General features: G+C 45.0%; 2 protein-coding genes across 4 annotated transcripts; one reads left to right on the top strand and one right to left on the bottom strand.

Annotated features, from left to right (window-relative positions):
* Positions 1–9,482: 9,482 nt before the first annotated feature.
* TAC4 (tachykinin precursor 4) lies at positions 9,483–17,064 on the top strand. Its single transcript, XM_054585516.1, has 6 exons — positions 9,483–9,602; positions 12,578–12,671; positions 14,322–14,355; positions 14,551–14,553; positions 15,244–15,307; positions 17,034–17,064. Exons 1-5 carry the CDS (start codon positions 9,483–9,485, stop codon positions 15,305–15,307), a joined length of 315 nt encoding a protein of 104 aa, XP_054441491.1. The 3' UTR covers positions 17,034–17,064.
* An 8,105-nt stretch (positions 17,065–25,169) lies between these two features.
* On the bottom strand, positions 25,170–57,629 carry KAT7 (lysine acetyltransferase 7). 3 transcript variants are annotated; one of them, XM_054585381.1, is made up of 15 exons: positions 57,432–57,629; positions 54,309–54,456; positions 51,761–51,937; positions 49,985–50,224; positions 46,252–46,334; positions 42,393–42,482; positions 40,869–40,967; positions 37,807–37,917; positions 35,982–36,173; positions 32,771–32,860; positions 32,393–32,533; positions 31,214–31,307; positions 28,229–28,375; positions 27,475–27,581; positions 25,170–26,845 (listed from the first exon to the last, which is right to left on the bottom strand). In XM_054585381.1, the coding sequence occupies exons 1-15, from the start codon at positions 57,444–57,446 to the stop codon at positions 26,744–26,746; spliced, it is 1,836 nt and encodes a 611-aa protein (XP_054441356.1). In that variant the 5' UTR covers positions 57,447–57,629; the 3' UTR covers positions 25,170–26,743. The 3 variants fall into 3 exon arrangements, with proteins under 3 accessions (XP_054441356.1, XP_054441357.1, XP_054441355.1); XM_054585382.1 differs by lacking the exon at positions 42,393–42,482; XM_054585380.1 differs by lacking the exon at positions 57,432–57,629 and having other exon boundaries at positions 54,309–54,571.
* Positions 57,630–71,439: the final 13,810 nt, after the last annotated feature.

The raw sequence follows: 71,439 nt of genomic DNA, 5'->3' as shown, positions 1-71,439 counted from the left end.
CTGGCCAACTTGTCCCCATAGCTCCCCTGAGGATGTGTGGAAAGGCAAACACACTTCTGCACACAGCGCCTGCGGCACACACCCCGCCAGCCCCGTGGTGGACACCCGTGATCCGCAGCCGTCAGGCAGATGTCTTGGGCCAGGTAGGAGGAGCGTCCGGCGGCCCCCGCCTCACCTTCTTCCCTGCTTCCTCTCCACGGCAGGAGGCAGAGGGTGAACTTGTTTACCGCTTCTGCTCCAGGCAGTGGTGGTGATGAGCTCAGGCTGGCCCATTGCCCTCCACGGGCAGGGCCAGGCCTGAGTCATGGGGGTCAGATGACTGCCGAGGCTAAATGGCTCCCATCCTGCAGCCCCTGGGAGCTGCCGGACATCCCACCCTTCCCCCCCACGGTGGGCCGCACTTCCAAAGCAGTCAGGCACTGCCAGGCAAATGGAGTGGGGAGGGGGTCCTCAGGTTCCGGCCACCATGGGCCCCTCCTCTGACCAGAGGACAACAGGGCACATGCCCACCCCCCTGTCTCTGTCCAGCCAGGCCCACTCCCCTGACCACCCATCTCGGCTCATTCCCGGCCCCCTGGGGCACCCTACTGCAGGTCAACGCCCTCCCAGAATGCCACGCACTTCTCCAGTCACATGCAAGTCCCTAAATACATCTTGGAAATAAATAAAGCATTGAAACGATGGTTGCTTTGGAGACTATGTCACATCTCCTGGGACCTCAATCTGCCCCACTGAGGAGGGGGACCAGCGTTCTCCAGGGCACTTCCCAATTGACCTCTGCCCTTGGCCTTCAGCGCATGTTCCTGGGCTGCGGCTGATGGAGCTAAGAGAACCCCCGGCTCTGGTCGCCAGTGGACTACAGACAGGCCTTGGGATTATCTTCTGACCTGAGGACCCCCACTCTGACCCCTAGGATAGCTGAGTAACCAGGGTGAAGGTCAGCTCCTTTGACACATAGCAATAATCCCATCTTCATGGCGTCTTTTTGTCTTTCAAAGTCTCTTCTAGTACTGTGGGACATTTGATTTGAAAATAAATTCTTAATACATTGAAATGCCCCCCACTTATTTGAGCCTTGCTAAAGTTGACAGCTCCCATGGACCCCCTCCCCCAAAGGTCCCAACTCAGAGGAAATCTACTCCTCTCCTGCCCAAGAATATCTTCCCAGCGGTGCACATGGCCTTCCGCTCTTGGCTGGGTTTGGATGTGCTTGGCCTTGTCTCCCTGACAGGGCCCCTGATGCCTTTGGCCATGACTGGAGCCCTTTGCTCTTGGCACCCACTCCCTTCCCAGCTCCCAATATTATACCCCGGGTGTGGCTCTGGCCTGCACGCACGGGCAGGTTTGCTCCAGGCAGTAGACTCACTGGTAGCTTTGGAAGGGCCAGTCCCCCACTGTGGGCATCATTGTCCCCATCTGCAGAAAGAAGGCGTTGTAAAAGATAACCCCAGAGGGCTCTCTGAACCTGAAACTCGGGCTTTATAGCCTGCAAACAGAAGCATCTGCTTTTGTTGCAAAACAGAATGAGACCTGGGGAAAGAGTAAGGTCGAGGGCTCCTGCCCCCTGCAGCCCCCACCCTGCTGCCTGCCCCAAGCTGGCACTGACTCTTTCCCGCTGCTCCTTTGGCACTGCCCACTTCCTCCCAGCCACCCCCCGGCTTCACTGCTCCCCCACACTTCACCCCACTGCCGCCCTGCCCCAGGCAGCCTCCTGCTTCAAGCCCTGACAGTGCCCAGCCCTCCCCTATCCGCTCCTCTGATCTCCAGCCCTGGCAGCCCCTCTCCCCAGCTTGGCACTGCATCTTTCAGTCCGATTTCTGTCTGCCAAGCCTGGGCATCGCCCACTCTCTTTGCCTGGGCACCGGGTTTTGGCTTTTGCCTCCTCAGACCTTCAAGCCTCAACACCGTCTTCGCCCACCCGCCCCCTGGGTGCCAGAGACTCACTGACTCCTGTCAAAGTCAGCGCGCTCATCTCCCTGCCTCAGGGCCAATCCGCGCCTCCGGCAGCGCTGATGGCGGGGCCGCCATCACCCCTTTCGGTCCTCAGGCGGGTCTCTCTCGGGGTGACAACCCCATTTACTTTCTGGAGAGACCCTTGGTGCTCCCTCGTGGGTTCCAGGGGCCGTGGGAGCCCAGACCACAGTGGGAAATCCCCAGGAGGACCATTGGCTAATAATGGGGTTCAGGGCCCTCTTGTCAGGACTCTTAGCAGGAAAACTGAAAGCGAACCCCCTGCTATGGGCCCGAAACACTGGTGGGTGCTATCCTACCACAGGGCAACGTGGCTTCTGCCCCCAGCCCCTCATGTGCTGCAGGACTTGCTACCTCATTTCATACTGTTGACCCATCTCTCTCTCTCTCTCTCTCTCTCTCTGATTTGAGGGAGAGAGAGGAACATCGATGTGAGAGAAAAGAGGGAGAAACATCCATCGGTTGCCTCCCGTACACACCCCGACCAGGGATCGAACCTGAAACCTAGGTATGTGCCCTGACCAGGATCGAACCCACAACCTTTTGGTGTATGGGTCCGTGCTCCAACCAGCTGAGCCACCCGGCCAGTACCCTTCTCCCTTTCTTAAAATCTCTGTCCCCCAAGGTTTTCCATATTTCTCTTCTAGTCTTTTTTCCCCCCAAAACGTATTAATTATATCAGGCACATACAAAGGTACAGATAATAGTACAGCAAACCTGAATGTTCCCTACCTAGCCAAGAAACAAATTATTACAGAGGAAATTGGAGTGACCTGTGTCTCCTCCCCACCCCACCCCCAGTAGATAAGCTCTCTCCTAAATTTATATGTTCACTACAGGTGTATGTATCCATCTAGAATATTGATTTTTTTTTTATGTTTTTAAACTCTAGGTAGATGGAATCACACTATAGGTATCCTGCTGCAACTTGCCTTTTTTGCTCACCATTTTATAAGTTTTATCCATGTTGATACATGTACTCTAGGTCATTCATTTTCACTGCTGTGTAGTATTTCCCTGTCCCAACTGAGCTACCCAATTCTCCTGTGAAAGAACATTTAGATTACTTCTCATCTTGTTTAAAATTGTGAAAGTAATGCATGCACATATTCTCACTAATGTCCAAGTGATAGAGGATATCAGATGATGGAGTTCTCCCTTTACATATTGCCCATCTCAGAAGTAACCACTGCCAACCACCTATGTGTATTCTGCCAGCTCTGTCTAGGTAACAAAGTATGCGTTTGTTCCTATATGTATGTATCTTTATAAGCATCTCCCGCCTTGCTGTCTGCACCTCTTCTCTCTCCTCGGGCACCCATCCTTCTAATTTCTCCTTTTCACTCTCTCTCGCTCCACCTCCTTGTCCATCACCTGCCTCTGAAATATTGAGGTTGCTCGGATGTGCAGCTTCAGCCCTTCTATTCTCATTGTCCCCGGGTTACCTTGGTCTCCCTCAGCTTCACCGTCCCCACACACTGACCTCCTTAAAGCTCCATGACCTCGTCCCCTGAGCTTCAAGCACCTCCCGGTCCACCCCTTGGACAGTCGGCCCTTTCAAACTGTCACATTGTCCAAATGGACCCCTTACCAGCCCTTCCCACCCTCTCAGAGCTTCTCTCCTTCCTCTTCATCACCCCAGTGCACCCCTGTCTCCATCTCCCTGCATCTCAGACCTGCTGGCACCCGCTGCACTGACGCAATCTCTGCCCTCTTCTCCCTGCCCCAGGCTCACCATGTTGCCTCTAGACTATCACCATCACCTCCTAAAAGGCTTCCCTACCTCCAGCTACTACTCACTTCCATTTCCTTCTCATAATCACCCTGTTGTGGGAAAGAGGGCTTGGAAATCCTTGAAGGAGAAAAACCCCACATAACTCCCTTGTTCTAAAACCCCCTGTGACTCCCCAGTGTCTTCTGGGTAAAACCCACCCACCCAGCCTGGCATTCCAGGCCCATCTGTTTCCTCCCCAGCTCCCAGGCAGCTGTGCAGGGTGTCCCTGAACTCAGCATTCCTCTGAGAGTCCTGTCAGCTCAGGTGTTCCGCACAGTGGTCAGGGACAGCGGGACAGGAGCTGATCCTGAGCTCATGCCCAGCCCAGCCAGCCAAGGCACCCAACCCGTGAGAGCTGTCTCTGCATGGCTGGCTCCAGAGTCCTCCCGACACAAGAAACAAGCTGTTCTGCAGACAGTGGGGTCTGGAAGCCCCACTAGATAGATAAAGGACAGTGCATTATAATTCTACTTCAATTAGCTGTTCCCTTTTTCTCCCACACTCACTAACCAAGATCCAGGAAGAAAAGGCAGAGTTTCATAAGGAGCTCCTCCCACACTAATGGATGGGGTCAGACTCTGGGTGTCTGGATTGCACATAGACTGGGAGAAGCAAAGCATTCAGGAGAGAAACTTCTTCACCTCCACATTTCAAGCAGGGACAGGACCAGAACCCACATTCCCTGGCAAGGGGGGCTTCACACGCCTTCCTCGGCCCTGGGGCCTCTGAGCCTACCTTTGAGGTCTGGCACACTGAGCCTTGTCCGTGAGACAGCTGCAGGGAGCTCCTAGTCTAATGGGAGAGACCAGTTCCTGTTCTCGGGAAACTCTCAATCTGACGGCAAAATGCCAGAGAATGCCGAAAATGACTTTAATCTGGGCTTTCCTATAAAATATGGATGAGTGTTATTGGTTAATTATATTACAAACAGCAATGAGAATTGCTATCATCTATTAAATGCCTACAATGTGCCAGATGCTGCCCTAAGTTCTTTTATGCATTATCTCATGTAAACATCTCAACAGCCTTTCGCAGTGAGTATATTATTATTCCTATGTTCTGGATGAGGTAAGTGAAGTCCAGAAAGTCTGAGGTCACACAGATGGTGAGTGGTGGGGTCAAAATTTGAACCTAGAGTTTTCTTACTCTTAGCCACTATACTGTGCTTCACCTGTGTTGACTAAAATCTTTCTTGCAGACAAACACCCCCAACTGCGCACATGTACTCTTTCCTTGCAGAGCGTAATTGCCAAAAGGACACATATGGGTGGGTGCCAGGGCCAGATGGAGAAGGGGATGGAGAAGGAGGACAGGGTGAATAGCTCCCAGGGCCCAGGGCCCGGCCAGGACGGTCTTCGCTGGTGGGGGCGGGGCCTGATGACAAAGGCCAGGTCAGGGACTCTTCTGAATCATTCTCAGGACACAGAGAATTTCTTTCTGAAATTGGGTGATATCGTCAGATCCTTTCCAAGAATACCCTGGGCATAACTGAGGGGCTAGAAATGCCAAAAGCAAGACCCAATCACCTGTCATGACTGTGCGCAGAGAAATCTGCCCACACAACCTCTTGGCACAGAGGGCGACGGGTCTGTATACCCCTTCCGCACTCTGGTCTAGAGACCCACTTTTCCAAACTCAGAGTGCCCCGTCTAGGGTAAATGTCTACGGTGTGCCCGCCTTCAAATGTGGGTAAATATAGGATTCTTTGTTTCTCTCCAAATGCCCCTGCCACAACGCTTTGCATCCCGGTATTAAAACTGTTACAATGCTTGTCTGTTTCTTTCACCTCTGTTCTGGGGCAGTTCCCTTGTTGGAAGGTGCGCCGTAAATCCAGAATCACTTAAATGCATGAGTATACCCTCATAGATCGGAGGAGCAGTTGCCTTTTTCAGAGGTCTTAAGTCATTGCAGCTGGAAACGTGCAAAGACTACTGCGCAAATCACTCTCTCCGGGCCACGTTTATCCACCGCCCTCCAGGGAGGACCGCGCCGCCCGCCCCAGGAGAGCTACCCTCACCCGGTCCTGAAAGCCCAGCCCCTCCTGCTGCTCTATCCAAGAGAAACGCCGGCGAGTCCACCACCCAGCTGTTGCCCTTCCCCGGCCCGCCGAATCCGAGTCCTAGGAGGGGAAATCAGGCTTCTGGAACAGTTTCCACATGGGGGCGCTGAAGGGGCGCGGGAAGGACTGAAGCAGGGCTCCTGTAGCGTCATCTGCGGGAGTGGAACCCAGATCATCCGCCGGACATCGACTCTCTCCGCTCAAAAGTCCCTACCAAGCCGCCGCGACTTCTCACTGGCGCCCCCTCCCTCCTGCATCCCATCCGCCCTGCCCACTCCATGCCCTTCTCGCTCCCGTTTGCCTTTCTCAGTCAAGGGGAAAAAGAGCACCCGGGTGGGAGGCAAATTAGGTTCGAATCCCGACTCGGCCACTTCGCAGTTGGCTGGCCTCATTCTAGGCGCGCAGCCTCCTCTTCGCGCCGGCCGGGGAAATCGGACCGATCATCCCACCTACTCTGAGTAGAGCAGGCGCTCAGGAAACGTCAGCTTCCTGCCCGCATCCCGCCCTCGGCTCCTCGTGTTTCTCTCTTCTCTGTTTCCCCTCAGCTTTTAAAAAAGGTCTCTCCTTCCTGCGTCCTTTCTTCTCTCGGCTGCGCAATAGTAACCAAACCTCAGCCTTTAGCAACCCTAAGCGCCCACCCGGAGTCCTAGGGCGCTCCGCCACGGCCGCGACCCATCCCGCGGTCGGACCGCTCCCCGCGCCCGCACCCGCACCCGGCCCAACGCCTCCGGGCGCGCACCTCGCCTCGAAGGACCTCGCCCGCCCCAGGCCCAGCCCACCCGGGTCGCGCCACCCGGACCCGCGCCCGCCAGCGGCCAGCCGAGGGCCCCAAGCCACCCCTTCAGGGCCGCAAGGACGGGGCGAGGCGGGGCGCGCCGGCCAGGGCCATGCCCGGGTGGCCGAGGGCACCGGGAGGGGCGGCGGGCACCAACGCCAAGGCTCCGAGCGCCAGTCCGACCGCAGCCCGAGGGCAATGCTGCAAATAGCCGCGGTTTCCATCCTGGGCTTTGCGTCCCTCCCGGCCTTCCGGATCTTCGGGATTTTCTCTCCCTTCTTCCCGCCTCCCTCTCCTCTGCCCCTGAGGCCCCTGCCGCCTCCCCGCTGTGCACCCACCACATCCTGTCCCTGCGCGGGACGGTTCCTGCGCTGGCGGGGGCCAGGAGACCGGCTCTGAGGTCCAGGGTTCATAATCACAAAAATGAAGTTAGGATTGAGTGCATGCCATGTGTGCGGAGCTCCTTAAGGGTGAGGATTCACGAAATCTTTACCACCACCCAGTGTGGGGAGGCTCCAAGTTGCAAATGGAGAAACAGGCTCAGAGAGACTCCTTAGGTCCTAAGTCACCCAGTTTGGACGTGCAGAATGTGAAGCTGTCACCCCTTCACAGAGGCTCACCCTGTCACTCTGCCTTCAGCCCTGCATTCCTTGCCCTTGTGGGCAGAAGCCCCAGTGGAAGGTGGGACTTGGGCTCCGGATGTTGGTCTGCCACCAGTCTTCAGTGTAACCCAGAGCAAGCCCAACCTGCCTCAGTTTCCACATCTGTAAAATGAAGGGGATGAAAAGCAAAACTCTGTTCCCTGTAAGAAAAGACAGTGGAAGCCCCAAAGGGGAATATGAGGTATTAAGAGCCCTGCCTTTGGGAAGTTCCAGGGGAGGCTGGGTGACTACCACTTGAAGGCTGAGACAGGTCCACAGACCAGGGATGGCTGTGTTAGAATAGGGCCAGGCCGGGGAATCTACGCTTTAGCAAATGCAGGGATCCTGAAGCCATCGGGTTTGGGATCCACTGGAGAGATTCCTGGAAGGGGTGACCGTGGGGTGTGTGTGGCTGTCCTCCCTAGAACCTCCACACTTGTCTTTATTCATCGCTGCCTTCGCCGGCCAGGGCTCAGAGTGGCTGCGTGTTTCTTATGGACCTATTGTGTGCCGAGTGTACGTGTATGACAGCCCCCTCTCAGAGAGCGTATGGCATAACCAATCACCATAGCAGACTAGCAGGGCTGTCCTCAGCCGAGCTGGCCCCTCTGGGAGAAATCGAGCAATCCACCTCCTCTCAGGGGTGCACAGGCGGCCCCAGGCCGGGAAGCCCAGTGAGTCGAGCAAGGACTGGGTTCCGCCTCCACTCTCTCCTTAGCAGCCATCTCTGCACAGAGCACAACCTGAAGAGCCTCTCTCACTGCAGACTCTGTGCGGCTGTGAGAGATATATATGAGAGAGACTTGAGGCCAAATAATTCTCACACTACTGAGGTGGCGACCATTAAGGTGGACCTTTAAACTGGACCTTTTACGATGGGTGGGAGTTCACCAGGTGGAAAGGGAGGTCCAGGCGGAGACCAAAGCCAAGGCCACAAAGCCTGAGAAATCCCAGCCTGTCCTGGGGCAGGGAATGACTATGGAGCAAACTGGGAAGGGGACATGCCCTTCCCTCGTTCCCATCTCTGTGCCAGCACTAACTGAACACAACTTATCTGCCAACCAGAGATTTCCTCTTCTGGACTGTGAGATGCTGTAGGACAGAGACGATGGCTTATTCATCTTCTGTGGCCAAACGCCTCACCCGGGGTCAATAATTATAACAGTAATAAGAGTTAACAGGTATTAAATATTTACCATCACACACTGTGCTAAGTGCTTCACATGCATTATCTCATTTCATCCTCAAACAACTTTGGAAATAAGTGCTATTATTAATCCTGTTTTACAGATGAGAATTTGAAGGCTTGGAGGGGCTAAGTAATGTGCCAAAGGTCACACAGCTCTTTGGTGGTGGAGCTAGGGCTGGAATTCAGGTGTCTCTGACCGCGGGTTCCATGTTCTACACTGACGGGTGGATGGATAGGAGACAGGGTGGAACTAAGTGAGGAAGGGCGTTGAATATATTAGGGAGCTTGAACTTTCTGCCAAGGGCAACGGGGAGATGTTGGAAGTTTGTAAACTGGGAGAAAGAGGTCAGATCAGGACTTTAGAAAGATCACTTTGACAGCAGTGGCCAATGACACTTGAACAGGAAGCTATTTATCCGGCAAATTGCAGTTCCCACTTGCGAGGGGCCTCATTTCACTAAGCACTATGTCATTTCTCTGAGGGTAAGACCTGTGTTACTATGTACACATGGGGACTGCTCACGGAGGGGAGCATTGAGGAAGAGGGGCTCAGTGACGGGAAAGGGAGACAAGTGGCTGACTCCTGGCTCTGTTCTGGGGAGAGGCCTTTCTTACAGGGGAGCAGAGCACCAGGAAGGGAAGAGCCATACAGTTCCCTCCCACTTCCAAGATGACAAGCCCCCCACCCCCACATTCCAGCCAGGAAGCTGGAAGCACCAGGTCCCACACACTGGCCCATTGTACACCTGCTGCCAGAGGGAATGCAGCCAAAGGCGAGGCTGCTGTTGCATCAGAGAGTTAAGCCCTGAGATCAAGTGCTGGGGGGCGGTGGTGGAAGAGGTCTGGTCCTTCTGAGAGTCCTGATATCATTGGCCTTTCCAGCCAGGGAGGGAGGGGAGTCCAGGAAACGTCCCTCTGAGGTCAGATAAGCTGAAGGAAGGAGTGGGGTATGGGGTAGAACAAGGAGTCCTCACCTACAGGGAAGGAACCAGAGAGGGGACTGGCCTGCTGGAGGCGGCGTCTTCAGGCTGAGAGGGGCTCCCAGAGGGTCCCAGCACAGAGCAGTGCCCACCATGCTGCTCTGCCTCGCCCTGCTTTTCCTCACGGGGCTGTCGGCGTACACCGTGGCAGGTGACAAGAAACTGGCACTCGGTGGCGCTGAAGCAAGGTCTTGGGTAACCATGACCCTGGAGGTAAATTTGGGGAAAGGCAGGGGATGATCCATGATTGACAGGCCATCAGCTGTCCCCTCCCTGGCTGCCAGGAGAGCAGGCTGTACATGGCAAGGCAGGTTGGATGACACCCCTCTGCAGGTAGGTTCAAGGCCACGGCCCCTGGCCTGACCCAGCTCCAGAGGGGTGCGTGCCTATGGGAGGGACACATGCATGCAGAGAGGGAGGGAGAGATTTAACTCATTTAACGTATCTGTCCTAAATGCTTCATAAACATGAACCCATTTCATTCTCCCATCAACTTCATGGGGAAAGTACCACTTCACAGATAAGGAAACGTAGGCAGGGGAAGGTCAAGTAGTTTGTCTAAGATTATGCACCCTCAAAAGCACAACTGCACACCTTGCCCAAGGTCTTATTCTATGTATCTGGGTATCAGAGGACATTTTCAGGAATTTCGAAGGGGCATCTTGGAGCAGGATCACTGCTTTGTCTCACATGCAGAAAGTCTTATTTCCTGACAAGTACTGGTGATATTGTCAACCTCCTCTACTAGACTGACATGAGTGCTGTGGCTGGGGAGAAATCTAGAGGTTAGAGACCTAGAACCTGCATCTGGTAGGGGCAACCAACATCTTGACCTTGGGGAGCTTCTAATCAGATGGGGGAGAGAGACCAACAGACCAGGGACAGCAGAGCCAGTGCTCAGGGAAAGCTTCCAGGAGGGTGGACAATGGGATAAGGCCAAGTCTGACTCCTTTTAGTCCCCAGAGGGTGAGGACGCAGGGGCCACAGGAACATCCATCGAACGAACAGCCACTCATGGTGAGTTTCCTCCCTGGTTTGGCCAAGCATGGAAGTGTTTGCAGTTGAGAAGATAATAGCACAGGAGGCCTGGGCTCAAGCCTCAGCTTCTCCACTGACCCCACGTGACCTTGGGTTCACTCCTGCTCTCTGAACATCAGTTTCCTCACCTGTAAAATGAGGGAAAATACCGCGTCCCTCAGGGTATGTTTCAAGCTTCACAGAGTCTGTGCCTAACATCGGGGGACCTGACCCAGGCACAGGGCAGCCGAGCTGTGACTGGGAGCACTCTGTGCAGCCACACGGGTACCACTGGGCTTTCTACCTGCCGTCCCCTCACCTTGCAGCCAGGCCTACTGCTTATTCTCCCCCCTTTCATTTAACACCCCTCTGCTTCCCCAGACACAGGGTTTAGAACACAGGAACCATGCATGCGAGAGAGGTGACAGAAGGAATGGAGGCGCTGTCAGGGACCGTCTGATCCCCTCCCAAGCTCGCAGGGCTCCCTGTCTGCGTCATCCGTGGGGAGGCCGGAAAAGGGGAGGGCTTGAAGGAGCTCAGGAGTCCTTTCTGAGTGAAAGGGAAGGGTGTCTCCTAAGGGGCCCCCCCAGAAACCCGGTGGGTGGAAGAGAGGTGAGTCTTATTTGGTTTATAAATATTCCTTCTCCCCAGCTTGCATCTGACAGCTGCCTTTTACCAAGGAAAAGTGGCTTTCATAAGCTTTATGGAAATGGGTCCAAATCTCCAAAGAGACTTTTCCACGCCCTGGCCAGGCTCGGTAGCTCCAGCCTGGGGCTGCGGCCTGGGCCACCGACATCCCGGGGAGGGGACAGATTGGAAGTGACTGAATTAGTCTTAGAAAAAAATCTACTCTTACTCCTAAAAGTTGGGACAAAATGAGCTATGAGAGGTATGGGGGTGTCCTCTGTGCCCCAGCCATGTCCCTGCTGGCTCCTGGGGCACCAGCGCTGCCCCTGGGGAAACTGGGGGTGGAAGAGGGAGCCCCTGAGTGCACCCCAGCTCTCAGCTCCTGGCTGGGTGCTTCATCACCCTTTCCATCGCCCGTCTTCAGCCTTCCTGGAAGAGGAGACCCCACGCCCTCCCTCTCCCCAGACTGTCAGAGAAAGGGCCTGCTTGTTCAGCGCTCTGTATCCCAATGGGCTGAGTTTCTGTGTCTTCCAGGCGCTGTGCCAGGTACTGGGTGTGCAGAGATGTGAAGAAGGTCGAAAGAATGTCGCCCACTGTTACTCTCCCTCTAGTGAGCCTCTCCCCCTTTTAGCAGGGGCCAGAGAGAGAGGGGGAGAGAGAGAGAGAGAGAGAGAGAGAGCGCGCGCGTTGGTCAACGTTGATGGAGGAATGAGAACTTCAATCCGTAGCCCTCGGTCCAGAACTTTCACCGCATTCACTTGAGAATGAAAATGTTTTTGCCCAGAGTAGCGGCCTCCACCCAGACCACAGGCCATGTTGTCCAGGCTCTAGGGCGGGGTGGATCTGGGACAATGCGGGAATGCCAGGGGAAGGGAGGAGACCAGAGCAGGCTGCGAGGGGAAGCAGTCTCACCTTGCCTACTGGGTGCCTGCCCTGAGCCATCCGCTGCCCTCCTTGTCTATATTGGAGACACTTCCCAAGATGGAGCAGAATTCAGGCTCTGGAGCCAGGCTTCCTGAGTTTAAATTGTGGCTCTGCCACCTCCTATGTGATCTTGGAAAAAATCACTTAACTTCAGTTTTCCCCATCAATTAAATGAAAATAAACCATTGTCCCTACTTCACATAGCGGCTGGGAAGAGTAAATGAAATTATGACTGTTGTGTTGCAGCCTCCGAGGCAGACGCCTGGGCTTCCAGTTCTAGCGCCATCTCTCATTTCCTAGTTGATGACCTTGGACAGGCTGTTTAATCTCTCTGTGCCTCCGCGCTTTCACTTATAAAATGGTGACGATAATAGTACTTACTTCACAGGGTTTTGGTGAGGATTAAATGGCATTAATATGTTAAAGTGCATAGAAAAGAGCCAGGAACATAGTAGGTGAAATGCTGGCTATTAATTATTATTACTGCATGGTATTTGTGAAGTATGCAAAAGAGCCCGGTGCCAGCACAGAGCAATTGTTATTGAAACTTATTGCTCAGGCCACCCTCCTATTTCCATGCCCGCCTCCCTCCAACTCTAACAAATGCTCTGCTTTTACAGGAAGAGGTAATCCCTGGCATTCAGGTCCAGCTCCAGGAGGTGAAGAGGGGCAAAGTGAGCCAGTTCTTTGGGCTGATGGGGAAGCGGGTGGGAGGTGAGTAACAAAGGTGGGTGGGTGGGTGGGGTGCGTATGGAGGAGTGATTCTGAGTGGGTTGTTACACCAAGCAGGGGTTCTAGCGTAAAGCCCAGGACTCAGAGTCCCTTACTCCAGGCCAGTAGGGGTCGCTCAAGAGATGGGCAGGGGTAGAGTGTCCATAAAAATTATCTTCCCAACCAGGACACTTTGGAGAGTCTTAATTATGCCAGGTAGACCTGGGCTGTCTCTGGCACAGAGGGAATAGAGTCACTCTAAGGGTAGGGGCAAATGCTTTGCACCCACTGGTATGCTTACTTTTGAGGCTATGGATGAATTTCGAGAGAGGCAGTGGAGCTACAGATCAGTGTCTAGAGGTGAGCAAAGCCACAGGCCAACTTTCTAATTCCGTTTGTTTTGAATAGAATTATTAAAATGAACCTGTGTTCCCTGAGGAGACCCTCAATGTGGGAGTCATGTCCCTGCGGGGAGAAAAGGATAAAATAGTCTGGACAGAAATCAGCTTTCTCTTTCTTGTGGCCAATATTATATATATATATGTTTGAAGTGGTGTTGGTGAGGGTGTGAAGGGCCCGGCACTTTTATACTCTATCTATTTGCAGGACATGTTGACAATGGCCATCAAATTTGGAGATGAGCATACCTTTTTACCAAGTCTCACTTCAGGGAATCTGTCAAGTGGATATGCATGAGCCCTGAGATAGTTGTACTAGAGTGTTCATTGACAACTTGTCTGTAATAGCAAGAATTTAGAAGTAACATAAAAGTTATCAGTAGGGGAATAGTCAAATATATTAGGCACATCCATAGCCTTTGTGGCCATCAAAAAAGGATGAGGCAGATATGTGGAGAGACAGAGAAAGGTCTCCAAGATTCTGGTTAAGTGGAAAGAACAAGTTACATAACAATATGTTTGACAGGAGGCTACTTGTTTGTTGTTGTTTTTTTAAATGACATACAAACATACACATACACATGCATAGAGAAAGTTCTAGAAGGATAATTATCAAACTGTCTATAGTGATTATATCCAGGATAGGAAGTGGAGGTGAGGGAGAGAGAGTAAAGAGGGACTTTCATTTTTACTGTACAAGCCTCTACATTACTTGATTCTTTTTATAGTGGACAAGTATTCAAAGACTGCTTTTATAATTTAAAATATACATGTAAAAATAGAGAAAACCAACTTGTGACCAAGCACTTGTGGCCTTCATTTCCTCCTCAACAAAATGACTTTTGGACTGGGCCATTTCAGAGTTCTCTTCCAAATCCAACAACCCCTGAGGAGCAGGGGATAGGTCTTTAAGATAAATATTTGTTGAGCACCTACTATGCTCACGTGTGATTAAATCTCACAACCATAGCCTCTTCACCATGAGCAAGGAAACTAGGGTTAAGATAGGTTAAATGCTTTTGCAAGAATGCCCAGCCGGTGCCAGATGCTAGCCAGTGACTTCCCTGCCTCCACACTGCCTCCTAGCGGGAGCAGCCATGTGGCTCAGCCACACAAGGACAATGGGCAGTGGCTGGAGATCCGCTGAAGACCCACTACAGTCATCAAGCCCCAGAGAGCCATGAGCCCCTCCCCACGGCACCCAGGCCCCCGGGAAAGTGGCACAGCCCTCATTCCTTCTTTCTCTTTCCCCCAGGGATGCCTCCTATCCAGCCAGGGAGGAAAAATGGGTAAGTGTTCCCCAGACCTTTCCCTCAGCATGCTTCCTGGGGAGGGTGGAGTTGTCCTGGCCTTGAACAAGCCAGGGGGTGGGGGGAGAAGCTCTGGCCAGGGACACGCATGCCAGGCTGGCATTGCCAAGGGTGGGGCCCCGTGCTCGGTTCCCGGGTTGTCTCCTCAAGGGTGGCCTGTGCATGCTTAGGCAGTAGGTGCAGGGATAGGAAAGAAACGGGATGAATGCAGCCCAGTTCTGCCAGAGGTTCAAAATGACCTTAGGTAATTTTTTACCTAAAGCCCGGAACTGGAAAAACCGATCAATCGATTTCCCACCTTGTATCCTCAAGGATCTTACAAGTGCAAATCTGAGCAGCCTAAAAATCCTTTGTTGAAAAGGGAAAAAGAAAGCCAACCACGCTTTACCCACCCTCTACCTCCCCACCCCTCACCCCCAGCTCTCAGGATCCAGACCAACGCCCCAAGGACTCCCCGCATCCTCCATGGCTGCCCTCACTGGCTTGACTCCCAGCCCCCTCGCTCCTTCCCTGACCGCCTGCTGGATCACAAGGCTGGGGTCTTGAGAGTGGATCCCCTCCCGCAGTCACGGAGTAGGGCTGCCATCTCCTCTGTACCCACCACACCCGGCAGTTTCTATAAGAGGTGCCCAATGGGTGTTTGTGGAAGGAAGGGAAGGAGAGAGGGGAATGGAGGAGAAGGAAGAAGGAATCCATGAATGAATCAGGGAGTGAGTGGACCAATCTGTGCTTTTTTCCTCAACTCACAGTGGTTGAAAAGTGACTCTATTTATGAGGCCCCAGCTCCAGCCCCATCCCTGTCCTTCCTGATTCCCCAGACAGCCTTCCTCTGCTGCACTTTCTCTTTATCTCTACTCTCTCCACCAGGGCAGCAGCAAGGACAGATGGTCCAGGATCGCCTAGGCAGGAAAGGACCATCTACAGAAGGTAGGTGAGAACCTCTAGTGGATTACAAGGGCATCTTGAGAAAGTGAACAGATACTTTGCTGTCAGGCTCAATGGTGGGGGCCAGGCAGCTGGACAGACAGGAGAGGCTCCCTGCAAGCCACTGGGCTGAGGCCCTGCAGAAGAGAGCAGTCAAGGTACAGGGAGATGGTCCCTTTGATGATGGAGACTCAAAATGACCGTAGCCCTGATGCTGCGCCCTCTCCACCCCCAACACACCCAGGCACACTGTGCCCCCCCAGCGCTCAGGGCCAGCGAAGCCACAGAGAGTGATGTGGCTTCCCAGGCCCTGGAGCATCCCCCTTCTCCCTCGCTATCACCATTAGGAAGTTGTGCCTTGTCTTTTGGGATTTTTTAAAGATTTTATGTATTTATTTCTAGAGGAGAAGGGAGAGAGAAAGAGAGGGAAACCAATGTGTGGTTGTCTCTCAAATGCCCCCCACTGGGGAACTGGCCTGCAACCCAGGCATGTTCAGTGACTGGGAATCGAACAGGCGATCCTTTGGTTCAAAGACTGGCGCTCAATCCATTGAACCACATCAGCGAGGGCAGAAAGTTGTGGCTTAAGTCTTAAGATATTTTCTGTCTTCAGCAATTGTACATAAGTGCAAATCACTCTTAGAGGGGAAACACCCTAAGCAGTTATCAACTAACACCACACCCCAAACGGGTTCAAGGGTATGCTCAGTAAATGAACAGGCATGCAAGTAGGCGAGTGAATCAGTCTGGGGCAATGATCAAAAGCTCAAGCCAGCCCTGGCCAGTGTGGCTCAGTTGGTTGGAGTGTGGTCCCATCAAGTGAGGTGTTGAATGTTTGGTCCCTGGTCAGGGCACATGCTTAAGTTGCAGGTTGGTTTCCTGGTTTGGGTATGTACAAGAGGCAACTGATCAATGTTTTTTTCTCATATCGATGTTCTCTCCCTCTCTCTCTCTACCTCCCTATCTCTCCAAGATCAATAAGCATATCCTCAAGTGAGGATTAAAAAAAAAACAAAAAAACCAGCTTAAGTCAGCCCACACAAGACAAAGGGCAGAGGGCGCCCTAGCCAGTCCGAGGCCCTGAGCTCCAGCATGCCTTTGCTGATGCCTGACCCCTTCCTGGGAGCTGCAGACTCCTGGACCCCTCTCTCACTTTCCTAACAGAACACCTACTCCTTCCAACAATAGGCCCTTGGGAATAATGATAGGGAAGTCCTGTATTTCCCTGAGATTTTTTCCTAAGTGGTTGAACCATTCCATTTGAACGACCATGAAAGTCACCCCAATACCAACGAGGAGATGAATGTCCCTCCTGCAGAATGTGGGTGGGAACATTTGGTCACTTTTCAGGGATGAAAATAAGTTGCCCAGAGTCACACAGTGAGCTGCTAACAGAGCCAAGGCTAAAAGCTGTCTCCCGTTTCCTTGTCTAAGGCACTTTCCACGTCCCTGGGAGGGCCTCCGGTATTTTAAATACTGGATTACCCCTCCCCTTCCTTTAGACAGGATAACTGAGGGCTGGCTCTGCCCAAGCTCTGGAGGCCTGTACCACTGCACAATGGAAGACGTGGCAGACGGGCCTGTAATTTGATCGCCCTAGAAATCTACAGCCAGAGAAACAGGAGTTAGGGAACGGAGTGCCTTGGGCGGAGTGACTTGGGAAGGCCTCCCGGTGGAGGAGCCAGGCAAGACTCTCCTAACCACCGGCCACATACAAAACTCTTCCCAGGCAGAGAGGATGAGGACCACGGGTCGGAGTGAGAGCCCCCATCGCGTGCTACCAGAGGATGAAACCCCTTCTCCATACCTGGACGTGACAGCTGCCCAGCTGGCCAGGCCAACGCTTCTGTGTGTGTGTCCCGTGTTCAACACTGGCTGTCCTACCAGGCTCACAATGAACCCAGCAGGGCTCCTTCCAGGACTCTCGGACTTGAGCAGCAGTCGTTCAGAATGTGCACTGCTGTCACAATCTCGAGCTCAAGTGGCCTCGTCTCCCTCAGCACTCAGAGCTCTTACGTCACTGCATAGCAGGACTGAGTCTCACCCCCTTCTCTATCTCCTGTGCCCAGAACATAGTAGGGGCTCAATAAACAAATGAATAGTCACGGCTCCTTCTCCAGTACAGGGCGGAGAGCCAGAACGGCCCAGGCTATGCACCCTGCCCAGCAGCTTGTCACACCAGCAGGCCAGAAGGCCTTTCCAGAGCTGCAGAGGGTAATATTAAACTGCCCTGGCCCCTACCCGTGGGTGGGAAAACAGGTTTGCAACACAAGTAAGGACCAAAGCCCCAGCTTGAACGCAGACACCTTCGCCCGACTCACTGTCATGATCTCAAGGACCCAAGTCCATGTGTCTTCTGACTTGGAGAAGAACTGGGTCCCAGGTCCTTCCTCTTGTATAAGACAATTGCTTTGCTGTTGGGACACAGGCCATCCGTTATCCCCGAGCACCTGGAAGAGCTCCAGAGGACTGAAACCCTTCCCACCCTCTGGGATCCCCAGCCGGACGGGGAGACCATTGTCCCTGCCCCTGTGGTTTATAGTCAAGGGAGACACAGAAGACCCCAGGGTGCTTAGAAGGGTGCGCGTCACCAGAATAAAATCCTAGAGGGAAGACTGAGGTAATAAACCTCAAGGTGTTGAAAGGAATGAGTTGGGAGCTTTTCGGGTTCATGGGTTCAGCAGTAAAGGAGGTTCATTCGTTCACTGGGCTACATAACACTTTCTCTGTGTCCCTCTCCAAAAAGAAGGTAATGAGTTATCAGTGTTTGGGGGCGTCTGATTCTTGGGGGGCGGGAATGTGGCACTAAGCTGTTTAAAAGGGAGGGAACACGGGGAAGAAGGAGGCATTGGCGGAGAGGGTGAGCCTTCCAACCTGGTCCCAAGCGTGTTAGACAAGCAGAGCTGCTAAGGAGGCCAAACGGTGTCTGCACAGCCCGCAAAATTCCTCCATTTGACCTGTCGTGAAACGTCCTGTCTTAAAGCTGTTCATCACAAGCCCTGGATAAACCTCAAGCCTCTTTTCTGCCTTCTCATACCATACACATGTCCGGTGAGAAATGCGGTAAGTGGGAACTGTGCAGCTGGCCCCTGACGCTATGGCAGCATCGCACAGTTAATGTGCTTCTCATTCCATCCGCTCCTGACCTCCTGGCCCAGCAAGCACCCCGCTGTCTCCTCCAGCTCACCCCACCCTGTGCTGCGGTTGGTCCCAGGAGGTGGTTCACTAATAGCCCAGCTTGAAGGATCGGCAAAGAAGGTTAAAGATTTCATTCCTGTGTTTGAAGTTTGGGATGTTTAGGAAAAACTACATTCACCAGCTATTTAGTGAGTTTCCTCTATGTGCCAGCCCTTCACTAGCAATGCAGGTGGGACTGGGAGTATGAAATGTGAGACGAGGATTTGTCCTTGAAGAAGTCACAACTGTACGGGGCAGCGGAGATGGACTCACTCCATGCAAAGGCCACGCCCTGCTGTCCAATCAGCTTTCTCAAACCCACCATGTTCACTCAAGCTTCTGGCTTCTGCACATGCCATTCTTTTCCCATCCTGGTGATTTCTGCCTCAGAGGTCAATGTCTCTGGAAAGCTTTCCAAGCCCTGGCACTAAACGTCGGCTCCCTCCTCTGAGTTCCCAAAGCACTTTGCAATCTTTCATTACAGCACTTTAGATGATGCTGTTATAATGCTTTATCTCTTCAAGTACATGGAACAGATCTTCCTTCTCTTTACCCCAGTGCCAACATAATGCATGGCATCTAAGAGTGTTTTGACAAAGGGATTTCACTTCCTGTCCTCGGGGTGCCATGAAGGAGCCACACTTAACACAAGTAACTGAAATAAATAATAGCAGCTACTGCTTATGGAATACATGTCGCGTAGTTCTCAAACATATCCCAACACTTGACTCTTGACCCCCTGCCTCAAAGCTCCTCCTGTCCTTGGCATCTCGACAAATGGCACGTCTATGACCCCAGCTGCCCAAGCTAGAAACCTGGGAGTTACCTCTACTCTTCACTCCCCACTTTTAACACATCCCCGAGTCGTTGGTTCTTCCGAAACCTGTCTTGAATTCATCCTGCTGCCTTTGCTACCGCCATCCATACAAGCCATCGTCGTCCCCCGCAGCAGCCTCCTGACAGACCTCCTTGCTTCCAGCTCACTGCCAGGCCCACCCTAACCTATTCTCCATCAAGAACATGATCTTTTAGAATGGGAAACGAGCCCTGGTTGGTGCGGCTGAGTGGATTGAGTGCCGGCCTGCGAAACGAAATGTCAATGGGTCGATTCCCAGTCAGGGCCTGGGTTGCAGGTCAGGTCTCCAGCAGGGGACGTGTGAGAAGCAACCGATCGATGTCTCTCTCACATAGCCACATTTCTCTCCCTTTCGCCCTCCCTTCCCATCTCTCGAGATAAATAAAACCCCTGCTGGCTGCTGTGTGCATGGTTTCCTAGGATAAACCTGACCATCTTGCCAAGGCCTCCAAGGCCCTGCGCTCTGGGTCTTCCCCCTCAACTGCTTTACTCGCCCACCCCCAGGCTCTCTCTCAGGTGCACACGCACACCGCATGTCCGCCGGCCTCAGGCTCTCCTGTCTGAACTCTGCCACAGCCCTTTGAGGTCCCAGGATCGAGGCCCTTTCTTGACTGCCGAGCTCTCCTTTCAGTTATGGGACACCCTGTCCTTTCCCATTCATTGCACTTGGTCACAACTAGAAATCCTATGTATTTGTCTCCTCCAGGAGATTCCAAGTTCAAGTTCCACATCTTTGGGGTACCACTAAACATTCGGTTCTCAAATACTCCATGAAAAAAGTACCTACACATCAGGCATTCTGCAAGACAATTTACCTTCACAGTTACTGCCCTCATTCTACAGAGAAAATGGCGGAGCCAGGAGTTGAGCCAAGGTGCCTTCCCTCCAGACACACTCAGCCCCTATGCTGCTTACCTGGTCTGTGCCATAATTGTACATCCAAGTCCCAGGTGGAACAGTAAGACTTCATAAGGAATTCCTTTTTAGCTGGGTCTATTTGAACAGGCAGGAAAGAAAGTTCCCAACGCCTGCTGCCCAGCCACCCCACATCCCTAGCCTACTGGTCTCTCAGGAGGCTCCTTCCAGATCAAATCACTCCAGGAAATGTTGCATTCTGTCTCTCCTTCATGAAAATCCCAAGAGGGCGGTTTTGAAAAACGCTGAAGTCAAGAAACATACCGATATTCAACGTAAACTCTGTGTTTTCAAGTACCACTTTTGCCCTTATTTGTGTTTAATGGTACCCACTTCAGGGAATGTTGAAGTGGACGTTTTCCCAGTGGAAACAGGAAAGGGGCTAGAGACTAATCCAGATGCACAGTGAAGCTACGAGGAGGGGGCTGATGAAAGCAAGCTATGGAGATTCTGTCAGCTCACGGAAAGACTTGAAAGCCAGAATGTGAACTTAATCCAATGAGCAATAGGCAGTCATGTCAACTCTTTTTTTTTTTTTTTAAATCTTCACCCAAGGACATTTCTCCATTGCTTTTAGACAGGAAGGGAGAGGGAGAGGAAGAGAGAGAAACATCGATCAGCTGCCTTCTCATACGCACCCTGACAGGGAGATCAAACCCGCAATCTGGTTATCAAACGTGTGACCTTTTGGTCTGCGGATGATACTCCCACCAACTGAGCCACACTGGCCAGGGCCAGGTCAATGCTTCAGTAAGAAAATGATGAGCCACATCTTGATAGTAGGCTAATCGCTTTTCCTTATCTGCTTCCATAGGGAGGCAGCCAAGAATTCTAAGGCCAGGCAGGGAGCTCAGAAGCAATTTGATTGACAAGCTGAGATATGTTGAATGAGTGAACAGGCTGAAGTGGCTCTGAGGGTGCCATTATATGGACTGTGAATACTGCCCCCTGGAGTTATGCACAACGGTGTCGCTTTCCTGGGCACATCTGGCCTCTAATCACAGGCAAGCGTTAATCGAACCTACAGGGCCCAACTGAGTACCAGCCCTTTGGCTTCAACAGTGCTCTTCTTTTACTTACTCCTTGACTCCTAAAGCAATTAATGGCTTCAAACAGCATTTCTCAGTTCTCTAGGCTGGCAGGCTCCCCTGCATGTTTCTTTAGCTTCACGCGGTATCAGCAGGGGCCACTTGGGAGGCCGCGTTCAGCCAGGAGTACGGCATTTGCGGTTTTGGCACTATTGGCTGCAGCACCTCGGTTCTCCTGCGCGTGGCGTCTCCTATATAGTCCCTCACAAAAAATACTCAGTTCAGCTCAAACGTCTGGTTTGGAAACACGTCAGCTGGTTCCCAAGAGCAAAAGTGGAAGCTTCCAAAATATTACTTTTGCCACATTTAATTAGCCAAAAGTCCAGCCCACACCCGAGACGCTCTACCACACCTTTTTTTGTGAGATAAGAGTGTAGGTTTCTAATAACTTTGGAATAAAGTAAATATAAAGTGCGTTATTCCCAGAAACAAATACCCAGTTAAGACTGACTGACTTCTTGGAATGAGCATGACTTCTCAAGAACAAAGGTGTTTATATCTCACAGAGAACATCCAAGAGGAGTAATGGAGCCACAGTTGTGCAATAGCACGTTATTTTCTCCACTCTAGGGCACAAATAAACAAACCCCCAAGCCCAGAGGAAGCAGCAGCATGACCTGCCTCTGCAGGCATTGCCCAAGACGGAAGACGAACTGGAATTTCAGCCCCCAGGGCCTTATTCCCCACTGGGCAGTCCTTTGTTTCCTCCTAACACGTATTGGCATTTCATTGAAGATACCACAAAGGAAGTGGGCAATTACACTGCCCCCAACAGTAGAAAAGTCTGGAAGAGGCTGTCATACAAGTTTGTAGTAAAAAGTGCTTATGTAAAACCAGTGGAGATTCAATTCTCTAATTCCATTATTCCAATGCATAGGTAAAGATAATTTCTAAAATTCTAGAATTCCTAGCACATACTTAAGTTTTCGCTTTCTTCTCATTAACAGGAAAAACCCCTGCCCAGCATTTTGTACATACGTGCACCATGAGGCCATGAGGAAACTCCTGTGCAGAGCCGGGGAGCCGGGCCTCTCCCTAGCTGCTGTTTCCGCCCACTAGATGGGAGGTTATCTGAGCCTGCACACACCGAGAACTAGCTTAGGGCCTCGCAGTGCGGGAAGGTAGGCAGGAAGCAGGTTCTCAAACCAGGGTATCTCATTTCTTAACTCCAGTCCAGGAATGGACTTCAAGGGCTCAATTTTCCAACTATACTCAAATGTGTACATTATGCACATTTAAAAAAAGATCCGATACTTAAGATTCTCAAAACTAGGATCACTGATGAGCTTTGTTTGCTTGATCTCAGCACTCCTCATAATCCGAGTTTCTTTAATGTCAATTGGCTTATCAATTTGTCTTCAAAGGCAGGCAGGGACATTTATGACTACACTGAAAGTCATTAATATACATCCAAAAAGCCACTTTTCATTTGTTTCATATTCCAGAAGGAAATGTGTACTGTAAGCAGCAAGCTGTGGTCTATTTCTTTGTACTGGCTTTTCATATGCAGTCCCGACCTTGATCTGAACTGGCTTCACATGAACTCCACTTGAGGCCATTCCTAACCCCAGCCAGGCAACCTGCCCAGAACTGCAGGGACAATCCAAAGCCGAACACAAGTCAAAAGCATCACCTTGCTATATAAAGGGCACACCATATTGTTAAAAATTACTTAATGACTCATTATTCCCTGGTGAGAAATGGGAAAACAGGCGGTGAGGCCATCAGATGACTCACGGCAACACTGTCAAGTGTGGAATCTGGGACCAGAGAGGCGGAGCTCACTGTTCCTACATCTCAGCAGCACGACCTCTGAATCTCAGATTTCCTTGTGTGGAAAAGGACATAATATCCACTTAGCCCTGGCCAGGTAGCTCCATTGGTTAGAGCGTCATCCCAATGTGCCAAGGTTGCAGATTCGATCCCCAGTCAGGGCCCATACAAGAAGCAATGAATGCATAAATACGTAGAATGAACTGTTTCTCCCTTCCCTTCTCTAAAAGAATCAATTAAAAAAAATTAGCCAGCTTACAGCGGTGGTGCGGTGAGGACTAAAGGAAACCATGTAAGTAAAGGGATGGTGCTCACTAAACAGTTTATTCCTAAGTCAGGAGAGCCAGAATGAGGCACAATTTTACTTCTGAATTTAGGTCTCTGGCCCCCGAGTGCTGCTTATAGAATCAACTAAAATCAGTTCTTTTGTCTGAAAGTTTTCACCAGTTTCATTATTTTTCTTGCAGTGGAAGCTACTGGAAGCATGAGAGCCTGTGGCTAAAGCAAGGGAATCTAACTAGGAGAGGATGATTAATCATTAAAGAATCAAGAAAGCTGAGAAAACAAATGGCAGAGTGAGGGTGTGGGTTCTCAACTTGGACCAAAATGAGGTTTCTGGCTTCATTGCTGTGTCACTGTGGGTTCCAGGTTTCCTTCTGCAAAACCAGTGTGAATTTCTACTGCACAGGGCTAGTGGAAGGGTCAAGTGCGGCAGTGTGAAGGGACCCAGCACAGCGCCAGGCGCACGGATAGCGACCAGCACATGACAGGGCTCGCTTTTTCCTCCAGACACAAAGTGCTTCCATTTAGAGGGTTTCAGGAGTTAGATCCAAGAATAACTCCAGATGTGCTCTTCTCATGAAGGAGCCTAAGCAGCTGAGCTTCTTTTGTGCAGGTAAAAAAGTAGTCAGAGCGGAGAGAGGCGTACTGGAAGTTGACAAGAAAGTTAATACTCTGTTCCTGTGCCTGTCATTTAAACCAGAGAAAGCTTCCTTTTACTGTAGATGCTTGAGTAACAGCGTTTCATTCTAGTTCATTTCAAGGTGATTAGATGCCATGGGAGCTTAACTCATTTATACCAGCCTATGGAAACTGGTTTTGTTAATCATTTCACTAAAACTCACAGAACCTATTGATATTAAGTGAGAACCTAACTGTATTTTTTGGTGAAGAAAGGAGGGGGGCAGGTGGCAATCAGTAGACTGGGGACCCGGATGTGCACAAATCTTCAAGTACCTTGACCTCTCAGCATTCCATTCTCATGGTCGATTTTTACCTACTTCGATGTTTTCAAAATGTGAGAGCCTAATTCCCCTTTGATGCAAATATCAAGAACAGGGAGTGTTGGGCACACATCATTCTAAGAGGAATGTTGTGGGTCCTTTTATATAACCTTAAGCTTCTCTTCATGCATCCTCCAGCCCCCGTAAGTGACACACAGGGCTCTACCCCTGCAAAGGAGGACCCTTAGTTTGCCCACAGGCATAGGTTCTTCTCACCACTACTGGCCACGGTGAGCAAAGCGACCCCAGCAAATACAATTTCCACCCTCCTCCTTTCCATCATAGAGATGTGCCTGACCTCCCTCTCCCCGCACTGGGTAAATGCTGCAGGAAAATATAGCTACTTTCAGAAATCATGCAACCTGAGTCAATGATTAGAGGCGGTGCAGCTCACTATTGGCTAATGAGCTTGGAGATAACAAGGGATACACCTGTTTCCACCTTCCCACAAGTATCAACTGTACCCCACCTATCCTAACTTCCTGCTGGTTCCTTTGCCCTTGAAATCAGAGAATGAACTCAATGAAAGAATGAATAATACTAACTAGTCCTTGTGGAACCAAAATGAGGAAGGATTTACTCCACCACCTACACAAATTCAGAGTAAACACACCCCCTATTGATAGCTTGCATCAGGGGAAAAAAATTCCCACAGCCACTAACCACATCCCTCAACAGTGTACTGCTAGGGAAAACAGATCCCAAGTGCATTTCCTATTAGTAGCAGGTCAGCTGCACCATTTTCATAATAAATGAGACCTTCTGAGTGAAACAGACTTGAGCAGAGAACATGCTTTATTGAGGAGTAGATATAGAACAGCACATTCTACCACATGTGGGGAAGGGTTAGCTTCTGTAAAAGGCTTTTATCCCTTAAGAAAACCCCCAGTGAAATTGCTTTTGGATAAATTTTAAGTGACACTGAAACTGGCAGGGAGCTGCCACTGAACATGCTTAAAATTAGCTCCCCCCAACCCACAGTGAATATAAGTAGTGTACAGAGATGACAAGAGAAAAGGCACAAATGACCAGAGTCGGGATTGTGGTGAGGGCTCCACATGAAGACAGCAGTGTTGTAGGCGACCAAGTTGGGAAGGGTGACATGTCATACATCAAAAGCTGCCCCAAGATAGCAGGTTATAATGGGCCGGAGCGAAATTAGAGGGAGCATCTCTTCCTTCACTTAAATCCCAAAAATAGGAGACCAGAGACTAGGGGGATGGTGGCAAATCCCAAAGAGGAAATGGAGGAGGAGTTCTTGGAAGGGCATGAGCACTTTAGTCCTAGGGGGAGGGCGAGGCACTGTTGAAAAGAGAAGCAGACCTTGGCGGGGTGGCCATTCTGCCTGCCTTGTTGAGTCATGGGCTGAGATACTTTACAGTGTCTGCTTCTCCAAGGATGTTCAGAAAAAATCAGTGCAACTTATGTGGAAGTACAGGTGTGCGATATCAGACTGGTACTCGTGAAAAGGTCTTTGCAATTACTGAACCAGTTAACATGCAGCATGAAAGGGAGAACTAACTGGAAATTATTTTGGCACCTGCAAACATAAAAAGGGGCAGGAAGTAAGGAAGGAAGAAAACGTTTACTACTGGGCACTTTCTGGTGAGGCAAAAAGTATTCATTCCCTTCCACCCAGACAGGGCCCACTGCCCAAGGGTGAACTCAACACAAAATACAGAATCACCACCTCTTACTTCTCTCCAGCTCATTCAGATAGATGATGTGCTGTTACCAAGACTGATCCCAGGGTGGGGCTTCCAAAGTATTTGACTCTGACCAGCCTGATACTGACCAAAACAGGTCTTTCCATAAAAATGGAGGAAAATATTGAAAGTGAGATGAAATCCGAAGGGAAGAGACCCCTCCCAGCACACACTCAGAGGTGTCACCTCTTCCCTGCCCATCCAAAAAACACATGTAAGGAATAACTGGAAAGGTCCCGGCAGTGGCAACTATATTTGGAGGTCTGGCGACCAGGCGGCAAGAAGCACGATTACAAAGTTTAGAAGACACAACACAACCTCATGGGGTAAGAGAACATGAGGAGAGAACCGGTGACTGGACAGGTACAGTACCAAACAGAATACCTTGGGTCAGTGCTGCGAGGGACCTGCACTCAAGTCTAATATAGATCCCATCTGGGCAACCTCACTGAGGCCGAAACAACAGTTCCTCAGAACCAGCGTCTGCAGTGTACATGAAGGTCGGAGCCAGGACAGTCCTGAGGGGGGTGGCCTTCCCAAAGGATACTGTACTTGCCAATCACGAGAGCAACAGAAATGACAGACAGATCCCTAGGGTGCGGATTCCTACTGCTGGGGTTCGCTGGCTCAGAGTGACAGGCCACTTTAAGTGCCCTTGGGAGGGGTCCATTTTAAACAGCTGGGGTCCATGGTTTTATTGGAGTTGGATCTCTTGGCCTCTTTGGCTATCCACTCATCAATCAGGTCCTAGAGGAGAAAAATGGGAAAAATTATTGTACACATTCAACTACAATGGCTTTATATATGAATTCCAAAATGACTGCTGGCAAAGAAAGAATCACCCAAGATTTAATACTATACTAAGGTGTAAAAAAAAATTATCTTTGACTTACAAATCCATTTCTTTCTCCTATGTCCTTAGTAAGACCTGAAAATCATTATTCATCTTCCCTAATGGTAAGTGTGAGTCAACTATAAAACCATTTTAAAAGTGTTTAAGTGGAGACAGCATTTCTTAAAGGAATTTAAAGCCACTTTCACAAGCCTAGAGTTTATTCCTTTCTACAGATGGGCAATTTTCTGCAATCTGAGAAAATCGCCGAACGACAGAGTGCTGTACAACGTACGGCTGCTTAACTCAAGCTGCTTAACGTGTGTCACCCGAACGCGACAGGAGCTTGCCGGCACGGGTAAGGAGGGGGTAAGCTCGGCGGAGGCGCCACCGCACACTGAATAAATGAGACCACATAAAAAGGTGCATGTAGCCAAACTCCTTCAAGAAGGAGAGGTGACCTTTAGGGTGCGAACACCCCACTCTGTTCTGCTAGGCCTCAAGGGACATTCGGCAATGAGCAAGCAGCTGACAAAAACTTTACCTGTCTCTTCAAAACTAGGTGTTTTCCTTTCCAATACTTGAGCATCTGAAGGGCTTGCAGAGTGCTGACAATGTCCACAGGATTCACAGCTGTCTCCTGGCTAATTTCTGAAAAAGAAGAGCTAGTAAGGACCTGGCCAAAGTGCGGATTCTCCTATCAGGATCCTTCCGCCCCTGCCCTTACAGGACATCCAAACGAACTCCAAATGGTTGGAGCCTTTGACACACAACCCAACCTCCTCAGAAAAAGTTTACGAAGCATTCAGTCAACCAGTCCAAATAACTACAGGACGGTTATTACAGCAAGAAGCCAGTCTTGGCCCTTACAGAAATCAAGGTCAAAGCCAGATCATTAAATTCTTGTACCCTTGCATAAATATACAGGGATGTTTTAGAAGCTCACGTATGTGCCAAAAGACTTCAAGTTTTCATTCATATCTAAACTTTTGTTAATAATTAAAATGTTATCAATAAAACCTTTTAAAAAACAGAATTAAAATATTAGTACAACCTGGCATTTGAGAATCCAAATCATACAACCAGTCCCAAGAGGCAAGTACCCTGGAATCCCTAGGCACCGTTAAGGGTCTCCACAGTGGCCCGCATTCAGCTGGCCTTGTGTTACATTCAGAAAAAACAAAGAATGGGGCACTATCTTTGCGGGTTACAAAGCATGAGCAGGGCCAAGACGAAAAGTCAAAATGTCCAGTGGCATTAACATCTTGGGTACAACCATTCTAGAGTCAAAAACCAACCTTTGATAGAAATCTCTTTGCCTTGGAAATTATGCAGGTAGCGAAGCAGCACTTCTTTCCAGTAACTGCGATAGCTTATGAGCCCCAGGTCTGAGAGTGGACGTTCTGGGGAGCCAACTTTTTCTTCCACTTTGGAAAGCAAGTAACCTGCGAGGGAACAAACACACAGACTTTTTTTTTCAGCAACACTGTATCTCATCCTAATAGAAAAGAACAATGTGCCAATATGGAAGAAGGTGTAAAAAGTACAGTACTTTGCATTGTCAATTAGGCTCCAGACAAATTTTACTCATTCAGTGAAAAACTATGTAGCTGTCATAGAATATGCTGCCTTAGTAAAGGAAAAGGAGAAGAATGTGTATTTGCATTTACTATAATAGACATAAGAAACTCTGGAAGGCCTCAACAGACACTGCAAGAGCAATGGTTATCTGCAGGTGTGTGCTGGGAATAGGGTAGGGAGGCCATTTCATTACATAGCTTTTACTTTTCAAATTGTGAACTTTACAAGTAAGTCATCGGAGCTTTGGGGCTGGTGAACAAGTGGAGGCACAAGGAGAACGGTGAGCCTGCAGAGGGCAGGGCACCTCTGCACCCTTTCCTCACACCTTGCCCAGTGCACTTCTTCCATCTGATGTCCTTTGTACATTGTACATTGTGTATATCGCCGTCATATCCTTCAAGAAACTGGTAAAGGACCTGATGAATTTTTCTGAAGATCTAGTAGTCCTGATATTGCCTTCCCCTAACATAATCCATAATCCAATTACCTTAAAACAATTGTCAATGACAAACCTCTAAAGATAAAGAGCTAAGAGAGATGCTTCATCACCAGTCATTCATGCTTTCTCTTTCAATGCTATAAAGAGAGTCTTTGCAACAAAGTACTGACACACGTCACAACATGGATGGATCTTGAAAACCTTATGCTACATGAAAGAAGCCACACAGACAAGGACACATACTATATGCTTCCATTTATATGAAATGTCCAAAATGGGAAAATTAATGGAGACAAAAAGTAGATTAGTCAATAATATTTTAATACTACGTATCATATCACATGGGTACCAGACTTTCTGAGATGATCACTTCCTAAGTTACAGAAAGGTCTCATAACTATGTTGTACACCTAAAACTAGTATCAACTGTAATTGGAAAAAAATTTTAAATTGTTTTTTAAAAAGTAGATCATAGATGCCTAGAAGTGGAGAGATACGGAAATGGGGAATTAATTATTGCTAGTAAGTATAAGTTTTTTGGAGGGGAAGATGAAAATGTAAACCTGGATTGCGAGAATGATCGCACAATTCTTTAAATGTAGTAATTCTCTAAATTGTACTTTGAATATGAATGAATGTATGGTATGTAAATTATACCTCAATAAAGTTGCTTTAAAAAGGAAAAAAAATTAAGAACAGATTATCTCAGTACCACCTATGAAGTGGTTGGGAGGACTCAAATCTCAAGAAGCCTCTAGTTCTAACATCTAAACATTTACCATTCAACACCATGGGGCTGCAGTCAGCAAAATTCAGTCTGGGAAACTACTGGGAAACTAGCCTGCTTTCTTCAATAAATAAATAGCAAAGAAAAAAGAGCGATGGAGTGGCAATTTTCAGATTAAAAACATTTACAAGCCACATCTGTCAATACCAATATATCAATTCTATATGAATCTGAGTAAAAGTAATACTTTTTTCCTAAAGAACAAAATCACAGTAGCAGGATAATGTGAGTACTGTAATTTATCATATTAAGAACACTTTTGGTGTTTTTTAGGTGTAAGAGACATTATCTTCTAGAGATATTAAAATAATGGAGGATGGGAATATACGTCGAACAAGATTGGCTATAAAATGATAACCACTAAGGAAGTTTTATTATACCATTATTCTACTTGTCTGTTTCAAAATTTCCACAAAATTAAGTTTATAAAATAGGTGTTACCTATTAAAGATAGACTATCTCCCCTCAGAATTCTAAGAATTCTAATTTTGACTGACACATATTGAGCCACAGTGAAACACAATACGATTCTTATTACTGCAGCTCTGTTCTACAACGTCACTGCAAATACTGACGTAGTGAACAAGGAACCATCGCTCCTAGGGAAACAGAGTTAGGTTCCTGCAAGCCTCGGGTCACATTTTCATCAGCTAATCACTAGGTAACCTTATTTATGTATTTCTGTTTAACAACACCTTGTTTAATATTTATTGTCCACATAGTAATATTGATTTCACAGCCAACAGCACAATAACCTATCCTGAATGAAGCCTACTACAAATTTTCTCTCTGTAAAGCACATCAAAACCTTTCTAGACTGTATTTCGGCACTATACTTAGGGACCATTTAAAATCAGCAACAAAAAGCACAAAAATATGAAAAACATGGCACTCCTAGACCGTGGGAAGAACACTTGTTTATACTAAGCTGAAACAAGGCACTCTGTTTGACCTCTGCTGGAAATGTGTGGTGACTTATTTTTTTGCTGCTGTGCGCACATCCGCGGATGATAGCAGAAGTGCCAAGAGCACTGATTTTGGGGTTACAAATAAAATTCTAGTGAGTAGGCAAATTCCTGAATACGGGAGCCACAATTAATGAGGCCCAAAGCCTTTTAGCAGGTATCCTGCTTGCCTCCAGAAAAGTCCTTACAAAACTGAAATCTTTAACATCCACAAAGAGATCTGAGGCCTCATACATACATGTGCTGTTCATAAGTCTCAGACTGGGCTAATCCTAACATGCTCACTTTACTCTCCTCTACGTCGCCTACTGCCAGGTCCCAGGCTGAAGGCCTTGCATTCACTGAGTATTCAATGTGCACCAGGCCAACTGCTGATGTTCAGGTTTTGCCCACTTACTCACTTTATGCCAGTACACACCAGCTAAAAGTCAGAAATTGCAGAGACCGTAGGACAAAAAGACAACGATGTCCACATGGTCCCTGCCATGTGGAGCTGAGCAGTCCCACTTACTGAAATCAATGAGCATCTTGCCATAGCCCTGTCTCATGTACTGAGGCATGGTAAGGATACAGGACACGTTATAGTTGAGGAATGAATTCTTCTCCTAAAACCAAGAACAGACAGATGAACAGGTCATGTGGGTTTAGAACCAAAGGTGTCAGCAGTCCTACAGATACAAAATAAGGCTGCTTGCAAAGTATCTGGCTAACCAGTCCTGGGAGTGGCTGTCCAGCTCCAGCTGTTACACACCCTTTATGATGGCCAAAGCCCTTGATCCCAGGGTTTCCGTAGCTCTGAGACCTCCAGTCTCATTTTAAGGGGGCTCACTCTGGATTCTTTATAGTCACAGAGCAGGGAAAAAAGGGTTAGATTGCACAGTCCGGGGCAGCCCTCTTTAAAAGCGATTTTTCAAAACGGGGCTGCCTCATGGAGGAGGGAGGGATCTGAAACAGTAATCCCCATTCTGGAAGGAGGTAAAAAACAATCAAATCACATATTGTATGACTGCATTTATGCAAAATGTCCAGAACAGGCAAAGTTACAGAGACCCCTGGAAGGGCTGGGTGGGCTCGAGTGGGAATGGGGGAGGGTTGCTTGTAGGCGCAGGCTTTCTAATTGAGGTAACGGAAACTAGCAATAGTTGCACAACTCTGGAACTATGCTAAAAACCACTGTACACTTTAAATGAGTGAACTGTATAGTATGGGAATTATATTTCAATAAAATTGTTATATTAAAAAGTCATAAACACAACCTGGCCTTGAGTTTTTAAAGGCACTATGGGATTATCAGTGTGAAAGAACCCAGCTTTAAAAAAAGGAGGGGGGGGGCTAAAGGAATAAATACCTGGTTTGAGCTAATAACAGACAAGAGGGCTGAGCCAGAAGAGCTGGCTTGACTACAAGATGTGGGCTTGTGGGTTAGAAGGCAGGGCACTGGCCAGTAATTAATAGGCAGCTCCAACCCACAATCCAGAAATGAATAAACCAGAAGCTTTTAATAAAGAATGGCACATTTTCATTAAACAATCTTTGATATGGATTTTCCATTTTTTTTTTTTTTTTAAGGGAAGGGCTGTCTTCATTGTCCAGAACCCTGCAGTTTCCTGTCGGTGATTTGAGTCCCCATGAGGCAGTATCAATCACCCTGCTCTGACCATTAGCTTCTTAATGTCCAGATCCTGCTGACCTTGGAAAAATATCCAATCAGGTGACAGCCAGTGTTGTCTGCTTCTGTCATAACATAGAACAGGAAGGGCTCCACATCATAATATAATGTCTTGTGGTCCAGAAAAAGCTTGGCCAACAGGCACAGGTTTTGGCAGTAGATCTACAAGCAGGAAAAAAAAAAAAGAGTTCATGTGTAGGCCAGTGATTCCTGAACTTATGAGATAAAGGCCTAAAGTTAAAGATCATGTCATTATTGTTAATGAAGCAGAAACTGTATTTTGGCCAACAGAAGAATTCTACCTTCTTTACAAGGTGAGATGGACACAAAACAAACTCCTTCTGAAATCTGTCAGTGCACAACACTACCAGCCCTGTTTCCTAGGTCGCCGCTTTTTACCTTGTTTTTCTTGCCATCCACTTCAAACACGGATATTGAACCTTTGCGGTATATCTCATCGCCGGGTGGGTGTTTCCACACACACTTAGCCTGCAAGAGAGTGGAATTCACATCAGGGAAACAAACCTTCCCAACGAGACTGCTGCGCAAAAGGGGAAAAGGATCGCAGGTCAAATTTAGTCAGCCGAGATGACAGACAGTTGGACACGCACTTGAGAACATGCAGCAGAACAGGTTTCTTTTTTAGTAAAACAACTTAAGGCTTCTAAATCATTGTGATATATTTATGATATTTTCTAGCAGTTTGGAACAAGTTTTCTGGATTATATTCTGGCACTGTTTCAATCCAGGAGATTAAAACCATCCACTACGTAAAAGCCAGATAAACAAAAAATACCCTTGCTTATTAGAAAATGCCTGCGACAACAGGAAATTCTTAAGCAGCTTATTTCAAGCAGCTTAGAGTTGCTAAGTAAAGATAGGAGTACTTTACTCTCACCTTTACCAGTAACTTCTCTGGTTGCCCCCAAGTGTCCCCTTTGTTATATAAGAAAATAGGAGCAAGTCCTTCTGTGGGAGGAAACAAAAAAGGAAGGGTTGGGGGAAGGCAAGGCAGCCAGACTGAGCAGGAAGCTGGGACTTGCCTGGGGCCCAGCAGCACCCTAGGGGCACTTGGCCACAAGGGGGCACAAGGTACCCCTTTCCTTACTCTCAGTTGCTAATAGATTTAAAGCAGCCAGTCAGCCATGGCTGTAAATTACTGATCTTCAACCTTTTTCATCTGGTGGCACACATAAACTAATTACTAAAGTTCTGTGGCACACCAGAAGTATATTTTTTGCCAATATGACAAAGAAATGGGTATAATCTTGACTGATTTACACAAAAATAAAAATAGTAATTATCCCTTTTTGCACCAAAGTGACTTTTTAAAAAATCAGGTGCCTATACTTATACTTCTATATAAGGATTTCTGGTACCAAGAATTAACCAAGCAGACATGACCAATAAGATGCAACTCTATTATATGACCTATATATTTATGGTTCAAGACAAGGGCATTCACTCCAGATGGCTATTGTGTTGGCTGTTGCTTTTTAAAAAATCTGATGATCTAAGGGTAAAGAAGTCAATGCCCCTGACTAAAACAGTCAGGTATCACTTGTTTTAAAAAATTCTTGCAACACACTGGTTGAAAAATCGCTGCTATAAAAAAGTGAATTCCTTAAAGGTTTCATGTAAATACATTTCAAAAGCACATGTATATATCCAGAGCACTTTCTATTAAATTTTATTGTGCCTTTTGATCAACTCAAGAATGATGACCTAATTGTCACATGTAAATCCAAATATTAACTAGTTCTCCAAGAAAGCTCCACCTATAGTTTGTCCCTATCACCAGCCCTTTGTCATGCGGCTTTCCCCAACAACAGCTAAGCTAAAACAACTATTTGTATAGAAACTGTTAGCTACGTGGCCAAAAAAGGCCCGTTTCAGCGATTATGCCTGAAGCAACATGAATCAGAAGTATGGATTAAAATACATTTTTATTTCCTAAAATTTGGCTTTTTAACTCATATAATACAGTTGATCCTCACAAATTCAGAATATGTGCCCTGGCTGCTGTGGCTCAGTGGACTGAGTGCCGGCCTGCGGACCGTAAGGGGGCCCGTTCGAGTCACAGTCAGGGCACTGGGTCCTGGGCCAAGTCCCCGGCTGGGGGCGTGCAAGAGATAACTGACCGATGTATCTCTTGCACATTGATGTTTCTCTCCCTCTCTTCCCCCCTCTCTAAAAATAAATAAATAAAATCTTTAAAAATAATTCAGAATATTTATTTGACCCTCAGATTTATCCAGACCCTTTGTTTTCTCTACCTACTACTATTTCTTGCACCTTTTGGCCGTTTCACTGGTTAGTGCCACTAAATAACCAGAAACACAATTAAAGAAAAAGGGCAGAACTGGTAAGCAGTTCTCATCAATAAAAATACCAGTCTTACTTTCACAAAGCAAAACCGCACTTTAGTTTACTTCTGTGGTCTACAATCACAGAGGCCAGTCCTTCTGGTACCATCATCCCTTGTGCCCAAGTGTCCCCACCAGTCTTTGCCAATAACCCGCCTCCAGCACTCTATCCTCACCGCAAACCCAGTGTACCACAGTCTGAAAGGCTTTATCCGTAGGCATGGATTTGGGCCACAACGCTATAGGCTGTGTGTTCCCGAGTTGGAAACACAAAAAAAGCAATATCATCAAACTGGATAGAAGAGTATAAAAGACAGACCATGGGAAGCCTACGTTATAGAAGCTCAGCATATGGAAATCCTGGGAAATAAAGATGGAAGCAGAAAAGGCACCCTAAAAGGCCTTAGAACCAAATTATGTTATCTCCATAGAAACAAGAAAAAAGAAAGGTTTCCCTGCCTGAAAGACTCACCCCTGTCTCATACCATTTCTCGAACCCTACTCCACTGCAGAAAGTCCCTGTAAGACTTTTCACACCCTGGCTGGTGTGGCTCAGTGGACTGAGCACCAGCCTGCAAACCAAAGGGCTGCCAGTTTAATCCCCAGTCGGGACACACGCCTAGGTTGTGGGCCAGGTCCCCAGTAGGTGGCATGTGAGAGGCAACCAACTGATGTGTATCTCTTGTACACTGATGTTTCTCTCCCTCTCTTCTCCCTCCCTTTCTCTAAAAATAAATAAATAAAAATATTTTTTAAAAAAGAGAGACTTTTCATTCCAAAACTAGGGAAAGAAAGGTGGCTTAAAGCTACAAAATATCTAGTAAGCCTATTTGTTGACAATAAAACCAAAAAGCACTAAACTTGAGAAGGCACCAAAGAGCCCATTCTGTTAATGAAGTCTATTTATTTTCATCTAATCTGGGATACAAAAAAATCCAAGGGCAGAAGTAGTTCATACTCAAAGGATGAAACAGAAAAGAGCAGGCAACAAGAAAAAAGACAGGGAGATGTGTATGACAGGATGTGGTTCACGGCAATCAGCTGCTTTAGGTGCCACTTGGCACCCGCCACGCCACAGGCTGCACACCGCCACCCTGAAATGTGGCTTTCAATTTTCCGTACCTTCATCCTGTTAGGGTTGACCACTGAGAGATGCTGGATAACTGTTATCCAGAGTGATGCCAAAATTTAGAGATCCTATAGCTTTTACTGCAATCATGGTCATGGGTCCCCAGACAACTTACCATGTGTCGGCGGAGTATTGTTTGACTCTTCATGTATTTTAAACAGAATTCACACATATAGAGACGTCCCAGTCGTGCATATTCCTCAGGATAGGGAGAATGGTACCAAGTATCAAGCTCATAGCGACCAAAAGCAATTGTTTTAATCATGTTGCTCCCCTCTGTGATTTGGCCTTGCAGCCTTAGCTTCTCCTAATGCAGAGGAGAGAGAAATCACCCGTCAAAGGAGGATGAGAATGACAGCTCACACTTGAACAATGTGGTGAGTTAGAGGTACCGGCCCCAACCCCCACTGCAGTCCAAAATCAGTCTGTAACTTTTAACGCTGCCAAAACTTAAATACTAATAGCCTGTTGTTGACTGGAAGCCTTGTGGATAACATAAACAGTTGATTAACACATATTTTGCATGTTATATACTGTAGTCTTACAATAACATAAGCTAGAGAAAAGAAAAAATACATTTGCAGGATTTACTGAAAAATGTCCACGTTTAAGTGAACCCATGCAGTTCAAACCCATGTCATTCAAGTATGAACTATAATCATCTTTGGTTTTGTAAGCTTGTGTGCATGTCACCATGCTAGGTTATGAAAAAATAAAGACACAAATGGCTTCTAAACTCACGAGAAACCGAAGGAGGATACATAGACATGGGCAACCAGGAAGCTCACTGCAAGTCTCAGTAAAGAACAGCTTTTCCCTTCTACCTACTACACTTGGAGTCTCATCTCTCGAACATCACAAATCTCTGGTAAAATTTTGTTTTTGTAAGCCTGAGCCAAACTGAATTACAAAAGGCAATCTACCACAAATAAAAATCCCCCACCTTTACAAAACATTCTAAAACTAAACAGAAAGGATTATCTAGAATGTGCTTTACATCTGCAGGAACTTTTATAAAGCTATGTAGGCCTGCATGACACAAACTCACCCTCTCAACCTAGGTCCTTTAAAAATAATTTTTAGGCATAACCAGGCGAAGCACTGAGAAAGGCTAGCCTAGGAAATGGTCTGGTTCCAGAGTACGCGTAGAGGGAACCAGCAGTAGCAGCCCATCCCAGCCAAGAGAGCAAGCAAGCCCTGATGCCTACGAAACTTTCAACAAGCCTATTGAAGGATTTTTAAATCAAGTAAGTATTCAATACAATCTATAAAGAGAGAGAGAGGTCCACTTTACAGAGGTTCCCTGAATACATTTAATCGATCCCAATTTTCAGTAAGCGTACTTGTTGGAACAAAGGCTGCCTAGAATATCAAAACTAAACGTTAACAAACTGTCAGTAAAAATCAGAACAGAAAACCAACTTAATCTGTAAAACTTGGACGTGTCAAACATTCACACTAAAGTATCTGACAAGCGCCCTTCCCAGCACCCCATCACCCCTCTTCACGACTCTTTCAGAGCGGCACGGAGGGCTGAGGCAACCCTGCAAAGGGGAGTTCCTGTTTGGGTTAAGAGAACAGCAGGGGGTATCCCCCAGTCTACAGGTTCTCCGAATTGCAAATTACTCAACTGAGACAAAGGGGCACCCATTGTTTTATCCAGCTACCCATCCCCAACGGGTCCTTCCAGTAATTGAGGTGGAGGGAAAAAATTCTAAGGGCTGAGGGAAAGGAGGAGGGGTAGTTAATTTTAAATATGAACAGGAGGGGATACACTCTCACAAAAGGATGGCTGGGGGAAGGGGAAAGACGTTCGAGCAGCAAGGTCCATTCAAGCAGCAAGGTCCATCCGATTCCCGTCAAACTGATTGCTAACCATTTTCCTTGGCAGTTCTAAGTGCTCGTCACAGTGGTCCTCCGCTGGAGGTTTTAATACCCACCAAATCCTCCGAAGCCCGGGCTTGTGCTCTTCGGAAAAGATCCAAGTCATACTCGCTAGTCAGGTTTTCCAAAAGAGGTTCCCGAGTGTTCCCATAGGTCTGCCTGTGTTCCTAGGAAGACAACCAGAGCATGATATTCTCTACTTCTAAGAACATCATCTATTTCATTTCAACTGATGCCAACCAGAGGACCAACCTATTTTTTTATTGCCTTCTATTTGCCAGGCAATACACTAGGCACTATGGATTTGGAACATACTATTGATCAGGCACACTAATGCCAGAAGACACCTATTACCCACTCTGGTGAATCTGGAAGGGAAATGCTCTTACAACCTCTCCAAAAGGGAGCTTTCATTCTTCTCTGTCTCTAAATAAGCCCCTTAAGGAACGCTATGTGCCTGCCCATTTCTCCCTGTGAAAATGTGCACAACAGTACAAATAAATAAAATATAACAAACCCAAAGGCATTACAGATTCCTAGAACCCTGAGATCTGGAAGAAACCTTGGTGGATACTTCCCCGTTTAAAAACTACAAAACAAAATAACAAATCTTTAAGCCTATAGTCTAAGATTTTAGTAGACTGAAAGGAAAATCTGCAGGTAGGAAGGGGCAGTTGGACGAAATGGTCTTTTGCAAATTCTTTCCTTTGAACTATTACACTGTCCGCCAAAGGCACCGTAATGCTCTCACTTTGGAACTCCAGCCCAAGTACAAATGAAAAACAGGCTCACCTCTCTGCAAAGTATTTTACTAAATATTAAGCAAGAACGAAAGAGAGAACAGTCAAAGAAAATTAAAAGCATAAAAATAACCCAGTTTTAAAAACTACCAAATCTTACCATGGCACCTACTACAAGTATCCTTTCACAGGAAAGAAGTTCCACAAAGGAAATTTTCCTTTTAAACCTTTGATTCTAGCCCTTCCCACTCCATCACAGACTCCACCTCCCATCCACAGAATAGAAGATAATGGTAGTTAGGTGGAGTGAATGGCCCATCCCAGGAAGAACATCATAGACTTCACACAACCATTAGCACATGAAGAAACCATTCACTCCTAGTAAAATTTCTTAGGGTTAATTTCGGCCCACCTGATGGATATCTTTTTGAATGTGGACTCTGTCATCCAAGATTTAGGTTCTAAATATTAGTTATTTCTTCTAGTTTCAGGAACTTTTTTCCTATCACCACAGATTAGTTTTACCTACTCTAGAAGTTCTTATAAATGGTAACCTTTCTTTTTAAAGCTTCAAAAAAAAAAAAAAAAAAACCATCCACAGCCTTTTCACCAGGAGGCTGGGTCCAAATAACCACTCAAACTACTGGAAAGCAGATGTTTGTAAGATAAATTTCAGGAGCTTTTTCTTCAGACACTCTTCCTACTGCTATGATTCTGGGCAAATTACCTCTCTAACCCTGTTTCCCATCTATAAAATAGGTGAAACACCATCTACCTATGCTACAAAGATTATGGGAGCAACATAACCACAGTGCCTAGCAAAAATGGTAAAAATGGTAAAAAAAAAAAAAATCAATAAATGGTATTACATGCGTATCATTACACCTCTACCCAATTTGTAGATAGAAACATTTAACAAGACAGAGAAGAACGCAACGTGGCACCCTCCGGCCCACTATAGAGCCCTCCCTCCACAAACCCAGCACAGCCTGGCGTGGGTGTTCAGCGCCAAATTCAGCCCGCAACCCACACTCGTCGCACACCAGCCCGTTTCCACTTATTCATAAAGCCGCCTTCAAGACGGTGATGCCTCCCAAGAAAGTGAATACACAGTGTGGCGTAGTTTTGTCTTAGTGAAGCCATGCTGACTGCCTAGTCACAAACCATACTTCTAATAATTTACTCTAATGACTTCCAACTGAAAATGAAACAATTAGAAACAAAAACACACCTCAGAAAGAGACCTCTAGATCACATTCCAAAATGTTAACAGTGGTTTATGCAATATCGTGGCGGGTAATTTTTATTGGAATTTTTCTTCCCTATTTTTTATTTTCAACAGTAAGCATTCGTTAACAGGTTTATAATAAAGTGACTCTTCACTTAAAATTGAATTTATGCAAAAATTTTTGACGAATTTTTAACAAAATGAGAAAATTAGTTCAAGATATTAAGTGAAAACAGAATTCAAAGATGTACTTATAGTAATAACCAAATGATGTAAATAAGGTATTATGTAAAAAACTAGGGGGACATCTGCCCTACCCAGTGTGGCTCCGCGGACTGAGTGCCGGCCTGCAAACCAAACGGTCACTGGTTCAATTCCTAGTCAGGGCACACGCCTGGGTTGTGGGCCAGGTCCCCGCGCGGGGGGTGGAGTGGGGTGGGGTGGGGTGGGGTGCGGTGGGGCGGGGTGCGGTGGGGTGGGGTGGGGCGGGGCATGGGAAACGCTACCACACACTGATGTTTCTTTTCCTCTCTTTCTCCCTCCCTTCCCCTCTCTACAAGTAAAAATAAATAAAATCTTTAAAAAAAAAAACAAAAAACCAACTAGGGTACATCCCAAAATGCTAAGGCTATTTTTAGGCAGTAGGATTAATGTATATTTCTGTACCCTTTTCTTAATTGTTCTATATTTTCTACTGCAAATGTGCATTAATTTTAAAACTAGAACAAAAAACTTTAAAATACCACAAAAAGATTTATAGACTATATCACCGAATAAATATCTTTCATTATGCAGGAATTTCATTTTTCCATCAAAGTAAGTGGACTACAGCTTAACTTGAATATTTTTCCTTATACAGACATTGTGGCATTCGTTTGAGTGGGTAAATTTAACCTTTTAAAGCTAAAGTAAAACTTATAAACAACGAGAGGATTGAACTTTTTTTTTCATCTAAATTCTAAAAGTATTTTGTTTTTGGAAGACCTCTGGTTTCCACCCTTACCAGCCTGGTTCGGGGGAACTGCAGTAAATTCCAATTGCCAGAGAAGATTCCTTCTACTTATAGAAAACACCAAACAGCAGATCTAAAAAACAGAAGGTCAGAAACCAAAAGGAGTTCATACTATTAAAATATTTAACTTTTTCTCACCATATATTTCTCTTTCTGTTCTTTGCTCAGCCCAGAATTTCTTTTCTTCCTGAGTTCAGCAACTTTTTCCTTATATCGCAGCTGCCTCTCTGTTGGTGCCTTAAAGGAAGAAGGAAAAAAACTGATAAGCTAGCTAGAAAACTTACGTGCAATTAGTTGCAAAATAAAAGTAACAAGAAAAAAAAGGGCAGGGGATGTCAGATGTGTTACAACCACCCACCCCCCCCCAAAAACTGTTAGCGATTTTAAAATTCCTGATCCAGTGTTCCTGTCCCTTAAGACCACTGCCCTGTCAGTTAATAGGAGTTCAGGAATGTACTTATTTTAATATTAACCCAAACACAAATTAAGGATGGTAGTCTCTACCAATGCAAAAGGAATAAAATAAAGATCATTTCAATAAGATTTATCAAAAGCTTACTGTTTTCCAAACACTGACACAAAAATGAAAAAAAATTTAAAAACTGAGAAAGAGCAGAACTCAAGATAGACAACGAAGTGAAGTGTAGCTACAACTTACAGAGTGCTTATTACCTGCCGAGCACTGGGGATAGGTACCTTATTATGCATGACTTAGCTGACTACCCTGCCAGGTAGGTATCATTCACTCCTTTTTATTAACAAGGAAATCAAGTTTAAGGTAGTTACCTGACCTGCCCAAGACCACACTGCTAGAGTAAAAGAACCAGTGTTCAAATTCAGATCTGCTTGGCTCCAAAGCCAAACTTCTCCCTCAATGCCGTGCTTCCTCTGCTATCCAGCTATAATCTAACCCCAAAACAGACATCATATGATGAGCTAGGTATACACAATATGTGACAAGCACTAAACTAACATTCTGAGAATGTTACAGTGGAAATGCATAAAGAAGAAATTCATTAATTGTAGAAGTTTTGGGAAGAGTTTCTACAATAGCTGAGAGTTGCACAAGGCCTTGAAGGATAAATACACTTTCTTCTTGGTATACGTATAGAATTCGGAGCAGAAAAACAGCAAGAATAAAGACCAAAGGCATTCAGGAAGGAACAAGGAATTAATGCTCAGAGAGGTGGAAGAATTAGGGTAAAGAAGCATCTTGGAATTCAAAGGAAGAGAGAAGGAGAAGAAAAATGGCATCAACAAATGTCAAATGCTAAGGAAAAGTCACTGGTGATCTTGGAAATGTGCCAGCAGATTGGAAGGGTTTGAAGATAAATTACAATGGGTTAACAAGCAGATGCAAAATGAGGGAAAGACAGCAGGAGGTGTAATCTTTCAAATAATCGAGATTATCTTTTACTATTATATGTTATCACTCCGATTATTATATATTGCATGATTCCTTCATTTATGATGTGGAAGTGTTTGTTTCATGAAAACTTGCTATTTGAAAAACAAATACGATTCTGAGTTTGACTAAAGACCACTTACTTAGACATACCATAGAAAACAAGAGGCATGGAATACTAAGACAGTCATGGGCAGAGGATATCCAAGACTTGGCTCTCAAACTGTGAATGGCCAGAGCTTTAACAAGGGCCGTACCTGATGCCTGGTTGCATGCCTGTTGTTGTCATCTTGCCTGTGGGACAGCATCCTTTCTTCTATCTGCTTATCCCGGCTCTGTGCTCTCACCTGCAACCATCAACAACGTCAATAAATCCACCTGCCTCTACAACTATATTTACTTAATGTGTAAGAATACAAGAACAAATCCTCTGAATTTATGCGGTGCTTTTATTTTCAAAGGGTCTTCACATTTATTATTACAAAATCTGTAAGATATAGGAAAGGCAAGCTTCACAATCTGTCTTCCCAGCCATTAACTGAGAATCAGAGAAGCCAAATAATTACAGCTAAATCGTGGTGGTAAAGCTAAGAATTTAATTAAAGTTTAACTGATAACTCTGAGCCTGGACTCTTTCCACTGTATAGTGAAAACGAAACATTATAAGGAAGTGCAAGAACAGAGTGAAGAAGTATAAAGAAAATGTTAGATACCTGGGGTCAAATCTACAGGGAAACTTAACTCCGTAGTCATGAAAAATCACATTAGCTCCCCAACTGTTTCAGTTTCATCTTCTGGGAAATAAGGACTCATATACAACTGTCTACCCAGCTTCAACAGTCAAACTCAGCATGGTCAAAACAGAAGACCACCATTCTCCCATAGATCTGTTCCACCCCAAGTCTTCTCTACATCAATAAAGAGCAACTCTCACTAAACAAGTGATCAGGTCAAAAACTTGAATGTTGTACTTGATTTTTTTTTTCTCCTACACTTCATGTCAAATTCATTAGCAAGTCTATTAGGCTACTCCCCTCCAAAATATATCCTAAATCCAACCAATTCTTCTTACTATTTCCACTGATACAACACAAGTCCAGACCACCATCTACTGCCTGAACTTCAGAGCAACCTTCCATCTAGACTACCCTGAGTCAACTCTTCCCCTTCCAGTCCACTCTCCGCACACTAGCAAGCTGTGATTTTCGAAAAGGGTTTAAGAAGATACATCACACCTCTGCTAAAGCCCTCCAGATGCTTCCCACAACCACCAGAATACAAACACACTCCTTGTGCCAAGACCCACAGGTCCTTTATGATCGGGATCCAGCTTCCTCATTTCCCATCATGCTCCAGTCACCCGAGCCAAGTTCTGGTCCCTCAAACCCAACAGTTTATCCCCACCTCACAGCCTTTGTGCTTGTTCATTCTTCTACTTAGATCTCTCTTCCTAGATCTTGACACAACTGCCTCTTTGTTGTCAGCCATGGCTCAGATCAAATGCCAACACCTCCAAAAGGTCTTCCTAACAACCCAAGCAAAAGCAGAGCCATACCACCCCCCAAAACTCCAAAGCAGTCACCTTCTGTATCTTTAGTCTTTTTGTTTCTTACATTTACAGCTACATGAAATTCTTATTACTTATGAATTTATATGTTGATTTTGCCTCCCACTATGAGAATGTAAACTCCTTTGAATACAATAGCCTTTTATCTCATTCACAGAATCCTTAGATACCAACAGTGTTTGGCACATGCCATCAAAGAACTCTAGGACCGATTAAACATGGTCATACCATTGATGGCAATCATTTACCAGGAAACTCAGAGTAATCACACATATGCAAGTACTTGAAAAATGTTAGAGCTTTTAATAAATGTGAAGAATCAGTTTAATCTCTCCATTTGGGATTCTAAACATAATAAAAATATGTATCTCCCAGAAACTATCCTGATTCTCCAAACACATGTTCCAGTGGTAAAGATAGAGTATGTGGAGCCTGACTCCCCTCGAAAAGAAAAGCACAAAAGAGGAAAAAATCAGGTAGTCCTTTCCTTTTATTCAGAATTCTCTTCCACAACTGAAATTTAAATTTTTCTTTTTAAAAAATAAATTGTTTAAGGTAACATGTTCCTACTGTTACAGGCCAACAATTTTAAGTTATACCTTAGGAAGACTTTCTTGTAAAACCATTGACAGTATCAGATCATTCTATTTAGAAATAAGAGGTAGAAGACAACTCTCAAAAACCAGAGATCACAGCTATTTTCAGAGAAGGAAGCGCGTAATGCCTTCTTAGCTTTGATGCAGATGTTGGCATAGATGCTCCTCTTTGGACCTACTCTCAGACTAACGGGAAGACAATAGGAAGAATAACAGGAAGACCTACCACTTTTAAATAGGGCAGAAGCAACTGCCTTGCTTATATAAGAGATCTGGAATAAAGAAAATACAAGTGTCCTCAACCTTAAAATCCATATAAGCACTGACAGTATACTACTTTGCTGAAAGACTGAACACATAAAGAAACTTTCCATCCTGAGTTCGACAAGAACAAATCCCCTGAATTTCTCGAGAGAACAAATTGCTGAATCAGGGAGAAGTTATGTTAGCTGGGGAATCTAATTTTTCTCAGGATAAAACAGCCTCAGATAAGAATAAACCTGTGACCCTGAGCTTAGTAAAAAAATAATAAACACAAAAACAATACTTTGTTTTAAACAGCTTGGATAACCTGTACAAATACTACCTGAGCAATTCATTTATAGTAATTAACAACATTTTTAACTCTTGCTTCCTTGTACGTAGTTTTCTGGTTCATCCTTGGTAGCAGGAACTCACAGAGAAACACATAAAATACGATCTTAGGTTCTACTCCTAAATCTATTATTCTAAAATCACAAAGGTTATTTAAGACTATGTTTTTCAAGAATTTAAAACAAGAATTAACCAAGAGTAGGTGTGATTGAGAGTAACAAAAAGAGTGTTCCACAGAAAGAGACAAAGAATTATGAAAAACTTTTTAAAAATCCTAACCCAAGGATATGCTTATTGATTTTAGAGAAAGGTAAAGGGAGGGAGAGAGAGAAGGAAACACTGATGTGAGAGAGAAACATCGATCAATCACCTCTCCTATGCCTCGACCTAGGGACCAAACCTGCAACCTAGGCATGTGCCCTGACTGGGAATTGAACCCATGACCTTTCAGTTTACATGATAATGCTCCAATCAGCCCTACTGGCCAGGGCTGAAAAACTTTTTAAAAGCAAATGTCTTCATAGATTTATAAGAAGAGAACCTAATGCGGAAATATCGAGAACACATATTTATGCAAATAAGTCCTCAGTGAAAAAGGTTCCTAGCAGACTTTTAAGTTAACTTTCAATGAAAAATAATGCACTAGATGCACTGTGATGTTCCAAATATTCTACAGATAAGCTCCTTGTTAATTTCTGTCAAAGCACTCATTACATGCTATAATTAATTCTTTTGTCTAACTATTGTTTTTTAAAACACAATTGTTTTTTATGTTTCCCCAACTACAATTTTCTTAAAAAGATTTTATTTATTTAGCCCTGGCTGGTGTGGCTCAGTGGATTGAGCACCACTGAGAACCAAAGGGTCGCCAGTTCAATTCCCAGTCAGGGCATATGCCTGGGTTGTGGCCAGCTCCCCTTTGGGGGGGTGCACGAGAGGCAACCACACATTGATGTTTCTCTCCCTCTCCTCCCCTCTCTCTAAAAGTAAATAAATGAAACCTAAAAAAATTTAAAGATTTTATTTATTTACTTTTCGAGAGAAGGGAAGGGAGGAAGAAAGAGAGGGAGAGAAACATCAGTGTGTGAGAGATATATCAATCAGTTGCTTCTCACACACTCCCAGCTGGCGATCTGGCCTGCAACTCAGGCATGTGCCCTGACTGGGGTCCGAACCGGTGACCTTTCAGTTTGCAGGCCAGTGCTCAATCCACTGAGCCACACCAGCCAGGGCCCCCTCTAGAATTTAAGAGCGAGAGCCTTGTCCATTGTCCATACTGGATCCCTATTGTTTTGCAAAGTGTCTGGCAAATGGTAAGCACTCAATAAACACATGTTGAGTAAATGAGAACACAATTACCTTGCATTCGTCAGCTGAGAGGTTATGATAGAGCGGGCATCCTGAGATGGAGAAATGTCTCTCATGTTTTCCTGTAAGATGTCCTGTTAAAGGAGGGGAAAACAATCTCAAGATAGAAGATTTAAACTTAGAAAGTGCTATTTTTTCTCAAAAACAAAAACAAACAAAAACCTGGTTTTTGTTCCTGGGGTGTTTTCCTGCTTTATCATGTTTATTAAATATATATCTGGTCAAACAGATTGAATTAGACAGATCAAATCCATCAAAGGTAAGTGCTGCCAGGGCCACAGGTTGCACCCACAATAAATTCTTTTATTCCACAGGCTGGATATCTAGCAATATTTGAGCCTACTTGCATATGTTGAGTATAAATTGTAATTCCTTCTATTCTCATGACGTATTTCTCAAGTTCTAAGTTGTCATAAAGCCATATGTTTACAATAAAGGCACAAAATCACAAGCAGGAATATTCTCTCGGTAGAATTTAACTTTCTTATGTTAAATGGATCAAGTCATAGGTGTAACAAGTATACTTTTCATTGCAATTCTATCCTACCTGATGAACTTCTTTTATAATCAACAGAAACTTATAAAAAATGGAGAAGGAAATGGTCTTTCCTATCATATAAGTACACATATTTTGATAATTTTGGACAAAATTAAACATATTCATTTTTTTGGAGGGGGGCACTGGTTTTGTTTAAAGATTTAGGCTTCTTCCATAACCAAACTTTTAAACAGGCAGTTTGCAGAAGGACCTCTGACGAGGATGATGAGAACATTATTTCCTTTTTAGCATATCTTCAACCAAAAAGTTTATAAAGCACCTAAGACAGAGAGGGATGGTAAGACACTGCTAGTGGGATAAAAAAGATAAGTTGGCTAAGCTAAACTGCAAGCCTGCGAATATCTGTATTTTTCTTTCGTGGAAAAAAAAAAGACATTTAATTTTGAGTAAAGGAGACACGGGGATTTAAAAAATTATACAATGCAATTTATAGAATAAGCTTTAAAGGGCAAAATAGTCCAAGTTCTGAAGAAGAAGGGAATTAATATATGATATACAGTGCCATTTCTCTGGAATTGTATTATTAAAAATATAATTTCAGAATCCACACAACTTATCTTAGGCACAAAAAACTACCCTCAGAGGTCAAACACTATCTATAAAATGTAAAGTGTCGCTGCTACCATGTGCCCTTTTAGATATTATGCATCTATAACTGCTGAGCAAATTATCCAAGTCATGTCTTATTTTAGAATACGTCACCTAAAACCAATTTAATATGTCTACATTAAAAATTTGAAAACAATAGCTGATCTAGCAGTTCCACAGCTATGAATTTATCTAAAAGATTTTCTGGAAAGACACCAAAATACACACATACAAAACTATCCATTACCCTGTTGTTCAAAATAGGTAAAAATGAGAATCTAAATGTCACTCAACATAGAACAATTTAAATAATTTATGAACTATCAATACAATGGAATTCTTTGTATTGTCTAGGTGCTAATAATGTAAAATATCCAAGATGTCAAATCAACCACTGTGCATTTTTTTATGAATACTAAAAAAAAGTCTGTATGTACATATATGAGTATTTTTTTCAATCCTCACCTAAGGATATGTTTATTGATTTTAGAGAGAGGAAGGGAGAAAGACAGGGATGTGAGAAACCCATGTGAGAGAGAAACAGTGATCAGCTGCCTCACATACGTACCCTGACTGGGTGGGATCAAACTTGCAACCTTTCCGTATAAGGGACAATGCTCCAACTGGCTGAGCGACCCAGCCCGGGCCTTACTGAATATTTTCCATGGGACAGACATTTTTTTAAGTTCTGGTGATATAGTTGGGAATATGTCAAAATCCCAAACCTCTTGGAGGCAACTAACCAAGGAAGACAAACCAGATAGATATGTATTCAACTAGAGATACACGGTGTGGAGGAAAGTAAGTCTCAAGTGCAGACAGGTTAGGATACTGTTTGTGCATTGCACACACAGTAGGATGGGGAAAGCCACCCTCATAATGTGACATTTGAGCGGAAAGAAGTGAGAAGGAGCCATACGAGTATCTGGGGAATAAGCGCTAAGCTTGGAGGGAAGCGCGAGTACAGCGGGGTCTGGGACAGGAGAATACTTAACAGAGCAGCACCCCTGGGGCCAGTGTGCCCAGAGCGGAGTGACCAGAATGGAGAGGACGAGATGGGGTCAGACTGTGCGTCAGTTCTGCCAGGACAAGCCCCCGTAATGAGGCAGACCAGAGGGTAAATACGAATCTGCTGCATTAGAGGAAAGTTTACTTTGACTCTTGGTTTTAACGTGCTGGCACAGTGTGAAAAGTATGAACCTGAGCTTACAAAATTATTACTGATCCTTATCTTAGGCCAAACAATGGCATTAACTTTAAAAAAACAATTTTGGTATAAAACTATTATGTGCTTGTGAAAAGTTAAAACCCTCCAGGAAAGCCTGAAGTGCCTAAGTAAAAGTTCTCCTTCACCTGCATGCCTGAGATAATAGGAACATATATATTCAGTTAGTACGTATTGAATGACTAAACATAGTACATAAAAAAAAGTAATAATTCAGGGATGCATGGATAGTGACTAGCAAAGCTGAGGAAAGTTCCCTCCCTTCCTGAGTAGCTAGTAGATCCCCTAATCATCTTAAAGCACATTAGCTATCTCTTGCTTGTACTGGGGTTTATATGATGTCACCTAACCTTGGTTTTTCATTATTTATCCCAAGGAAATTGACTTGGGCCTGACAGTTATCGTGGATGACAACTATTACGGCATTCAGACGAGCTTCTGCTCTGTTTTAGGCATTTGGATGGGTTGAATTTTTTTTTAGAAACTGCCGCTAAGACCTGAAACATCCAAATAAATAAAATACTAGGGAAAATGTACGGTAGCCACAAAGCAACAACTTACTCCGTTCTACCTTTTTTTCTGAACCTGCTAGCCACATTCAAGGCTAAATTTGAGATGCGGACCCAGTAGTAAAAGGCCCCTTATCTCCCAGTCAGCACCTTCCAACCCTAGACAAAAGCTTAAGCCCAACATTCACACCTAAGCTCACCTAGGGAGCACAAATAAAGGTTAAGTCATGGCATGAACCCTCAGCCAGGGTTCAAAGTTTGTCAGAAGACACCAATAAAATACTCATTTATCTGAGAAGAAATGTGTGTCTAGTTTATACTTATTAAATACACAAAGCCACAAGACCTAAAACAACTGATGTCATAAAAGGCCAGAGTCTCATCTGTATAGTCTTTAAGTTTCATTGACTTTTGATAGATATATAATCTGTTTTTCTTATTTCCTTAACAGCTACGGCCATACAACCACTATAATGGAGCTTACACTCCATTAATCCTCATTAAGCTTATACTGTGTACTATACAATGAAATATTGGCAGATTACTGGTCTTCTGGTTCATTTTTACTAGAAAAGGGAGAGGACTTTTCACTGGGAAAAGTTCTCAATAAACTGAATGGTGCATCAGTTAATTTCCAGATCTTTTATCATGGACAATAAGCCACAAAGCAGAAATGCCTTTATTTAAGTGGGCAACAAATTCACCGTTGCTCTGAGCATACGGTCACTGAACTGCCTAAGAAGCCAGATCACAACAGAACACCAAACATTTTTGGGTGACCCTAAATCCAGAGGGAGCGTGAACCACAGAACACAGGGTGTCATAAAGTTGGGGCACACTTACCCAGAGAGTTACAGCCTGGTGTAGGACACTTCATATTAAAATTGTAGCTTTCATGGAAGCGACGGCGCTTAGGGCGATGAGAAAGGTCGCTGCCAGAGTCCTTCAGGGACATGTCCTTGGCAATGCTCTCATCATGAGACACGTTGGGGCTGGAGATGTCTATGTCAGACTCAGAAGAGGGTGCATTTCCAGTTGGAGTTCGAGGCGGAGACTCATCATGATCAACTGCATTTTTAGTTTCTAAAATAAAAGCAATTGGTAGAAATCATGAACAGTGTTCATTTGGTTAACAGTTTATTATTGAGAAGATTTATGGGCTCCCCAAATCCTGTATGATTTGACCAGTAACTTTTAGCCATTTATCTACTACAAAGGTTAAATGAAAAATGAAGAAAAAGGAACACTGTTCTTTTTGTGCAACTTTACATTCTGACTAAAATTAAATTTGTGGTTTACCTAATACTTTCACTTATGTGTGTTTTTCCTAAGCCCCCAATCAGAGCCAATGAAAACTGGATGGAAATAAATTTTTAAAAACATTACCAAACCACTCTATTTCCAGGAGTACACAGGATAGAAGACAAAGGAAAATATTTGTCTTTCTGGATAACACTAAACAGATGTGGTGTGAAAGTGTGAATAGACTTGACTCTAGAGTTAGCCATTGGTAATCTCACAATTCCAAACTCTAAATCATGGGTTGTACACCAAATGCCTACAGGGGCTGAACAAGGCCAAATAGAAAGATGATCGTCAACCTCAAGGGACAACTACCAATTATTACTGGGGTGAATGGTCATCTATTCCCAGAGCTTTCCATTTTGTAAAAGAAACTAATAACCCAGGTTTTCATATAAAATTTCTGTATTTTCAAATATCGGTAACAATTTTTTTTTAAATGTAAATACTGTGCAAGCAAACCAACCAACCATGTTGGCAGGCTAGAAGCTTACCAGTCTGTAATCTCTTCTCAAAGGCCTCTGATTAGGGCTGGTGAATCACAATCTCAATAGCTTACCATCCCCATTACTGAAGGACACCTCTCCTTAGAAATTCAGAGATAACTGGACTGATTAGCAAAGCTGTATGAAAATCTGGTCCATCGACATGGATGGACCATATGATTTCACTTATATGTGGATTCTAAATAACAAAATAAACAAACAAAACAGAAACAGATTCCTAGATACAGAGAACAAACTGAAGGTTACCAGATGGGAGAGGGACTGGGAGGCTGGGTGGAAAGGGTGACAATATTAAGAAATACAAATTGGTAGTTACAGTATAGTCATGGGGATGTAAAGTACAGCATAGGGAATGTAGCCAATAACATTTTGTATGGCGCCAGGTGGGTACTAGAATTATCAGGAAAGTCACTTTGTAAATTATGTAATTGTCTAACCACTATGCTGTATACCTGAAACTAATAAAAAATATTATCAAATGTCAACTATAATTGAAAAATAAAATTAAAAAATTAATTGAAAAAGAAGGAAATCTGGTCCAAGCCTTCTTCATCTGTGCGTAAGAGGTACCCAGTCCCTTTTGCCTGCTGCAGATCCAATCTAATAGATCCAGCTACTCTGGATCTCAAGAAAACTCCAGTACCAAACCGTCCTTCGCAAGGCATTAGAAAGCAATCAGGCAAACAATATGCACCTAGTTGGAATTTTGTCAGGGTTAGGCATCTACCTGCGGTGGCCCCCAAGCCTCCCTTACAAAGAAGCTGACCATGCCCTCTCTGTAATGGGTCCAAATCATACCATGCCCACTCACCTCTATCTGAAAAGTCAATCACTTGCTCAGTTTCTGAGCCAGAAGAACGAGTCTGCCGAAGGGGGTACTTTTTTGGAGTCACTGGCGCAGGCTGCTGCTGACTACGGGTCACCCTCCTGGTAGAATAAACAGGCTCCTCAGTGCCAAAAGACTGCAAATTTCGAACTGGGCTGGAATCTGAAAAGATAACAAAATAATTAAAGAAAAAAGAAGAAACTCTGTTGTATTTCCTATCCATATGATTTATTAGCATGTAGGCCCTCCCTCTTCATATTTCACAAAATCCAACAAATCTTTAAAGTATCTATTTTAGTAAATAAAACATAAGCAACAGAGCCAAGATCAGGCAGAGACGAAATATCATAGAGAATTAATAGTTCAGGTTCTGGAATCAAGGCTGAACATGATTCAATCCACTCTACCATACCAAGTAGCTGTGGCATCCTAAGCAAGCTGAATCTCTCTAAGCCTGTCTCCTCATCCTTAAAAAAGGGAAAATACTAGCAGCACATTCTTCACATGTTTGTTGTGAGGAATAAGTGAGATAATGTATGTAAAGGATTCAACATGATGCCTGGTACACAGATCTAGTGCTTTTCTCCCCTTACTCTAATCTACCATAAAACACATACCCCATTATGGAAGGTATAACAATATACAAACATTTCCTTTCTTCAGGGATCTTTTTTTTTTCTCCCTGATTACCCTGATACCCTAAAGCAAAACCATAATAGATTCATAAAGACTTATGCAATAATATAACTTTTAAAATTCTTTTGGATTGCAAAACCCATTCTGAAGCACCCAGCAGCCTTTCTACATCTCCAAATTGATGACACTTAAAAAAAAAGAATAAAAGAAATTCAAAGCTGAAATTAAAGCATATTTTAAACAAGGAGAAAACTGAAATTCGCCACCTTTTGTGTAAGATAGCACATAGTTGGCTTATCCGTTTGCACACCTCCGGGGGCTACGTTTACACTGCAGTCTACATTTTGCTTTAGAGAGGGCTGCCTAACATAGGCTACATTGTGAATGGTGTCCCCAGCAGTTGTGCAACGCCGTGACCACAAAGTATAATAACTAGAAAGAGACTCAGAGTTCGTGCACTTCCTGGCTGTTCTGAACACTTAAAACTTTTAGGTGTCCAGGGCATGACCAATTATACCTTCTAAGAACATTATGAACTTTCCTTTGAATATACTGTTCCTTCTGCCTATAACAACACTTCCCCATTTTTCAACTTGTAAATTCCTACTAGATCCTTTAAAATTTCCACCTGGGAGCCCTGCCCTCACCTGGCCACCCCATTTCTTGGCTTCCATAGTAACCCATGCAAAGCGTTCTCAGAGTCCTTACCACAATGCATTACAATGATCAGTTTACATATCTGTATCTCACCCTAAACTGAGCAGTCCTTGAGGACATACACAGATTTTTCTCTCATGGCATTCCAGCTCATGGCACAGCACCTGAATTAACAGTAGCCATTTATCAATATTCCCATTGTGCTAAAAATAAAACTTAAAAATTGAGAAATGAAGAGACAACAGCTATAATTCAGCTGAAATGTTAAACTCTAAAATAAAGTTAGGAACATTTGTTAAGAGAATACTCTCACTTTCTTGCTTGAAAAACTGTTTTTTCTCCTCTAATGCTCACACAACAGTAACCAAATCAGCACTATTTAAGTGCTCCAAGTATATTGCTTTTTTCCCCCCTTAATATATTATCACCTGTTGATCATCAGCTTTCTCTATTAATGCAACCTTGTTGCCCCCCCAGAGAATCCCAGAGCAGAGCCAGGAAGGATCAGGGGTACCTTCCAAATCTAAGCCCAGATGTCTAATTGCACTAGAGAAACTTTTAACACTGAAATTATCTATCCTTTACTACCACAGAAAAATTCTGGGTACTTACAACTTAAAATTGAGTCAACTGACTATATACAGAATTAAACAAGGTTTTAAAAGTACTGGGCCCCCATCAATAACAAGTTCAGGAGACTATGTTAGAGTCTCGAAATCTACACCATTCTAACAGAAAGTGAAATTATAACATTTCCACTTCACTGACAGGGAAACTGTAATCTAAAAGAAGTTAAATCAGCAGCCCCCAACCTTTTTGGCACCAGGGACCAGTTTCATGGAAGACAATTCTCCCATGGACCGGGGTGGGGGGTATGGTTTCAGGATGATTCAAGCCCATTTACATTCGGGCTCACCTCCTGCTATGCAGCCTGGTTCCTAACAGGCCCGGACCTGTAGCAGTCCATGGCCTGGAGGTTGGGGACCCCCGAGTTAAATGACTCAAGACATACATGTGTTACACATTCATTGTACCAAACATAATTCTTTTGGGTCTTAAAATTGGACAGCATCCCCCATGGAACCATTTTTAAAGACCTGATACTTGTGTTGTCATTTACCCTGCACTTCACCAGATTCTGGCATCTATGTCAAGCCACGGGACCAGTTTCCACATTAACACAATGTGCTGACCAGTCAGTCAGTTGTGAGGTGTGGTCGGGAAGATGGAAGCCTTTTACCTTGGGAACTCTGGCTCAGCCGGGCTGAGGAGCGGGTGATCCGGGCAGATCGCCGGGAGGTGCCATCGCTCTCTGAACTGTCTGTGTGCTCGAGATCTGTAGAAAAATCGGAATCTTCGGTTCCATCTGAACTACTGCCTGCATTCCTCTGTAACACCATAGATCCAGACATTAGCACAGAAGCATTTACTCTGAGGGTTTGCATTAACACTAGAAATAAAAATGAACCATGATGCTGAAAACATGAAGTTCAAACCTAAGAAAGGATTCCACAGCTAACTTCCCTTTATTTAGAACATTTAAATGAACAACCTACAAATAACTTACCTTTATTAAATAAGTGAAGAGAGGGTTAATTCTTCCTGTATTAAGACTAATTCTAAAACAAACCCATTTGGAGGTCAGTATCACAAACTGGATATAAAAGTACCCAAATCGAAATGATCTGGTTGACATAACCATGCACTTATAGAAAGTCCAAGGAAGTGTGAAAAATATTAGTGCTTGACCCCATTTAATTTTAGGGTAGCTCTTGTTCAAAGTCTCTATGAACAGCTATCACACTTTAAAAAGACATACACTAATTCAAAATATCATGGTCTGTAACTCTGATTCCAAAATCACTCTGATTCCAAAAGAAGAGTAAAATTCTTCTTTCTTATGTTATCTACCTTTGAAGCTTCCCCATATGAATGCCAAAAGGGATTTAAAAAAAAAGTCACTTGCACAAGAAGCCTTGCAGATATTCATAAACAGAGGATTTTATCATCTTTTCAATTAAAAACTGTTAGTTATTAGCCTCATAGGGCATGATTAGCCATAATGATAACGTTTATCTCTTCAGTAGTAACACTATATATACTGTACTGAACAAGAAAGGGAAGAGCATTTACAAAAAAAAAAACCACCAACAACAAAAAACAAAAAAAACCAACACACAATACAAAGCTTCACACTACAAGGCCCCTATTCTTTATTCAAAACCCTTAGGGGCCCTGGCTGGTGTGGTTCAGTGGGTTGAGTGCCAGCCTGTGACCAGAAAGGTCACAAGTTCGATTCTCAGTCAGGGCACATGCCTGGGTTGCAGGACAGGCTCCCAGTTGTAATCAATCGATGTTTCTCTCACACATCCCTCTCTTTCTCCCTCCTTTCCCCTCCCTCTAAAAAAATAAATAAATAAAATCTTTAAAAACCCTTAGGGATCATTGTATTTAGAATTCATAATTTTATAGATTTTTTGAAAGGGAATACTTTCAATAATACCCCATAATCAAATATACTGATATTTCTGCAGCAAAATATATAAACAATCACACCAAAGAATACACACAAGCCCTGGCTGATATGGCTCAGTGCGTTGAGCTCCAACCTGCAAACCGAAAGGTCGTTGGTTTGATTCCTGGACAGGGCACATGCTTTTGTTGCGGGCCAGGTCCCCATTTGGGGGTGTGTGAGAGGTAACCGATAGATGATGTTTCTTTCCCTCTCTTTCTCGCTCCCTTCCTCTCTCTAAAAATAAGTAAATCTTAAAAAAACAAAAGATGACACACAAAAACTGTAAGTAGTCTCAGGACAGTTTAGAACAGGATTTGCCACCAAATGAGTTACCAAAAACAAAACAAAACAAAAAAACAACTTACATTTTCAAGAGCTCTTTGCTTTTGGGGAAGCTGTGGACCTATTTCAAGGCACCAAGACTATTCCTGCATTTGGTGAGTCTTAACCTAAACACCTGTTACATCACTTTTTAGAAGATGTTTAAAAATGACCAACATACGTCATTTTTAGAAGACCTTATAAAGTGTAAATGTTTTATATGAGAGCCTCTGTGAAGAAGTCTGCAGAAATGAGCAAGAATATCACCCAGCTTTCCAAATAGTTCATGGGTAATCTGCTCAGAAATAAGCAAAGGCTCCAGGCTTACAAAATCCATAGGATGAAGGGGGTTGTGTGGAAATTAAAGGTCTCCTAGTCCAGTTACACAGATATTTGCATCCCTGATCATCTCTGACCATCCCTTCCTGGCTTGACCTCTTCTCTCTGGCTTACAACAATCTACTACCCATCTTACTCCCAAGCTGTCTTACTTGATCCCGCACCCCCCTTCCATAACACTCTGTATATATACTTCTAAGTAGAGAATTGACTAGATACTTCTACAGTTATTTATATGTCTATCCCACCCCACTCCGGACTGTGATTTCTTTTTTAAGCCAGGGGTTATGTATAATCAATTTTGAATCCCCAGCAATCAACACACTGCAAGTAGTCAACAAAAATGTGTTAAATTAGATTTGTTCTGTGGTGCAGGCTCTGCTATTGCCTAATTGAGTGGCTTGGGACTCTCCTTTAGGCCTCTGTTCAGCTGTAAAAAGAAGGGATGGGGTGTCCCAAGGCGGTTTCGTTAAGACCCATGTAATTCTAGAAAGTTTTTGACTGATGAACCGCACTTTCTAGGCACTGCCCAACTAGGCAAATAAGGAAAAAAAAAAAAAGACTTGTATGTAATAGGCCATAGTTGGATCCCTCGGGAGTGGGCGCTGGTTCCCTACCACCCATTCCCCTGCTTTGTTGTGCCCCCCGCCCGGAAAGGAAGGCTGCTCCAAAACCCCGCCTCTCCACCTATCAGCATCACCAGCCGGAAGGGCGGGGATTCGTGCCACCCAATCGTAGTGCCGCTAAACCGCACCGCCCCCCACAACGGGACAGACTGCCAAGCTCAGCCAATCAAGAGAGAAGGGATCGTTCTCCACAGCCAGTCCGAGAGCTGCAGGGCCGGGCCCAGACACCTCCCCCCCATGCGGGGAGGTAACCGTTGGGCCCAAATGATTGGCGGTGACACCAGCCAATCAATATGCTCCTATCCGTTCCAGCGACCAATTAACAAAAAGAACGCCTCCGAGCCAGGCAAGCAGAGGGCGGGAATAGTTGCAGGCGCAGGCCGAGGCCAGGGTCGGGCCCACATTTTTTCTGTTGGGTACGAACTTAAGAGGGGGTTGCCGAGCTAGGTTTTGGGGAGCGGAAATTTGGAACCCAGGGGCTCTGAGGCGTGATCAACTGCGTCACGTTGCCCAATCGACCGTCCCTAGACACCCGCCATCCCTCCGATCCCGTTCCTCTCACCTTCCTTCGCGGCATTGCCGGCGGCTGCGGCCCGACAGTTCCAATTCGGGCAGCGGCGGCAGCAGCAAGAGGAACGGTGGCTCCGGCGGGCTCCGTGGCGGCCTCTGTAGCAGTCCCAATCCTGCGGACGATCCCAAGTGCCTCTTGCTTTACAGCGTCTACAACCTTCTGCGCAGGCGCCGCGGGCTGAGGCGCTTTTTCCTTCACTTCCGGCTGAGGCTCGCGTCACCTGACGTTGCGGTTCAGATGGGGTGCTGGGAGGTTCGCTCTTGGTGAGGCTAGTGAGCGCCATTTTGGAATTGGGCACAAAGTAAAAACGGGGGCCAGCCATTTTTAGTTAGGGGAATGGCACATTTTGTGGCCGTGGATAGCCATTCTTGTTTGGGGCAGAAACCTGACAGTTGAAGTTAACGGTTCTCATCTTTACCTTGGGCAGAATTTCCTTTCCCTGTCGTTTTAATTTCTGAAGTCGAGGAAGGAAACCCCCAGAATTCATCAGGTTGTTGATATTCCTTCCCTAATTGGCTAAAGGACGTTTCCGTCTATCATATAAACTCAAAATTGAGAAGGGGTACTTTGCACAAAAAACTGTTTTGAGAGCCATCTCGTATCTCAAGGTGGGAATGGAGGTTTGTAAAAGGAATGAAAGGGTAGCGTCCATAATCAGGAATTTTTTTTTTTGTAGGGGAGACATTGTCCTTGCCTTAAGTTAGTCCCTCACGTCGCAGAAGAAGGCAGAACCATTCTCCAGAAGCTGTACATTTAAAAAAGTCCCAATTTAGCTTTATGATGAGCGCGCACCTCCTTCCCCCAATGTGTATGGGTTTGAGAGGCCTGGGTAACCCGTGGGAGCGCGAGGTAGGGTGACGTATCAGAATCGGAAAAACAATGAACCCCGCTTTAGCCCAAGTGACCCTTGGAAATCAGATGCTTGAGCCAGGAATTGGGGGAGGGAAGAAGAGGAAGGAACAGTTTAGTGAAGCTGGAGCTAAAAAAGACACGGATGTTTAAATAATAATAGGGCTTGTTTTGAGAGGGTCAAGGAAGGAGTTGGTCAAGGATACAAGCCTGGAAGAAGAGGATACTGTGGGAAGTGGAGAGCAGGCGTTCAGGATTTAAACTCACTAAAGGAAAAGCCTTGAGAGGACCAAAACTTGGCCAAGAACAACTGGGTGGAACCCAGTTGGCAAGCTCGGTCATTAATTTAAGATTATGGACCCCAATTTCAACTGAGGCCAACTAAAGTGGCGATTTCCCCCAGGTGCAGGCCTAAAGAACAAAGCAACTGAAGGTAAACATCTGATTGATGTGCTCAACAGAGGACTCCGAAGGGTTAGAATTCCAGACCCTTAGCCACCACTCTCCTTGGGGATATCCTGGGCGGGCATTAACACAGGCAATTTTTGGTATTTAATATTTAGTTTTTAGTGTTTCCTATAAATACCTTTGAATAACCTACTTAGTTTGAACTGCACATAAAAACTTACTTGGAAAGGTCTCAAGTTCCCTCTTCCAGTATACCCCTAGCACTTAAGCATTTAATTTCACACTGTTACTGTTATTTTGCACTTACTGGTGTGTGTTTGAGGTCACTCTTGGATGTCTGGCTCCCCAACTCGTGGTCAGGAGCGCTTATGTTAAGAACATAGCTCATTTTTTTATACCATCCATAGAAGTGGCCAGACCATGCTCTTCCCACAGTAAATTCTTCCTAGTCAATGAGAATGTGTTTACTGTTTTATAGTCACTAAATGTATCTCACTCAAAGATGGTGAAATTAGTATTTTAAAATAAGATCTTACCATGCTTAACCATCATACAAGTTCAGCATTACAAATGTTCAACATTAGCTAACACTGCAGCTAACATTAAAACAGTGTACTATTTCATCTAGGCCTGGTTCTGGTCCTTGGAAAGTGAGCACTATGGTGGAAAGATGAAAAAAAAAAAACCTAACACCAATAGGATAGAAATATAATCCTAAGGAAAATGTGTATTTAAGATAAACGTAGAACATCTATGTCTATTTAGAATGGGCAAAGAGGGATCCTGGAAGCTTGTTTCTTTCTTTTCTTTTTGAATCAAACAATGTTTCCTTCAAGTGTCATTTTCATCATGACACAATTAGCTCTCGAAGCAGGAAATGATGTTGGTTTCAAAGCCATTGACTAGTCGTCCTCTTGCCCATCTGCATCCACCAGACCTCACGTAGGTAGCTCTGCTGTTGTGCCTGCTTTGATACATCTCCGAGCCTTCTTTAAAATTTGCTTTCTTCAGAAACTTCCGATTTATTATTTCTGAGGTAGTAGGGCATAGTGATATGTTATTTTGCATTTATACTTTTCCTTGTACAATTTGTTAGCTATTCTGTTCCCCTCCTTCCCAAACAATAGGAGCAGGTAATTCCTATTTATATTATTCATCAGCTCTGGGTTTGAATTTTAGCTCTACCAGTTTCTACCGGTGTTGCTCTTGGACAAATTTTAAAATTTATTTGTGTCTTGGTTTCCTCATCTGTAAAACAGAGACACTGCCCTGGCTGGTGTGGCCCAGTGATTGAGTGCTGACCTGTAAAACAGAGACACTAATAGCCACCTCGTGGGGTTGTTGTAAGGATTAAAGGAGATGATTGTTGTAAAGCACTTAGTACAGTTCCATGTCAGAGTAAGTGCTCAGTAAAGGGTCATTGTTTCTGACATTCATAATTCCAACCATCTTAGTCATGTCTGTAACATCTTAATGTTTGTGTGTATATCTTGACATGGTCTTGGTGGTTGGTTGTCCTTGTCTGTTCAACCTCACTTTAGCTCAGGAGACACAGAATGATTACTCAGGTATTATATACCAGGCATTGAGTCACACCAGTGGACAAAACACTGTGTTTCTCCAAGCCAGGAAGGTCATTGTTCCAAAATACTGTATTAATGGGAAACTAGAAGGATGGGCAAAGTTCAGAAGTGGTACAGAGGAAGAAGTAGAGTGTTTTGTCTGGAGGGTTTAGGAAAGGATTTTAAAAGAGATGAAATAAGAGTAAAACTTCATAGGACAAATAATTTTGCCCGTGGACAAGGAGAATAGGGCTTTCCCTGCAGAAGGAACAACACGTGCAAAAGTGCAGAGGTGTGGAGCAGCATTGTATGGATGTGACTAATGGCACGATGGAGTTGGGGTGGTTGCCTAAAAAGGGGGCAGGGAGGTTTTGGGAGCCAGTTCATGCAGAGCCTTGAACACCCTGCTAAGGACCTGGGCTGGAGGTAATGGGAGCTCTCTGAAGGACTCTACACAGAAGAGTCCTGTGATCAGATTTGCGCTTTAAAGATCTCTCTGGAAGCTGTGAGGGGAACTGAGCAGAGTGGCAGGGAGGCCCAAGACAGGGAGACTAGTAACAACACTTCTGTAATAACCTTACCCAGAACTGAGGAAGAACTAAACAGGCAGGGGGTGTGAGGACAGACAATCTTTTGGGTATGTCCCTGCTCATTTTCTTTCTTTTAACTGTGTCTTGTCTCCTCAGCTACATTTGTGAACTCCCTAAAAGATCCCTCAATTTCCTTTAAAACGCTCCCCTTGCCAGTAAAATGATAGGTACCAGATCTCAAATACAAAGTGTAGTTCATTGTTTGCTTCAAAGGCTCGAGAGCTCCTGGAGGTTGGGAGCCTTGCCTGGCTGCCCACACTGTCTCCAGCTTCTCCCTTGCTGGCTGGCATCTGAAAGGGCTCAGTAAGTGAGGTGGCCACTGCCAGGTACTGGCTCAGTTAGGAAAGACTTGCACAGAACCAGCCATCCTCGCTCCTCCAAGCTTCTTTTTTTGACCAGTGATGTGCCTAGGAGGGGTTAGGAACAGCAGTTTCCTCTGTGTGCAGATGACTGTCCTATAAGCTGGGGAAGTTATATACCTTGACCTTTTCAAGACAATGCTAGGATAGCCAGGCCAATCTCATAACTCCTGAGTACAAGTATTGGCCTAGTCTTTATCTCCTTGGGAGAATCTCAGAGGTTGCTGATGTCACCATAATTCATATTAAAATATTTTCTCTTTAGAGCTGCCTTAAAAGTAGAGTTAGTGCAGACTTATGGTCCTCCCTTTTTTACTCCTGCTGGAGGTGGCCTGGAACTTCTCTTACCTTCTTGGGCGTTTGTTAATTTGGTTCTCATATCATCCTTACCCACCACCCACTCCCAGCGCCACCATCGGGGAAGGTGCTGGACAGATTCCTTCGGGCTCAGGCACAGCTCTCTGCCTCTGCAGCTGGGGTTATAAATAACCAGCAAAATCAAACAGTCAAATAGCCATGTTTTGAGAATTGCTTTAAAAAAATCACTCTGTTCCTGACTCAGTAGCAGTTCTCCTCCTCACACCCTTCCTCTCCACCGAACCCCACCCCCGCCTTTTCTGCCTCCCTTCCCAGATCCAAGCTCCCTAGGGTCAATCTGAGCACAAAGCTGTGCTATGATGAAGACATCTTTTTCCATATTTGACAGGGCCAAAGCCCTCCAGGGCTGTAGTTATAGTTACATGATGTTGTTATGGCAGCAGAGGCCTCAGGGCAACATATGTTCTTGGCTAGTAATTGGGTTTGCTTTAACAGACTGTTTCTCCCTGGGTTCTTCATTCCCAAATTCACTTATCAAGAGAACCAGGGAATTGCCATTATGGATGGGCCTTCATTTTTTTAATTCCAGTAAAATTAAATTCCTCTTTATTCCCCAGGAAGGAATGTACCCGGTCATCATGGGTTGAGACTTTTTGGACTTCAGGCATTTTCATCTATTCATTCAAAAAATATTTATTGAGCATTTGTTAAGTGCTCGGCATTGGGCTGAGAGCTGACAGACATGGTCCTTCCCCTCCTGGAACAGACAGTTTAGGACACAGAACGAAGCGGGGTAGGGGGACTGCGGGAGTATGACTCGCACCTGCCCCAACTCCCTCCACCTTTACAAATATTATTAACTCAAAAAAGTAAATTTTTGAGAAAATAAAAGACATTCTTAATCTCACTGCTATCACAAAGCTATTTTTATGTTTTACATATTGCCTTCTAGTTTTTCTTTACATGCATATGTTTTATTACATATGCATGTTTTTGTACACATACATTCATCATTTACATTAAATTGCATATTTTTTACACATTCTCAGCCTTTCCCATATTTCTCTAATAATCTTCATAATTGTGATCACTGTGTGACATTACCTTGTGGTACTGTGACATAATGGGCCCTCATTCCTCTGTGAGGGGTTATTGAGGGTCTTTCATGTCAGATAATGCTGCAATGAGTACTTACATACATCTATAGCTCTGTCTGTCTATCTCTCTTGCTTTTATTTCTACCTCTTTTTTTATTAAAGACTTTTATTTATTTACTTTTAGACAGAGGGTAATGGAGGGAGAAAGAAAAGGAGAGAAACATCGATATGTGATTGCCACTCACGCACCTCCCACCAGGGACCTGGCCCACAACCCAGGCATGTGCCCTGATTGGGAATTGAACCAGTGACCCTTTGGTTCGCAGGCTGGTGCTCAATCCACCGAGCCACACCAGTCAGGGCTCTACCTCTTATATATTGCTCTATTTCTTTTCCCAAAGACTTCCCCACGTTGAAAAGTATCACCACTATTGTGTAAGGGGGCCAATTTTAAGACATTGTTCCCAGAACTGAGTGTTACCACTTAATCTTGCAATTTTAGTAGAAATGAAAACTATCTCAACTGTGCTTTTGATTTTGTTTCTAGTTAGGATAAACTTCAATCTTGCATATATTTATTTACTAGTGGTGTTTCCTCTTCTGTGAAATCCTATTCATTACTCATTTCTCTATTGGTATCTTTTTTTTTTTAAAGGTTTTATTTATTTATTTTTAGAGAGGGTAAGGGAGGGAGAAAGAGAAGGAAACATCAATGTGTGGTTGCCTCTCAAGCGCCCCCTACTGGGGACATGGCCTGCAACCCAGGCATGTGCCCTGACTGGGAATCAAACCAGCAACCCTTTGATTCGCAGGCTGGCACTCAATCCACTGAGCCACACTAGCTAGGGCTCTACTGGTGTCTTGGCCATTTTAAGTTTGAATGGGAGAGAGAGAGAGAGAGAGAGATGCTTTGTCTGAGCCACATTCAGTTACAGAGTCCGTGTTATTAAGAAGGCAGAACATTTGTTTCATGATTATTTCTTTAGTATTTTCTCCTCATTTCACTGTGGCTTTCCAGTTACCTGTAGTGGCAAACTCTTCATCAAGTATGCATCCTGCTGAGAAGTAGAATGAGATTATGAACAAAATGTGTAGATGACATGGGTGATACGGTGAGGAGGCAGGTTATATCTGACCTCAGAAAGAGTTGAGAGGCCATTTTAAAAGATGTGGTCACTCTTTCCCACTATAGAAACCTTGACTATGGTTCTGTAGACACTTTTTTTCCCTGGGAGGAAGTGAGTCCCAGAAAAAAAGATTTCCCAAACCAGCCAACTTTAGGAGGATGAAATATGATCCTGCATTCTGCCATCTATAAACTATGGGTCATTTTATTTGTTGGAAGATACTTTCCCAGGAATGGGGGCTAGGAACAGGTCCCTCGGAGTCATTTACAATGCTCACCCAGTCTCTCTTGTAACTAACTGTACCCCAATGTGAATCAGCTGGCCAAGGCGAGGGATGCAAGCTGTAACTAGGAAAAACATTTCTTTATTTAAGGCAAACCAGCACATATGTGGTCAATATCCACAACCTTGGACTGCTTAGTCTTGCTCTAACCAACTATGTTACTAACCTCAACCCAGTCTCAGGAGTTAAGAATGATTTTCTTACTAGTCTGGAAATTACTTGGGGATGAGTAGGCATCTGGTCATTTTCTTACCTGCCCAGCCTTGCCAGCAGATGTCACTACACCAAACCACATTCTCCAGAGATAGATCTAAGAAGCAAAGAGAGGGCTTCAGAAAGGCTGAGTCCAACCATTGTGGCCCTCTTCTCCCATGGTTTCCATTAATAGCTCTGGGAAACTATCAAGGATATGTAAACATATATCGTTCCAGACAGTACAGAGGCCTGAACTCAGCAGGTCAAGACCCCTGGTCCTGGGCAGACTCAAGTTCTTATCCAAGGGCCTTCCTCCAGATTGGGTGGGGAGCACAGCTGCTATAGGAAGGGCAGCAGGGTGAGCAGACCATTTAAATGGGGACACATATGATAGAGTTATCTAGGAACAAGAGCCATAGTGTTGGGGCTCTTCCAAATGTCACTGTGCAGCTGATACCTTAGGCAAAGCACTCCACCCTCCCTCCACCCTAACCCCTCTGTCCACACTGGCAAGAGCCATCCCTCGCCTAAGGGCTGCCAGGCTGGGGCTTGCTCATGAATTTGGTCTCCCAGTGCCAGCCAGACATAGCCACACCATGTGAGGTCAGAAGTTTCTAGCAGTTGAGACTGTTGTTACTGTTCTCCTTCAAAAGAAGTACAAGCAGCATTAGCAACCTGGGAAAGAGAGCCGCTGTCAGCTCTTCTGTCAAGACTCATTCCACGTGCTTCTGTAGGATAAAGACTGAAACCCACACTGGGCCTGTAGTGTCCTGCATGATCTGTCCTCTGGTTAACTCTCCAGCCCATCCCACGCAACCTCATCCTCTGTGCTGCAACCTCATTCTCTATGCTGGCCTTCATGCAATTCCTTAGGAGTGCACCGAGTCCTTCCGCACATACTCTTTACTCTGCCTGGAATGTTCTTCCCTTATATTCTTTTTCTCCTATTTCTACTAATCCTTCAGATCTCAAGTCAAATATCATTTCCTCAGGGAACTTTTCTAAAACTTCCAGACAAGATAAAGCCCCCCATTTCTTTTATAGCACCCTGTGCTTTTCTTCATTAACACTTTTCTCAGCTTGTAATTACACATTTGAATTCATGACTTTCTTTCCCCTCAACACATACCCCAGACTATTAGGTTTCATGAGGGCAGTGTCATTTATCATCAGCACCTAGCACAGTGAGTGCGTGGCGCTCCGTAGGCACTCAGTAACCTGATGTACAAAAGAATGGCAAATCAAAAAGTGCAGTTAGAAAACACAGTGTTACTCTTGCACATACCTTCATGTAGCATTTGTATATGAAATATAGTGCTTAATTCTGGTCGCTGAGCTCCCAAGGCAGACATATCAAAGTCCAGAGAAAGCTAAATTGATCAAGAGAAAAGTGGAGGTTACCAGATGAGACAAAATTTAAAAGATTGCGGAAAGATGGAGGCTGAGGATATGATCCATGCACATGAAAATATAAGGGGATTGATGAAAATAACTAAATCCCAAGTGGTCAGCATAAAGGAAAATCTTTCGAAAAGAAGACAGATTTCCTTTTGAAATCTGTGGGCTACCCAGAGAAGAGACCATGTATTATTCATCTCTGTATCCCCAGCATCTAGCATGATGCTGGGCACACTGTAGGAGCTCAAGAAATGCAATTGAACTATTTTGTTGCTGAAGCTTAAAGAAGTTGACTGGTTCTGGGGATAAGTAGTATGTAATTATTCACTTGGGAAACACCAGAGACAAAAAAAAAAAAATAGAGAAGTATGAATAGGGTCAAGAAGGGTTCCTTTACATGTATAGACAATAGCTATACAATAGACTGTTTCAGGGGCATTAGGGCTATTCAAGGCCCTTTGCTTGACCTTTTGGAGATCATCCTTATGAAGGGCAATTACCACTCACTCTTACAAAATGCATCTTATTTTGACCAACAGAACCTAAATTCTAAACTACGTAAAGCATTGGTCTCACCCTACCTCACATTGTTATCTCCTTCAGTGCCCTCTAGAATCTTAGGCCCATGCCCTTTAGGCCTGTTCTCCTCTGGTTTTCACCAGAAACAGGAAAATCCCAGAAGGTGGTGCCCTTCAATCAGAAGTAAAAATGACTGCATCTCTCAGGGCAACCAGAGCCTGGGCCTGGTATTCCTGAGCCCACAGCAGGGAGGCCATTGCCCCAGGTCCAGGAGTCCCTGCAACCAGCACCCCTGGCACTTAGCCTTCCATCCCTGGCACTTAACCCCCTGGCCCCTTAAACAGGGACATTTCAAATAGTTTTTCTTGGAGCCATGGAGGGTTCAAAGGAATTCTTGTATATTAAAAAAATAAATCCTCTAAAAACAGCCATTGAGCTGCTCAACCTCACTTATTCCTTCCCTCTCCCAGCAGTATGGGGCTTAAAGAAAAGGATAATGATTTGGATGTATATTTATTCACCTCATTCCAGCAAGGTCTGCTGGTCTCATCCTAGATGGTATCAGAATCTTGGGTCCCAGGAGAGGTGAGGGCTGTTCTTGTCCCAAAGCTTGGGCCTGAAGGGACAGACTTGATCAAGAAAATGCTTTTGACTCTTGTCAGTGGTGTGCTAATGCGTCATGGAAACTAGTCCCAGGGGCTTTCCCTCTCAGGCTTCCCTTCCTTTCCTTCCAGCAGCCTATAAATCACTGAGTATTAAATATTGTCTAGAGAACCCTTCTGCCCCTACCCCTACTCTGGGGCTCCCTGCCAGGCAGAAGACTGCAAACTAAGCAAGGAGAAAAGAGAGAATGGGCAGCAGGCAGGAGTGCCCATCATTTATCGACCAAACGCAGCAGTTGGTCACTCTTTCCAGCAGGGCTCTGGCAGGCGGGGCAGGCAGCGCAGCCAGAGCTTTCTGGCAATGGAGAGCACCGTCCAGCAAAGAGTTCCCTTTACTTGGCTGCCCCATCCCAGAGGTGGGGAGACAAAGTCAAGGGGTGAGTCCCTTTATTTTTTGATTTTGGTGGTTTCAGAATTAAACACACTTTCAGTCCTGGATCCATTCTTACCTCTTTCCCACCCTCTTCTGCCAAGGTTTCTGTAGGGCCTCTCCTTGCAGCTTTCTTTTTGACCCCATGAAGAGCTTTCTCACTTTACCTGGCACACTGCAGAAGTCGTTTAAGAGCCCCGGCTCCAGAGCTCTGGCAGGCTCTCTGAAAGGGCAGCGCCGCCCTTCTGCATCCTTTAATTTTCTCTGGTTTCTCCTTAATGGAAATCCCCCAACTTCCCCGTCTTCCTCCCCTCCCCAGCGAGAGATAGTAAGCTTGGAGAAAGGGAATGATTTGCTCCTAGGCTAGCTAGTCCTCTGAAGGACAGACGTGCTTTTGCCAAGAAGTTAAAAAAAAAAAAAAAAAAGTTTGACTCACACACAAGGAACAGCTGGAACCTGCCAGATTCACCTACATGATTTCTGAGCACTGCTCCCCTGCAATATAAACAAAGTTAGAGTTCCAGAGAGTTTAGGGCCAGGGGAGTGGCAGTGTGACAGAGAGGCAGAGGAGTAGGTTATAGCATGACTGGTCTGGCCTGCATTCCTATCTCTGACCGTCAACCTCTGGGTAAGGAGTGCACCTCTAGGTCTGCATCCCCCTCACCTAATCCACTGAGCGCCCCCTCCACACCCAGTTGTGATTATGCACAGAGCAGATGAAAGCAGGTCACCTCTACCTGTATAACCTTCAACAGGTTTCCTAACCATTCTGAACCTCAGTTTTCTTGCCTATGAAATGGGGAAAATTATGCCTACTATATAGTATATAATAATGATGACTGAGGATTAAATGAGATGATACGAGCAAATTGCTTATCCTATAGTAAGTGCTCGGTAAGTGAACGTCTTCTTCTATACTGTGTAGCAAAGGCAAATGGTCCATAGTGTCCTGATTATATTACTTCCTTCCTGGGGCCCTGATATTTCTGTCTCTACAGGTAGTACAGGCTCCTTGGACATTCTGAGGAATGCAGATCCTCTATTGGTTCAGAGATCCCAGGATTTCTAGTCTGTTTGGGGAAGAATTCAGTATTGGGTGTATAGAGCCAAGAAATTGTTAGGGTTGGTACCTAAACTCTGGCTTGACATTCTAGGCAAACACCCAGGAGGTCAGAGAATTGGATGGGGCTGTTGGGTGGGACTTCCAGGGAAGGTGCCAACTTACGTGATTTTAACAAGGTGGCATGGAAGCAGCAAGCTCAAGCTGCTTCCTACCCCAGCAGAATATAGTCTACTTTGTAGACTACCAGGCCTTTGCCCAAGTTAAATGGAAACAAGGGTCACAGAGGCCACTTGTGGAATGTACTGGAACATTCCAGGCCCTTCCTCTGCACAACAACACAATTCCTTGAGGCTTTGAGCCATTGGGGCTCCCAGGATTGGGTACAAGCTCCTTGCCCTCCACAGTGCATGGGCGGAGAAACCACCTGATTTTAAAGGGGCAATATTCTATGTGCTACCAAGTTACTAAGTGGGAGGAATGTCAATCCAGCCCTTTGGAACTTTTTCATTAGGTGGAGAGACTTGGCTGCCAAGGCCATTTTGTCGAGCCAGAGCCATCTTGAGAAATAGATGTGTTGGGTACAGGATTTCCACAGGAAAAACCAGGAAAAGACAATTCAGTCAGGGTTGAAGAGTTGGATGGGATGTAACCAGGCTCAGTCTTTCCATTAGAAACAAATTTACGGTGAAGCTAATGAAACTTAAGTGTCAGAACCTCTCACTTGCACAGAAGGCCTTGTACCTAATTCTATATATTTTTCACTCTTTAACTTAAAAAAGGACCCTAAATCGTATAACCATTAGACCTCACAAAACCTCAAGCCTTCTCTACTTTCAGTCTACAGGGCTTTTAGCCTCTGCTTTCAGGAGTGATCAGAAACATTAGTTGGAGAAACAGTCCAATACAATACTTAACCAACATTGACATTTACAATAACATTGCTGGATGCAGTGGCTTGTACTAGTTGCTGACAAAAAATATCAGCACAGATGGGTCTCTTTGCTCAGAAGTGAAAAGAAAGGATAAACAGATATAAAATGACTTAAGCAGAGATGATAAAGCTACCCATAAGCTAGTACTCTTAAATACTGGACTACAAACTGAACACCTGAGTCCTGGGGGACTCATTAGTGTCTCACAAGGTCAGCTGAGCAATGTTTGGAGGAAGTGAAGTCTAATTGGAAGTTGAAGCAGATGGTGAAGAAGATGGAGTTGCAGGGAGGAGGAAAGTTCATAAACCAAGGCACAGAAAATAAAACTGAAGAAGAACACGTGGTGATATTTTGCAGTTAACGATTATTACAAAAGCCATTTAGAGATAATGTTTTTGACTCTGAAAATAGCTTTGGAGCCTATACCCTGGATCTAAAGGGAATCAGACTACAGACCAACTATAAAATCAAAAGTCCCTTTTCCTTCCCCTCATCTGTTATATTTATAATATTTCTTAATTGGAATAATACTTGATATCTGATTTGGTGCACGGGGTGAGCGGGAGGAGGGACTGGAATCAGATGGAGAATGGTTAGACTGCTGTAGCTTATTTGCCTCAGGGATAATTGTATTTTTGAGGCCAACTTGAAGAAGGTAAATAGGCACAAGGGTGGAGAAGAGGGAAGTCTAAAGGTAGCTGAGACAAATGGGCCTTTTGGTTTATATGCAGTCTCCTGAGAACGTAAGCCAGCATCTCCTCTCCAAAGACTTTGATCTCTGAGTGGGCCTGGGGAAGTTGGGAATGGAGGATGTAAACTCTTCCCACCAAGGCACTGCTCTAGAAACCAGATGGTTCCCTAAGGTGCCCGTAATCACATGGTGCAGCAGAACTCGAGTTTACTTCAATGAGTGTTTTGTGAAGCACCATACAGTGGTCACAGTATGCTAGGTGCAGTAATTAGAGCGATGACCAAGACACACCTGTTCTCTCAGGACACATATGCAGGGTCCAGCAGAAGTAAGGCCTGCTTGAGCGTGGTCAATAGACTAATAATATGGGTGTAATAATAGTAATTTATAGTTTTAATTTGAACATTTCACATAAAATGTCATAGAGTGTGCTTGAGTGTGATAGTGTTATATTTCAGAATTACACGCTTATGGGTTTGTAATTTTTAAAATAAGGGGCGTTATTTGTGCCAGAGCCTGTATTTTTAGAGAGAACAATTTTAAAAAATGAAAATTGCCGATCTGTTATTTCACAGGCCAAAGACCCAAATCTTACATCTTCTGCAGTGACCTTTTAGGGATATCATAGGGGTAAGTATATTTGTTTCCTGAGACAGTCCCTTAAAAGATTAGCATGCAACGTAGATCTCACATTCATAAATATATATAAATCGTCTTTTTTGAAATATCTTGATGAGATATAAATTACGTACCATAAAATTTACTAATTATACATGTACAATTCTATGATTTTTAGTAATTTATAGAGTTGTGCAACCATCACCACATTCCAGTTTTAGATGATTTCCTTCACCCCCAAAGCTCCATTGGGCCTATTTGCAGGTAATCCCTGCTCCCATTCTTAACCCTAGGCAACCACTGATCTACTTTCTGTCTCTATAAATTAGCCTTCTCCACCCTGGCTGGTGTGACTCAGTGGATTGAACACTGGCCTTCAAACCTAAAGGTTGCTGGTTCTAGTCCCAGTCAGGGCACATGCCTGGGCTGCAGGCCAGGTCCCCAGTTCAGGGTGTGTGAGAGGCCACTGATCGACATCTCTCATACCTATGTTTCTCCCCCTCTCTTCTCTTTCCCCCTGCCTTCCCCTTAAATAAATAAATAAAACCTTTAAAATAAATAAATAACTTTGCCTATTCTGGACATTTCATCTAAATAGAATCACACAGTATATGGTCTTTTGCACCTGTCACTTAACGTACTTGTTTTTTAGCATAATGTTTTTAAGGTCGATCCATGCTGTAGCTTATGTCAGTAGTTTGTCCCATTTTATTGCTGAATAGTATTCCATCCAAACTCTTCTCAAAGTTACTTATGTTCTGAGGCGACATTGAATGGGATGCAGGAACCCCGGTCTCCTGCCCTACATCTGATTTGCTGAGGGGCCTCTCGCATGTCCTTGCCTAGTCCGGACATCTGTTTCTGCATCTGTAAAATGAGAAGCTAGATCATATATAGTTTCTAATGTCTCTTCCAATTCTTAAAAAAACAAACAAACAACCAAAAACCCTACTTTGTA

The sequence above is a fragment of the Pteronotus mesoamericanus genome, unplaced genomic scaffold (assembly GCF_021234165.1).
Source record: "Pteronotus mesoamericanus isolate MK-2021 breed Mesoamerican mustached bat unplaced genomic scaffold, CSHL_Meso_final contig_84, whole genome shotgun sequence".
Lineage (NCBI taxonomy): Eukaryota > Metazoa > Chordata > Mammalia > Chiroptera > Mormoopidae > Pteronotus > Pteronotus mesoamericanus.
This window is presented reverse-complemented; position numbering and strand designations above follow the sequence as displayed.

Bases quoted from the DNA above. Each gene is read 5' to 3' on its own strand.
- TAC4 (XM_054585516.1), top strand. From the start codon at position 9,483: ATGCTGCTCTGCCTCGCCCTGCTTTTCCTCACGGGGCTGTCGGCGTAC. The intron at 9,603-12,577 runs GTAAATTTGGGG...CTGCTTTTACAG, and splicing joins GGGTAACCATGACCCTGGAG to GAAGAGGTAATCCCTGGCAT. The intron at 12,672-14,321 runs GTGAGTAACAAA...TCTTTCCCCCAG, and splicing joins GATGGGGAAGCGGGTGGGAG to GGATGCCTCCTATCCAGCCA.
- KAT7 (XM_054585380.1), bottom strand. From the start codon at position 54,513: ATGCAAACCCTCAGAGTAAATGCTTCTGTGCTAATGTCTGGATCTATG. The intron at 32,534-32,770 runs GTAAAAAGCGGC...TCCTGCTTGTAG, and splicing joins TGGATGGCAAGAAAAACAAG to ATCTACTGCCAAAACCTGTG. The intron at 28,376-31,213 runs GTAAGTGGGACT...GTTCCCTCGCAG, and splicing joins CAAGATGCTCATTGATTTCA to GTTACTTGCTTTCCAAAGTG.